The 72089-nt window shown below is 34.1% G+C and overlaps 4 protein-coding genes and 1 pseudogene across 5 annotated transcripts; 2 read left to right on the top strand and 3 right to left on the bottom strand.

Moving 5' to 3' along the window:
• The first annotated feature begins 2106 nt into the window (after positions 1-2106).
• Positions 2107-4227, top strand: LOC148587397 (protein FAR1-RELATED SEQUENCE 5 pseudogene; annotated as a pseudogene).
• Positions 4228-21999: 17772 nt separating this feature from the next.
• LOC132167568 (GDSL esterase/lipase At1g29670-like) lies at positions 22000-25763 on the top strand. Its single transcript, XM_059578579.2, has 5 exons — positions 22000-22299; positions 22476-22600; positions 24304-24552; positions 25084-25330; positions 25416-25763. The coding sequence occupies exons 1-5, from the start codon at positions 22044-22046 to the stop codon at positions 25628-25630; spliced, it is 1092 nt and encodes a 363-aa protein (XP_059434562.2). The 5' UTR covers positions 22000-22043; the 3' UTR covers positions 25631-25763.
• Positions 25764-28813: 3050 nt separating this feature from the next.
• LOC132167569 (organelle RRM domain-containing protein 1, chloroplastic) lies at positions 28814-35659 on the bottom strand. Of its 2 annotated transcripts, XM_088513322.1 has the most exons (9): positions 35292-35659; positions 35116-35213; positions 34691-34931; positions 34477-34574; positions 34227-34292; positions 30210-30299; positions 29793-29861; positions 29599-29705; positions 28814-29368 (listed from the first exon to the last, which is right to left on the bottom strand). In XM_088513322.1, the coding sequence occupies exons 1-9, from the start codon at positions 35636-35638 to the stop codon at positions 29291-29293; spliced, it is 1194 nt and encodes a 397-aa protein (XP_088369448.1). In that variant the 5' UTR covers positions 35639-35659; the 3' UTR covers positions 28814-29290. The 2 variants fall into 2 exon arrangements, with proteins under 2 accessions (XP_088369448.1, XP_088369447.1); XM_088513321.1 differs by having other exon boundaries at positions 35116-35659.
• A 3244-nt stretch (positions 35660-38903) lies between these two features.
• Positions 38904-49162, bottom strand: LOC132162937 (uncharacterized). The gene is made up of 14 exons (XM_059573147.2): positions 48954-49162; positions 46352-46463; positions 44881-44993; positions 44681-44803; positions 44409-44581; positions 44203-44278; positions 43316-43402; positions 42816-42896; positions 42707-42739; positions 41941-41994; positions 41789-41830; positions 40743-40821; positions 39223-39293; positions 38904-39138 (listed from the first exon to the last, which is right to left on the bottom strand). Exons 1-14 carry the CDS (start codon positions 49137-49139, stop codon positions 39037-39039), a joined length of 1332 nt encoding a protein of 443 aa, XP_059429130.2. The 5' UTR covers positions 49140-49162; the 3' UTR covers positions 38904-39036.
• An 8266-nt stretch (positions 49163-57428) lies between these two features.
• Positions 57429-64632, bottom strand: LOC132167312 (cellulose synthase-like protein G3). Its single transcript, XM_059578236.2, has 6 exons — positions 63902-64632; positions 60997-61143; positions 60732-60857; positions 60001-60444; positions 59575-59922; positions 57429-58172 (listed from the first exon to the last, which is right to left on the bottom strand). Exons 1-6 carry the CDS (start codon positions 64484-64486, stop codon positions 57615-57617), a joined length of 2208 nt encoding a protein of 735 aa, XP_059434219.1. The 5' UTR covers positions 64487-64632; the 3' UTR covers positions 57429-57614.
• Positions 64633-72089: the final 7457 nt, after the last annotated feature.

Raw genomic sequence — 72089 nt, forward strand, 5'->3', positions numbered from 1 at the left:
GATAGTACCATTATCAGTAGTTCGAAGAAAGAGAGCTGAATCATAAGAACTAGAAACAAAACCTTGTTGAGCAACCACATAACTGAACTTGGCAAACCAAGCATGAGGAGCCTGCTTGAGACCATAAAGTGCCCGATGGAGTCTGCAAACTTTGTATGGCGGATGGTGATAGCCAGGTGGAGGGTGCATATAGACTTCTTTTGTAAGATCACCACTGAGGAATGCATTTTTAACATCCATCTGAAATAACTGCCAATGACGAACAGCAGCAACTGCAAGGAAGGATCTCACAGAGGTCAATCTAGCACCAGGAGCGAAAATCTCCTCATAGTCAATACCATACTCCTGAGTAAAGCCTTTCGCAACAAGACGAGCCTTATAGCTTTCCAAAAATCTATCTACACGAGTTTTAATTTTATAAACCCACTTACATCCTACTGCAAACTTCTCAGGAGGAAAATCCACCAAGTCCCATATATGGGTTTTAGAGAGGGCATCTAGTTCATCAGACATAGCTTGCTGCCAAAAAGGGTTAGCACTACCCTCACGATAAGAGTGAGGTTCATGAAGAGTAGCAAGAATAGAAAAACAACGATAATCATGGAGATGGGCAGGTGGTGCTCTTACCCTATCAAAGTGACGAGGTTCATGAGAAGGCTCGAGAGTGTGTGATGCAGTAGGAGGATCCGTAGTCGAATCAGGCAAATTAAAAGCAGCAGTAGAAGGTTCATCCAATGAGCTTGAGTTATCTGCAGATGATCCAGGAAATAAGACAATAGAGGGGTCAGTGAAGACAAGAGAATATGCGGAGCAAGAACGCGAAAAATGCATTTGACTGGTGAACATTTTATGTTCCTAGAACTCCACATGACGAGAGATCCAAAGTCGTCAGGCAATGGGGTCATTATAGAGAATAAATTTGTATTTCTAATGTATATTCAATTGTACAATAGAATGACTTATTTATAATTGAATGAGGCCCTAAAAGAAAGGAAATACAATAATTACAAAATCATATAAAATCAGAATATTTACAATAATGAATACGGTATCAAATATTTTAGTAATATATTGAGAATATTACGGAAATATAATATTCTAACACTGACCTGGAATGCAAAAGAGACTGAATTTCATCAGGAAAAATTAGAATTCTTGAAGTCAGTTGTGTCTTCTGCACTAGAATTCTTGAAAAAAAAAAAAAAAAAAAAAAAAAAACCACCCAGTTCACAAAACAGTATTTACTGACTTGGGTATCTTAGAACCAACTCGAAAAGATTGAAAGGTATCTTAGAACCAACTAGAAAAGATTGAAAGTAAAATAAAACATCTGATCTAAGTTCTATTTCTTGAACTAGGCTTCTTCAAACTGATGGAAAATCCTCAGGAAAATTGGGTGTCATACCTAGCTATGGGTCTGACGTGACCCACGGCTGGGTTGGATCACGGCCAGACCCAGCGTTTGGGTTCCGAAGCCACAACTGGGTCTGGTGTGACCCATCTTGGGTCATGGCCGTCGTTTCTCTTTTCTTTCTCTCTATTGATTCCGAAATCTGTTGTATTTGGTCTATGATATTGTTGTGCAATTTTTTTGCTTTATTTGAGGTGCCAACATATTATTGGAGGTTGTAAAACCTATGTTTTACACCTCATCTGAATAGAAGTTTTTCCCATATTGAAATGTAAAAAAAATTAAAAAATAACCGAAATTAATGCCCTTCCAGAAGAGAAAACTATGAAAGTCAACAAAAGGAGAGAGAATGTTGTAGAGTTTTTCATATTGAGATTAAAAAAGTGCATGAAAATACTCACTTTAACTTCAAATGAAAGAAAAACACATATACACTTATCTCATATATATATATATATATATATATATATATATGAGATATGCTTTTTTTGATATGCTGGCCATTAAAATCCTAGGTGGCAAAGTGCCATTTGTCATCAATTTGGGTCATGTACTCTTTTACATCAACTTGGGCCATGTGCACTTTGCTATCTAGGATTTTGATGGGCAAAATGTGGGAGTTTTATTAGATTCTAGCATCTCTCTCTCTCTCTCTCTCTCTCTCTCTAGATATATATATATATATATATAATGGTCCTAAGGAACCATGTCTTAATATGGAATTTGATGAATTAGAAGATGCTCATGCATGTTATAATGCTTATGTAAGGCGGAATGGTTTTAGCATTCGAATAAGTCATTCTCGAGTAGCGAAGGATAAGTCAGTAATTGGGGTAGAATATGTTTGTTCAAGAGAAGGATTTCATCATAAAAGTTCTCAAGAGAAAACCTATAAAAACCTGAAGCCTGCAGAAACAAGGATAGGATGTAAAGCAATTATGGGTTTAAAGAAAGTGGGATTAAAATTGATTGTATGTAAATTCAAAACTGAACATAATCATGATCTCGTTAGTCCTAGAAGTACAAGTTTGCTTCGTGGACATAGAGTGGTAACAAGTGCGCAAAAAAGTCTTATAGATACACTCAATAAATTCGGTGTACTTCCAAGGAAGATAATGTCGGTGTTGAGTGAAGATCCTGGTAGTGACTATAATGTTGGTTGTAGCAATCGAAGAAGATTTCTTTTTGGAGAGGGAGATGTACAAAAAATGTACAATTATTTTCTCGAGAGACAAAGCAAAAATCCTGGTTTTGTTTACGCAATCCAAGTGGAATAAAATGGATGCATGGGCAATTGCTTTTGGGCAGATGTTAGATCTCAAGCTGCATACCAATATTTTGGAGATGTTGTTACTTTTGATGCTACCTATTTGACAAATTGTTATAAGATGCTTTTTGTTCCTTTTACTAGAGTTAACCATCATCACCAATCTGTGATGTTTGGATGTGCTTTGCTTGTAAATGAAACGGGTGAATCTTATATGTGGTCGTTGAAAACATGGCTTGAAGCAATGCTTGAACGTGCTCCTTCTACAATTATCACTGATGATGACAAGGCTATGAGCAAGGCAATTGTAGAGGTACTACCAAATACCACTCATAGATTGTGTTTATAGCATATTTTACAAAAGGTTCCAGAACATTTGGCTCATATATATAATAAATATCCATCATTTCAAATAGACTTTCGACATTGTATTCATAATACAATCACAATTGAAGAATTTGAGACGGAATGGAGTGAAATTGTAAGCAAGTATGAGTTGGGAGAGAAGGATTGGTTGAAAAAACTTTATATGCGGCGTGAAAAATTGATGCCGGCTTACTTGCGAACCACATTTTGCGCCGGCATGTCTACAACTCAATGGAGTGAGAGTATGAATAAGTTTTTTAAGGATTATGTTCGTTCGAGCATAATGGTGAGTGACTTTGTATATCAATATGAGAAAGCCTTGGATGCACGTTATTTTAAAGAGAAAGAAAGAGATGTCAAGACAAAAACTTCGAAACCGATTATAAAAACATGTTACAAGATGGAAGTAGAGGCGGCAAAGGTTTACACAAGAGAGTCTTTTTTGATGTTTCAAGAAGAGTTATTTAATAGTCAAAATTACTACTCATCCAAACATCGGGAAGAAGGAGGGGTGAAGATATATAGGGTGGCCCTTCATGGGAGAGAAAGTCCATTTTATGAAGTTGCATTTGAAGTCCTTGAGAAGAAAGCTACTTGTACATGTCACAAGTTCAAATTTGTTGGAATTCTATGTAGGCACATTCTTCAAATTTTTTTGAAGAAATCTTTGGTGGACACTATTCCCCAACATTATGTCTTAGAGAGATGGACGATCAATGCCAAGAGTCGCATTATACATGGCATTTCTAGTGATGATATACAAGTAGAGACACAAAATTCTTCCACCTTGATGAGAAATAGCTTAATGTTACAATTTTATGAAATTGTAGAAGTGGGTTGCCAATCAAAAAGAAAGTATGATCATTTTAGCATTAGTTTACAAAAGCTTCATCACGAGATTCTGACAATGGATGATGATTGTCATAAAGATATAAACGATGCTAATGTAGGAAGTGTCGAGGGTCCTGTGTTGAATAGCCAGGTACTATCAAACCTTGCATTCACTTTGCAAGATCCTCCACATGTTAGTTGTAGAGGAAAACCCAAATCTTTGAGACAAAAAAATTCAAAAGAAAATCAAGCAATCAAGAAAATGATATGTTCCATTTGCATGAAGACGGGGCATGTGAGAACCAATTGTCCTTCACATAAGCAAGCAAGGTACTCTTACAAATTTCTTTGATTTACAATAATTTACATAAAAATGCATTTTGATTTAATTAGCATTAAAATCTTTTTTTTTTTTTATACGGATATTTCGAATACAAATTTGAGGCCAACTAACTTGGGGTTGATAGATCAACAAAGTTTAATAAAGGTAAATCTTTTTTATAACATATCCTCCACCAAGATCATTATTTTCCATAATCTAATTTTATTTATTTATGAATTATTTACAATGGTCTTTGCCAACTATGGAGTATTCCTTTACTACTACATTTGACATGTCTCAAGATCCTGTATGTTGATCTCCTATAGTTGATATTGGTGCAGATAGCATCAATGCCTATGGAACTCATTGAAGTTACTGTGATTTGTGTGGTGTGGTCTTTTTTGTGAGGTTGTAATACACAAGATATGGTTGGTTGTTTTTTTTTTTAATTTTATTTTATTTATCAGAATATGGCTGAATGTGGCTATATGTGATTGGTTTTTTTGACATCAACGTTTTTGGTAATCTAATGATAATAGAGTTTGAATTCTCAATCTATATCTTATTTTAATTAAATATTTTATATGTTGTATCTCACTTATTAGGAGTAAGGAAGAACGTGAGGGAATGTGTTATATACCATATTGATTTAATAATTACATTTAATAATTTTATTTGATTGTCTTAACCTTTTGAAATTTTACACCTCTTAGTGTGCAATGAGTGCATTATGCTCGGGACAATATTGTAGAGGGACTGTAAGTACATTAGCCTATACATTTTTTGCTAAGTAAATTAAATCAGGAGAAGAGTGGATGACAGACAGCGTAGACTACACCTTTGGGAAAGGAATTACAACATATTAACAAGCTCGGAAAACAGGAATTTGACTAAAAGACCAATTTTGTTTTTTTTGTCAGATTTGGTTACTTTATAGTTGGCTAGCTTCTTGCACAAATTTGGCTCATTCTAAAAAGAAATGTTCTCCAATCAACAAGAAAACTCACTAAGCAGCTCAACTTTCCAAGCAAAGTATATCAGCCAGATCATGAACAATGTCCCACACAAACTGAACGTAAGGATCAATGCAGTTCTTTAGGAATTTAAGTGAAAAGTTCATGCAAAGACCCAAATCTGACAAAAAAACAAAATTGGTCTTGCAAAGCAGCTTGAGTAGACTTTCAACAACATCACCATCAAATATTACTCTTGGAATTTTTCACAAAAACAACCTTTAATTTAACAAAAACATCAACTTTAAGCTTTGATATTCATCAGTCTCATACAACATTCATCAGATTCATTCATCCCTAAATAGGGGTTGAAACTATCACAAAAGCAACCCAAAATTAAGATTCATTCATCTCTGCTTCAACAGTATCCAGACAGAAAAATCATTCACAATGGGCAATAAAAATACAAGAAGAAAATCATTGACAATTGTTCCAAGACATTTTTTTTTCATCTAGAAGATTAGAAAACTATACCATACTCACAACATTAGCTTTATGAACCACATAAACTCATAATCAAAGCAAACTGATCCCAATAGCAATTCACCTTCAGGCAACCAAAATACAAAAAGGCAAATACTAGTTGCCGAGTAAGATCCTATGTTAAATTGACAAAAAGATACTTCCTTTCTCTTAATCACAGCCGACCCAATACTACACCAACAAAAACATCATCATCCCCCTCAAAGAACTCCAACTCATCCCTCCCCCCATTATCTTCGTAGTGTTCCTCGCCACCGCCGGCCCGCCTTAGAAACCTTCTTGTGCTCCCTCTCTCTCTCACCGGTGTGTGAGAGCGAGGGAGCACAAGAGAAAAAATCTATGTTGCCGCCAGTGAGAGAGAGAGGCACCGGACGTTTTGATCTTTTATCATTTCTTTGTCAACATGCCCAGCTTCAATAAAATCATCACAACATGAACTTTTAGCAAGTTCTTCAACATTAATACTCATCTTAGAGATCTTGCAAGAAGATAGCAATATTCTTTAATCATAAATACTAAAATCTCTAAACGTAAATATAACCTTCTTCAACTAAAACTAGTGCCTTTACAATGTAAAACCCAAAAAAAAAAAAAAACCAAAAAATCCAAACCAAACCAACCGTACATTAGCCATGGATCCTACCCTACCAATACAACTCAAATATCAACCAGACTTTTATTTATTTGTCATTCAATGTTAATACCGAAGCAGCTGAAATTTCAAATGGCAATTTGGGTTTTATTCAATGGCAATCTAACTTTTATTCTTATTTAACAATGCAAGAGAAATACAGAGAAATTTCTAATTTGAGAAGGAGGGAGAGAGAGGGAGCACTAGCAGCTGAGAAATTTTTTCTCTGATGCTAGTGTGTATGAGAGAGAGAGGGAGAGGGAGAGGGAGCACGGCAGCAGAGAAATTTTTTCTCTGCTGGCAGTGTGTGTGTGAGAGAGAGGGAGATCAAGGAGAGGGAGCACCGGCAGCAGAGAAAAAAAAGTCTCTCTGTTGCCGTCGGTGAGATGATCATTACAAGAAAGAAATAGTTCTATTTTTTTTACACAGAGCTCAAAATATTCATAAAACAAAAGCAAAGATCATAGAAAATTTTGTTGCTGAAATACACTGGTTCATGAACTGAAATGTAGATTCTTGATGAAAAATTACATACAGTTTGCCACAGGGGGTTTGAGACAGAATTGCGAGGAGAACAATCTCTCCTCCCAGTTATTCACTTTTATAAAATCAAACTCCCAGACAACAATAATAGCTTATTCACTCTTATAAAATCAAACTTCTCTGTTGCCCCGCAGTAGAGAAAAAAAAATTCCTCTACTGTCGGGCAACAGAGAAAATATTTTTTCTATGCTGCCAGGCAGTAGAGAAAAAAAAATTTCTCTACTGCCGCTAGTGAGAGAGAGGGGCACCAGAGAGAGGGAGGAGGAGCATGGTTCTTACCCGGCATTTTCTGTAGAGGTCGTATCTGTCATCTCCAGCTTTCTCTGTACCGGCCGGCGTCGTCTCCAGCGGCAGGTTGGTGGCTGAGGTGGTTTTGGAGAAAAATATGAAAAAGTTATTCTAAAAGGTGTTTTGTTTTAGGTATTCTAGAAAAAAGATTAGATGGAACACCATATTTTTGTTATATTGTTCCACGTTGATATGTCGCCTTCTTATTGGATGGCACAAAAGGCTTAGTTTGTGCCAAGACTTTATAGAAGTTATTCTCTTTGACATTTAGTCTTTAGAAAATTGGCCACACTTTTTTGTGTAGGGTGGTACTAATTTGACCTTTATATTGTTTTCTTTTACTTGCATATATATATATATATATATATTTGTTACCATCACAACATGATTCCAAACTTTCATTAGTTGAGCCTATTAATTCTCTAAAGTACAAACATTCCGCTTAAATTTCAATATCTTTAAATTATATTGTGAGAATCTGTGTATTTACTTCAAGATATATTTCAACCTAGTACATACAAAGTGTTCTCTTTTTATTATTTGTATTATTTTATGTCGTACTTAAGTTTTAACATGTAATATTGTTACAACATAGGTGTGTTAGCACCATAATAAAACTATTATATTTGTCTTAATAACTTTGCTTTTTGTTGTTGCGAATAACAGGAATGGTATCAGGACAAGGTGGTAGTATTTGCTTTGAGCTTCGTGGCTGTGTTAGTCAGATTTGCATGTCCCACTGCAGCATGTTTAATGTTATTCCATATTGTTTGAATCCAAATAAATGTTGTTGCCAGCCTCGACCTCCAATTGTTTAGCTTGAGAATTTTATAGATTTCAAGGAGTTAAAAAAAATAAAAAAAGTAAATAAAGTGAAAAGGAAAAAGGAGGGCTAGAGAGTGTTGTACGAATAAATTGAAATGAATAAAATAATGCTTGGTTGTATCATCAGCTTCTTCCCCTCTCACTTTTTTTTTTTTCATTGTTGGCAAACAAATTCAAGAATTTTCTACAAATAAATATTCAGTCTTAAATTATTTGTAATAACTAATAATCCTCAAGAAGCATTTCTCCTACGGTATTAACTAACATTGATAATTTTGTTATCCTCTTATACTAGCACGCATAAAAACAAATCAAAATTAGCTAGTCCCTCTTGGCATGTAGTTTTGCTCATCAATATATATACGATTTGCTATTCTTCGAGCTCTTGTTCATCTCTTGTCCAACTCTTTTTTAAATCCACCATAAAATCTGTTACATTTGTATGACCCACATATGAGTTTTATAAATTCAATGATAGATTCGAAAAAATTATAGATGGAGTTGGATGGGAGTTGAATATGATAAGGAAAAATAGCATTTCTCTCAAAGTATATAGATATCAAACCCCTACCTCGATATCATTGTCTCCTAATTACAAGTTAATATGATCTTTGTTGGGAATAATCCCACCTTGCTGGCTCATCAAGAGAATTCAGGGCCTCCAGGTCATCGCTAATCCACCAAAGAGTGTGCCTTCCCGAGATGGGCTTGGCTTAAGAGATGCAAGCCCAATTAAAGATGTTGATAGCTACAATCTAGCCCCGGAACCTTAATGCACTCAACATATCGAGTCAGTATCTCGAGTATGAGTGCAACCTGGGATTTAGATTCGTGAGCCCTAGAAAGAGCAAGACCCGAGAATTCCAAATTAGGTCTCATTCCGTGAGATTCGGATTAAAGTCCTACTTCAAGGTGAATTGGCTATGGGTCACGGTCTGAGTCCAACTAGGACTTCAAGAAGTATCTGGTCAACAGTCTTATCCCTTGGAAGGGTAGGACTCCGGGTTCAAGCGGGATTCCCCGCTAACTCTCAAGGCTCTTCGCTTAACTTGGAGAGAAAACCCTAATACATGTTAGACTTGTCACATAAGCCTATAACTAGGTCCTTACACTAGGTATAAATGATATAGATTGGATTCTTGTGTTCTACTCATACCCTTCTTCAAAGACTAATCTAGGCATCGGAATGAGACCTCGCCAAACCCCGGAGAGTTCTCTTAATGTGTGTTGGTTTTGCAAGGATTGTGTGAGGTGGAAGGAACAAAGACGCGAGCGGAGGAATCTTGAAGAATGTGCAATTCACACCATGCCGAAAACTGTTCTAACAATCTTATTGCTAGTATTCTTAAGAATAAGTGAAAATACTAGATAAAGTATTAGATGCTGAGCCATATGGGAGCTTGAGTGCAAGTCAAGGCTGGATTGGTCTTTCTTCTTCTTCTCTTTTCTTTTTCTTTTTTCAAAATGGTAGGTTGAGGAGACTACCCACTGGGAGCACTATAGGAGGGGCCTAGACGGTGGGAACCGTAGGAGCTCCCTCAAGTCCAATTAAGCTATAGCCTAATTCAGCCCCACCAGGGCATCAATGAGAATCCAAGGCGACTAATACCAATTAGACATATGTGGGGATTCTCCATTGTGGAGATTCAAATCCACGTCATGGTATATGTGTTGACCACTTGAAAATTTCTTTGGAGCATTAAACCACCAGTACCCTTGATGGTTGCTGGATTGGTCTTGAAAGTGGAGAATATATTGTATCAAAAAGTGACTACATATATCTAAGATGTTGGATGGTTCAAATTCAAAGTTTCAATATACCTTTGCTTCTATAATTGGATCACAAGATGTAACATCAAAAAGCAGAAAGTCAATTCTAAAATCTGGATATAAGTGTTTCGATCAAGAAGCATGTGATTTCATCCTCGTCCTTATCAATTATTAAATTAATAAATTTATTTATTCCTATCAACTTTGGTGATTTAATATCAGTGAACTCGTGGTGGGCATGGTATGCAATGTCTGTTCATCTCCTTTCTAAATCCTTTTTTCGTACAATTTTATAATAAAATGAAATATATGAAAGGAAGTAGAGAGAGAGAAAGAAACACATAATTTTCTTTTGTTTTCTTTTTCATAGTAGTCAACCTAACACATCTCCTTTCAAAATGCATTTTTTCCTAATCCCATATATGATGTTGCAGGATGTAGTAGCCTGATCTTTCCAACATCCAAAGCTAGCCTCTTTTGAAGTCCCTTTTGATGATTAAAAACTTTAACAAATAAATCCTTTAGCAGCTTAAATCTCTCATAATATTGAATGTAAAACGGTTAGTCCCATCTCACTTGAAATGGAAAGGATTCCTTGTAAGTACACAAAACATGCCCATCTATTATCAAAATTCTCCATACAAGTACCCATTGAAACCAGGCTGCAATACTTGGCCCTTGCTTACTTTGTCCCCTTCACCCTTCTTGTAGACAAAGCGCAGAGTATTCCATACATAGACACACAAGCTAAAAGCACTCAGTCCTGCCCCTATACATGGTATTAGCGCCAAGTTTATATGGCTTTCAATAAAAGTCTTACGATGTTTTTATGGTGTTTTATGGCATTCTCTTTTGACGATCTCTCAATTTTGTTGTGATCCACAACTCTTTTCATTGGCGAACTTTGCTACAATGCGGTTTGGCCCTAGCACAATGTGATTTGGCCCTTTACAGGATTTAATAGCTAGTTTCCATTCTCCAACCATCATTGTCAGTTGAGGCTTGGCCATTAACCGGATTCTTTTAGCGGCTTATCTTCGTTCTTTGGTATTTCTCCAACCATCACTTTTAGCCTTTCTCGTCGACATTGCCTTGATCCAGCCATCAACTTTGGATGCCTTTAATTTTGTCTATTTTTCAAACTCAAGCTTACACCTTGAGTTTGAGGGGATGTTAGAATATCTTATTTATTTTGTTAGAATATTTTATTTTCTTCGTAAATTTTATTTCTTTTGTTATGTATTTTAGGGTTTCTTACTCACTACTTATTGCCTCTCTATAAATACAGATCTATGTAATAGTTTGAGACAATTCAACAAATATAAAATACAGTGAATATACAAGATGTAGACCCAAACGTTAACATCTCTCTCTGCTTCCACTCTCTCTTTTATTTCTCTTTCATATTTTAGTATTTTGTATATATTTCAACAAAAATAATATTCACATAAGACCAGCAGAACACCAGAGAACACCTAACATTTTCCGATATATATATTCTACTTGCTTAAAACATAGGCACCTACAAAATAAACGGAGATGCAATTACAAGAAGAACTTGAAGAGGCAAGGTTAGGGAGCTGAAGAAATTTAAAATGAAATAATAAATTGCGGAATAATAAAATAGGACACAAGATTTTTTCGGTCTATAACCTACATCCACAAATAAAGCCCTAAGGGCTACATTATGCTTTTATTCAATGAATGATTTTAAAATACAAATGATCCATATTTATAGGGATGTGGAGAGAATACAAAAAGATATGATTGATAAAATCAACTCAATATTGAATGTTTTTGATTTGATTTTATCAATTACAATCAATACAATTGTATTCTCATAATATGAAATCTCAATCAATATATTCTAACGTTCTCTCTCAAACTCAAGGTAGAATATGTTAAAACCTTGAATTTGATTTTCTTCAACTACATTGGCTGGAGGCGGTTGGCGATGGGGATATGAGACGTTCCTTCAATAAAATTAGCTCAACTAAGGGCCAAAATGAAAAACCAATTATGGGCTAAAATGGGCCTGGGTTTTTAAATAATACCATAGCTGAAGAGAAATTGGCCAACTATGGGCCAAAAATGAAAGCCAACTATGGGCTGAAATAGGCTTGAGTTTTAAACAATACCACAAAACCAAACAAAAGAAGAGCCAACTTTGGGTTGAATTGAGAGCCAACTATGGGCTGAAATGGCCTGGGTTTCAAACAATACCACAGAGCCGAGCAAAAATAGGTCAACTATGGGCCAATGGACAAGCAACTTGGCCTCTTTTGCTGGGCAACTTGGCCTCTTTTTATTTTGATTTTCATTTTTTTTCTCAAGAATATCTTGTTCCCAGATTACATAAACTGAGATAAGGATTGCCTTAATCCCATAACCAAACAGAACTCCTATGGCAACTAAATCATGATATAATATTCCTAAACTAGAATAGAAATATCTGTATACTCAAATAAGGGTAAATAAAACTCGTTACCAAACATACTTCTTCTTCTCCACAAAACAACCCCTGAAAATCTGGCATGAGATGAAGCCCGTAGCTCTAGCGACTTCGGTAGCGGTGTCGTGGTGGTGCGTGTTTCCGTTATTGTTGATAGTGGAATTGTTTGAGTGGACTACGGTCCCGTGGTTTTTCCTTCTCACAGCGGGAAGGCTTTCCACGTAAAAATCGTGTGTCTTGTGCTTGTTGTGTTTGGATACATATTTTCTGCATATATATTACTCTATTTTATAGTTTCCTACAAATTCACACAAAGAATGAGTTTGTGTATTGTTATTTCTCCCAACAAAGTGGTATCAGAGCGAGGTGCGATCAAGCGCCCTTAAGTGGCTATTATTTTGTTAAATATCTTGTGTTGAATTATGGAAGCTAATCTAAGTAGAATGGTGTCTTTGAATGGTTCAAATTATCATATATGGAAAGGTAAAATGGAAGGCCTACTTTATGTGAAACAATTCCATTTACCTGTGTTTGCTTCTGAGAAGCCAAAAAATAAATCTGATGAAGAATGGACTTTGTTGCATAGACAAGTCTGTGGATATCTTAGGCAGTGGGTAGATGATATTGTTTTGAATCATGTTGATGGTAAGACACATGTGCACACACTTTGGAAAAAACTTGAGGAGTTGTATGCGCATAAGACCAGAAATAATAAAATGTTTTTGATGAAGCAATTGATGTATTTGAGATATCAAGATGGACCTCCCTTAACAAATCACTTGAACACTTTCTAAGGAATTATTAATCAACTATCTGGATGGGTATCAAGTTTGATGATGAGGTTCAAGAGTTGTGTTTACTTGGTACATTGTCGAACTCTTGGGAGACATTTAGAATGTCATTATTTAACTCAGCTCCAAGTGGTGTAATCAATATGGATCTGGCTAAAAGTATTGTATTGAATGAAGAGATGAGAAGAAAATTACAGGGATCCTCTTCACAGTCAGAGGTTTTGGTTACGGAAAAAAGGGGGAGAAGTAAGAGTAAAGGTCTGAAGAATAGAGATACATACAAAAACAAGTCCAACCGGTTTGCTAATGTTGAGTGTCATCATTGTGGCATGAAAGGGCACAAAGAATGACGATGTCAAGAATGATGATCAAGTTGGCACCACTACTTCCGGAGACTTCTTCACTGTTTATAATGATGATGTCATTAATCTTGCATGCCATGAGACCAGCTGGGTGATTGATAGTGGCACCTCAACTCATGTTACATCTCGACAGGATTTCTTCACCTCCTATACGGCCGGTGACTCTGGGACAGTGAAGATGGGCAATGATGGCTTGGCCAAAATTGCTGGTATTGGAGATGTGTGCTTGGAGATGACTAATGGCATGAGGTTAGTTCTTAGAGATGTGAAGCATATTCCTGACATCCGTTTGAACTTGATTTATGTAGGTAAACTTGATGATAATGGGTATTGCAGCACCTTTCGTAATGGTTAGTGGAAGCTCACTAGAGGTGCTATGGTTGTTGCTCGAGCCCAGAAGTTTTCTACTATGTACATGCTGCAGGCAAAACTCTCCAAACGCATTATTAATGCAATAGATGATGAGTTTTCAGTAGAGTTATGGCATAAGAGACTAACCCACATGAGTGAGAAAGGTTTGACTATATTGGCCAAGAAGAATTTCCTATCTAGGATGAAGAGTGCACATTTGAAAAAGTACACACATTGTTCAGCAGGGAAGCAAAACAGGGTTTCCTTCAAGAGTTCTCCTTCCACAAGAAAGCTAGGTATACTTGATCTTGTGCATTCAAATGTCTATGGCCCTATGAATACTAGAACACTTGGTGGCTGCCTTTACTTTGTGACCTTCATAGATGATCATTCAAGGAAGTCGTAGGTATATACCTTGAAAAGAAAAGATCAGGTATTGGATGTGTTTAAGCAGTTTTAGGCCTTAGCTGAGAGACAAGCTAGGAAGAAGCTGAGGTGCATTAGAACAGATAATAGGGGAGAGTATTTGGGTTCGTTTGATGAATATTGCAAGCAACAGGGTATTTGGCATCAAAGGACACCTCCAAAGACTCCTCAATTGAATGGCTTAGCTGAAAGGATGAACAGAACACTGGTTGAGAGAGTAAGGTGCTTGTTGTCACAAGCACAGTTGCCAAACTCCTTTTGGGGGGAGGCTTTGAGTACATCAGTACATGTTCTTAATCTCACACCATGTGTTCCTCTTCAGTTTGATGTACCAAACAAAGTTTGGACTGGCAAAGATGTTTCTTATGATCATTTGCGCGTCTTTGGATGTAAAGCATTTGTGCATATTCCCAAATATGAGAGGTCTAAGCTGGATGTGAATAGCCGACAGTGTATCTTCCTAGGCTATGGCCTAGATGAGTTTGGCTATAGATTGTATGATCCAGTGGAGAAGAAACTAGTGAGAAGCCGAGATGTTGTGTTTATGGAAGATTAGAGCTTGCATGATATTGAGAAGACAGAAAAGGCAGTGCCTCAATACAATGATGGTTTGATTGACTTGGATCCGACTCCTTCAACAGATTTGCCAGCACAGGTTGAACATGATGTTCAAAATGACCAGCAGGGTCCTGGTGATATTAATGTTCCTTTACAAAATGAGAGTCATGATCAGTTGTCAGTACCAGAGATACCACCAGATGTTCCACTCAGGAGGTCTACCAAAGACCAACATCCTTCCACTCGGTATTCTATAGATGAGTTCGTGTTACTAACTAATAGGGGAGAGTCCGAGTGTTATACAAAAGCCATGGAAGATGAACGTAAGTCAAAGTGGGTTGATGCTATGCAGGATGAGATGAAGTCATTGCATGACAATCACACTTTTGAGTTGGTGAAGTTGCCTAAAGGCAAGAGAGCTTTGATGAACAAGTGGATTTACAGGGTGAAGCATGAAGAACACACTTTACAACCACGGTACAAAGCTAGACTAGTTGTCAAGGGATTCAGGCAAAGAAAAGGTATTGACTTTGATGAGATTCTCTCTCCTATTGTGAAGATGTCATCCATTCGCATTGTTCTTGATTTAGCAGCTAGCCTAGACTTAGAGATTGAACATATGGATGTGAAAACTGCCTTCCTTCATGGTGATTTGGTGGAGGAGATTTATATGGAGCAGCCAGAGCGTTTCATAGTGAAAGGAAAAGAGGACTATGTGTGTCGACTTAAGAAAAGCCTCTATGGTTTGGAGCAAGCACCCACGCAATGGTACAAGAAGTTTGAGTCTGTTATGGAGGAGCAAGGCTACAGGAAGACTACTTTTGACCATTATGTTTTTATGCAGAAATTCTCTAATGATGATTTTATTATCCTATTGCTTTATGTTGATGATATTTTGATTGTTGGCATGAATTCTTCCAGAATTGACAGGTTGAAGAAGCAGTTAAGTAAGTCCTTTGCAATGAAGGACTTGGGGCCAGCAAAGCAGATTCTTGGAGTTCACATTCATAGATACAAAAAAGATAAGAAGCTGTATATATCACAGGAGCAATACATTGAGAAAGTGCTTGGGAGGTTCAACATGAACAAGGCTAAAGTGGTTAGCTCTCCTCTTGCTACACACTTTAAGTTGAGCACAAAGCAAATTAAAGCCCTTCTACAGATGAAAAGAAGGAAGATATGGAAAGAATTCCATATGCCTTAGCAGTAGGAAGCTTGATGTATGCAATGGTTTGTACAAGGCCAGACATAGCCCATGCAGTTGGTATTGTTAGCCAGTTTCTTTCAGATCCGGGAAGAGAACATTGGAATGTGGTAAAGTGAATTATGAGATATCTGCGAGGCACTTCCAAGTTGAGTCTTAGCTTTGGGAGTGGCAAACCAATGTTGGTTGGCTATACAGATTCTGATATGGCAAGAGATGTGGATACCCGTAAGTCTACATCGGGTTATTTGATTACTTTCTCAGGAGTGGCTGTTTCTTGAAAGTCGAGGTTACAAAAATGTATTGCACTTTCTACAACTGAGGCAGAGTTGATTGCAGCAACAGAAGCTGTAAAGAGTTGTTGTGGATGAAAAAGTTTTTACGGGAGCTTGTTTTCAAGCAACAACAATATGTATTGTTTTGTGATAATCAGAGTACTATTCACCTTGCTAAGAACTCTTCATTTCATTCAAGATCGAAACACATCGATGTAAGGTACCATTGGATAAGAGATACTCTCAATGACAAGTTGCTAGCACTTAAGAAAATTCACACCGAGGATAATGGCTCTGATATGTTAACAAAGGCTCTAGCAAGGGAGAAGCTTGAGATTTGGCGCTCGATCGCCGGGATGGCAAATCCCTCCACCTAGTTGGGAAGGGGGAGATTTGTTGGGTTGGTTTCCCTCCTAAGTGGAGGATGGCCCAAACTTGCCCAAAACTAGCCCATGTGTGTTTTTATTTATAAACCCATATGGAGAGGTCCATTTGGGAGAGTGGGGTTAATAACCCTATCCTTTGCTGCTGCAAAGAGTAAGAGAAAAATCAGAAAGAGACAAATTAGAAAAACAAGAAGAAAAAGAAGAGAGAGAGAGAGAAAGAAAATAGAATTTTTGGAATTTTCTGTCCAGTCTTGATCAACTGCTCTGATCAATGAGCATTTGTGGTCCGATTGAGCTGAAATTTTGCAGGGATGTTCATGACACGTGACTCTTCATTGTAACGATGGAGATGGGATTCTGAACACTCTGTATCAGTTTTTAGCCTGTGAACAGTAACCTCTATTTTTGGTGAGATCTTTCTTTAATTCTTGTAGAAGTTGATTTGTGCCAAGGAATTGTATGTCTTGAAGATAGTTGCTGATTGTATGCCTCTAGTTGAGACTAGAGAAGACTCATGTATTCTCATTATTATTGATAGTGGAATTGTTTGAGTGGAATACGGTCCCGTGGTTTTTCCTTCTCACACCGGGAAGGTTTTCCACGTAAAAATCGTGTATTTTGTACTTGTCGTGTTTGGATATATATTTTCCGCATATATATTGTTCTATTTTATAGTTTCCTACAAATTCACACAAAGAAGGAATTTGTGAATTGTTGTTTCTCCCAACATCTTTTTGCAATTTTGTTCTTCTTTGGTTATATATATTGTGTGTAGGGTGGTACTCTTTTGACTTTTACATCGTTTTCTTTTACTTGCTCTTAAGATCTTTTATTACCATCGCAACATGATTCTAAACATTAATAAGTAGAGCTTTATGATGAGCCTATTAATTCTCTTAAAAGAGGCACGATAAATGAACAATTTTTTGACACAACTTTAACCCAATTTTCTCTTATTTTTTATTTTTTTTAAAACAAAATAAATAATAAAAAAAAAATTCCTGAAGCAATAACATCCTATGTGGACATTTTTTTTATTTAGTATTTTTATCTATAAAAAAAAATGGTATTTTTCTTCATAAAAATGGTCTTTTTTTTTTAAAAAAAAAAAAAAATGGTCATTATTATGAAGAAAAAGACCATTTTTAAAATATATATATATATATATATATATATCAAATAAAAAATGGACCAAATAGGATGTTATTATTGCTTAAGAATTTTTATTTATTTATTTATTTTTTTAAAAAAAATGACTATATAAGAGAAAAGTTGTGCCAAAAAGTTGTGCCTTTATCATTTTACTAAATACAAATATCATACTTAAGACAATATATTTTAAAACTATATTGTGAGAAAGCGTGTATTCAATTTAAGATATATTGCAACCTATTATATACAAAGTGCTCTCTTTTTTATTATTTTATTATTTTTTTTCATCTTTAAGGTGAAAGTCGTGGTCTATATATATAGATAGAAGATTTATTTTGGACTCTCGATCTATTGAATTTAAAATGGAAGGGTTAGGGCTAAAGAGTTCTGTAATTTTGATATATATTGTATGAAAATATAAATAATTGATTAATTTATTTTATGTTTTGGTTGTACGTACTTGTTTCCTTTAACATGAAATATTGTTACAATATAATATAAGTATGTTAGCACCATAATAAAACTATTATATTTGACTTAATAAACTTATTTTTTTCTATCCTAAATAATTGGAATGGTATCAGGACATGACGGTGCTAGAGGTGGTGATGTTTGCTATGATCTTCCTAGTTGTGTTGGGTAGCATTTGCAAGGCCAGGTGCAACATGTTTGGTGTTATTCCATATTGTCTGAATCCAAACACATGTTGTTGCTAGCTTCAACTTCCAGTTGTTTAGCTTGTGAATTTTATGAATTTCAAAAAGAACTTAAATAAAGTGAAAAGGAAAAGGAAGGGCTAAAGAGTGTTGTGGCGATTGAATAAATCGAAATGAATAAAATAATGCTTTGGTACTATCATCAACTTCTTTTTTAATCATTGATGGAAAAAATTGGCCAATTTTCTGAAGTCTGAATGTCAAAACAATATTCTAGAATGAATATTTAAATCCCAGTTGTTTGGTATTCAATTTAACGAGACAAATTTAGATTTAGTAATGAGACTTCTAGAAACCCATACTTATCTTAACATCTTACTATCGTTGGGATCCAAAGTCCAAACTATTATCTTCATCATTGCCTTACTCTAAAGAAACATTTTTTATTTTGAAATTCACATTTGTCCCAATACTATTACCATTTATGAACTTGCCCCAACTTTTCGATTTGATTTCACGTGATATAACCACTACTATAAAACTAATACATAATTTTAGACCATATGATTCTAGCATGTATATATATATTTAATAGGAATAACAAAGTAATGTCAATTTAATAGAATTCCTCCAATTTAATTTTGAATAAAGCTTTATCTTATAGCAGTAGCTATTGTCAGCCACAATCACAATACCCCTTCATCCATCTTGCTCAAAAAGGAACCTTTCTGTTCACCCTAATCTACTTGTAACTTAAGATCACTAGATGCTAAGGCTTCAATTTCGGTACCACACTCCATTGTGCATCTTACTCAAGCCCTTAACACAACACTAGATGCTGAGCTAGCTAGTAGTAAATAACCCTAGTCGATCAATGGATGCTAAGCTAGCAATTTCAAGTTGTTTGAAAAACTAATCAGTATTTGATAAAATAGTTGTTTGACTTTTAAAATTGGGCATTTTTAAAAACGCATGCCCTTATCTGCGGGTTGAAAACGTATATTATTTCATTTTTTAAAATCTCTATTTTGGTTAAATGTGTTAAAGTAATGATTAAGTAATTAAATTTATCTCTTCCTATAAGCTTAAGTTATAGAGATAAATGGTAATTTAACATAATATTAGAACCAAAGTTCCTAAGTTCGTACCTTGATTCCGTCAAATGACCCCCATTTAAACTAAATATCTCTCTTTTAGCTACACTGCTGGAGATGCTCTAAGGGGTAGCTCAATCGGCTATGATCATGTCTCATGAAGTTGAGGTTACTAGTTTGAATCCTCTCGCCTCCTCTTGTGCGGACATATAAAAAATAAATAAATAAAATAATAAAAAAAAATAAACTACCAAAGTGTACCAAAAAGGCAACTTTTTTGAGTGAATTCCTATAATACTCACATTCTCTTAAAAACTAAAATAAAAAATTAATAAAATAAAAAACTAAACTTAACTATTTAAAAAAAAAAAAAAAAAAAAAAAAAACCCAAGGGGTGGATAAAACAAAAAATTGGGATAGATAAAAAATTAGTCAATACTGTAGTTGGCCTAAATTAAAAGTTGCTTAATGTCGTATGAAAGTAAACACAAAGGTCCTTGGGATATGCCAAAAAAACAAATTAGCCTCTAAAGTCAATTTCCGTTAAAACATTTGACGAATTCTGTTATATTTCATGTCAACACCAATAAAATGGTTACACGTGTCACTCTTAATAAAAAAATATAAATGTTAAACTAAAAAAATTAATTATCTTTCTTTAAAAAATTAATTTTTTAGTTTTTTATTTTATTATTTTTTTTCAGTTTTTAAGAAAATAATTATATTATAAGAATATAATAAAATAAAATAAAATAAAAAGTGACTTTTGACACACTTCGGTAGTTTGATGTACCACCTTAGCATACTTTAAACTTTATGAGGCTATTTAAAAAATGGTTGTTAGTTCAAGAGGGCTTTTTCATATTTTTCCTTAATAAATGTTTCCTACCTTAATTTTCAAAGTCTATCTATTCTATCTTTCCTATCTTAATTTTCTAGCTTAGTGGGGGCCAATCTATCAAATTCTTTATATTCAAATTAAAGTTTAATTCCATTAATTAAATCATAACAATTTTTGTAAACCTATCATAGCTAAATCATCATCCAATCTAGTATTGAATGCTTACAATAGGACCGGGTAAAACCTTGAAATGGTTTGATTTTCCAAGTCAAAAACAGAAACGGGTCGATTTTTCCTCCTCGTATGGTAGATTGAATTTGGTTTAATCCCCAATTCTTTTGCCGAAGGAAAAGAAATGCCACGATTTTGAGATAGATAAATAGTTCCCTCCCCAATATTATTCAATTTCACCCACCTCCTTTCAAAAAAATCCATTTGGAAAACAATGAATTCATAGACCTTCTTATGAGCAATTCCAAAACACATCTTGTGAACCATAAAGACTTCACCACAACCATCAATAAGATACAACTGCTTGTTTGTGACTTTTGATGAAACTGAAGTTAGACTTATTTTAAGGTCCGTTTGGATTTACGATTTTAAAACGTGATTTTTAAAAATGCAATTAACCGTTTGGTAAAATGGCGGTTTGGCATTTAAAATCGCAATTTAGCCTTTAAAATTTTGAGTTTTCATAAAAGCATCTCACTACCTACGATTTGAAAAATGCAAGTTTTCTACATTTTCAAATCGCAACGTTTTAAAAATGCAATTCCAAACAATTCATTTTCTGTGATTTGGTTTAAAATTGAACCTTGTTTTTTCTATGAAATGGCAATGACAAACGTACCCGGCCATAGCATATCAACAAATATAAGAAAAGAATAAAAATTAAAAAGTAAAAAATTAAAAAAATAAAAAAATAAAAACCCAAATAATACACCGAACAAGATGAACAACCTTGGCTTGTATTATAGATTTTTTTTTTTTTTTTTTTTTTGATAAATATGACTTATAGATTTGAGTAATACTAGGGACCATCTTTTTATCCTTCTCAAGCTGATGTGGCTTTCAAAATCACTATTTGATCAAAATTCAAGTATGATTCATCTAAAATTTAATGGTAATTTTAAAAGTCACATCAACTTTAGCTAGGAGGATAAAAAGAGAATAAAATGATAATCCTTGGCATTACTCTATTGATTTACTCCCCCATTAAACCCACAAAGGAATGATCAATTAGCTTAGCTTAAGGCTAAGGTCACGAAGGCAATTAATATTTCCTTCCTAAATTATCAAATTCAATCTATTCTATTTTTCTTATCTTAATTTTTTTAGCTTAATGGGGCATGTTAGACTAAGCCGATTAAGGTATGCGGTGTGCAGTTTGGACTAAATTGTACTTATTTTGTTGAATCTGACACTCAATTTGTAATGTCCCTATGATATTAATCTACACACCAATTTACCATAGGGGTTGCGTATCAACCATTCCAATTTTGAATATTGTATTATTTGGTATTAACAACAAATTATAGCCACATAGGATAGGGGGAGGATGTGTAGACTTACTTTGGGTGAGGGCCAATCTATCAAATTCTTTATATTCAAAAATTTATTTTTATTTAGTAGCTCACTAGAAACTTTGGTGGAGGCTATAAATAGTTCTCTCATGTTCATGATCTTTGTACTACACCGGCCTTCAATCTATCAGATCCTTTAAGCTTTACTTGTTTTGGTTGTCAATGGCATCTCAACTCAAGTCATTGTTTTGGATGCTGCTTATTTTCTTGCTGCTATCAAACTTGCAACAACATTGTAATGCAGTTGGAGATCCACAAGTACCTTGTCTCTACGTGTTCGGGGAATCCTTGTCGGATGATGGGAACAACAACAATCGTTTGACATTGACAAAAGCCAATTATTTACCCTATGGGGTTGATTTCCCCAAGGGGCCTACGGGAAGGTTTTCCAACGGTCGGAACATGCTCGATGTCCTTGGTCTGCATTTTGCCCTTTCATATATAATTTTTTCCTCTTTAGATTTAAGTTTATTTTTGCATAAACTAAAAATTTAAACCACTTTTTCTGCCTTTATATATTCTAAATTAAGTTTGTGTTGAATCTTTCTTGTGATTTCCGAAAGTCTGATGCTTTTGAACACTCTCTCATCACAGCTCAAAATCTGGGATTCGATGAATACATCCCACCCTTTGCTACTGCTAGAGGCGAGGAAATACTGAGAGGTGTCAATTACGCATCTGGTTCAGCTGGAATTCGCCATGAAACTGGAAGAATCTACGTAATTATTGGAATTTACCGTCATCAAGCTAGCAATATATAGAGCATACACATTCAACTCGGCAAACATTTAGCGAAAAATTATTTTGTTTTCTATTTTAGTTAATTACTTTTTAAAAATATTTACATTAGACTCAACATTATAACTATTCACTTTCATTTTCTATTTAAAATATGATTGCTGACTTGTACTTTTCTTTCTAAAAATGATTACAAAAAGAATATTTTCTTAGCTTCTTTGCCTTCGGATTTGTGAAAATATTTTCCTCCCATTCTCCATGGAGGATTTCACATGCATGTTTATTTCACTGCATCTCTCTCACAAACAATGCCAAATCGTTATGTCTTTTGTGCAGATCAAAACTTATTTGACAAGAAATTTTACTACTTACCTTAAAGACCGTTATAATTATAGCTGCCATTTCCAATAGCATCAGCCATTTGTCCTACGTCCCTCCACATTTTATTAATGTTGGAGAAAAATATAAAAAAAAAAGCCCCTCAAATTATCGGCCGTTTGCAATATAGCCCTTCAATGTTTATAAGGTACTAAAGTAGCCTCCCAAACTACCAAAATGTATCAAAAATGCCACTTATTTTTTATATTCCTATAATACCCCTATTCTTTTAACAAATAAAATTTAAAATAATTGTAGAAAAAACCAAACAATTTAAAAAAAAAAAAAAAAAAAAAAAAAAAAAAAAAAACCAAACAATTTTTTAAAAATAAAAATAAAACCAATGGGCGAATAAATACAAAAAATAAAATAAAATAAAAATTTTTTTTTTAGAATAAATAAATAATTTGTCACTGGAGTTGGCCTAAATTACAAATTGCTTCATATCATATTAAAGTAAAATCAATTTGGCAGTTTGATGGGCTACTTTAGTACCCTTTTTTTTTGGAATATTTCAAGAACCGTACCTTTGATTTTACTTTAATATAACATGAAGCAATTTGTAATTTAAGCCAACTAAAGTGACTAATTATTTATTATTTATTCCAAAAAAAAATTGTTTTTGTTTGCCCATTGGTTTTTTTTTATTTTTAAAAATTGTTTGGTTTTCTTTACAATTATTTTATTATTTTATTTGTTAAAAAAATAGGAGTATTATAAGAATATAAAAAAATAAGTGGCATTTTTTATACATTTCGGTAGTTTGGAGGCTACTTTGATACCTTTTGAACATTGAGAGGTTATATTGCAAATGGCTGATAGTTTAGGAAGCTTTTTTATATTTTTCCCTTAATGTTGTCATTCTATAAACGTACAAACAATCATAAATAAAAACTTCAAAAGCTTGGTTTTGAATCTTTTAATTTTATACCTTCTGACCTTCTTCAGCTCTAACTTTCCTTGTCCATCCCTTTCGAGTGATTATGTGTTTCGATATTACCTTTTTGCTAAAAATGGAGCCTTCATATGGACCATGACATAACTTATTTCCTTGTTACTTAAAATGGAGAGGATTCTCCTCAGAAAATTGTGTACCAATTTTATGGAAATGAAAGTACCTAAAAATCATTACTGAAATGCTTCAATTTTTTTTTTTCAAATGTGTTGGTACCAAATTGAGAAATATGATTCTACTTTTTTCTATTCTTGGCAATAGCTTTTCCTTTTTCAAATGCTTCTCACATGCATGTGCAACGGTGTCATATCTTTGGGTAAAAAAACATAAAACATTGTCTTATGATTGCAGGGTGATATAATAAGCATGGATATGCAGTTGAAAAATTACCAAATTACGTTGTCGCAGATCAACAAGACGTTGGGAAATCGAAACATGTCAACCGCAGAGTACCTAAGCAAGTGCATATTCTCTGTTGCAATAGGTACTAACGACTACATTGACAACTACTTTTTTCCGCAGTACTACACTACTAGCCGCATATACACTCCACAACAATATGCTGTTGTTCTCAATCAACAATTATCTCAGCAGTTACAGGTAATTAGCACGCTTTCTTCATACTATTTTTTTTTTTATTTTTTTTTTTTATATATATCTCTAGCAAACTTCACTTACACCCTTGGAATATAATCTGTTTTGCAATTATGATCTTAAAGTTTAAAAATTTGCAATATCAGTATCTCATGTTTCGGCCCCTTTTAATTTACTAATTTTTTTTTGTTAAAATGCCTAGAATGCAGCACCCGTTTGTGAAAATTCAAAATACTGGTGATCCACGATTAGCTAGGGGATCACAGACCTATGGTGTGGGCATGGGTCACAAGAATTTTAATTTTAAATTTTCACTTTTTTTTTTATTAAAAAAAAAAAAAAAAAAAAAAAAAAAAAAAAAAGGACGTTTTGGGCATTTTAAGAAACAAATAGATGAAATTAAAAGATTCAAAACGTGAGATATTAACATTGAAAATTTGTAAATGTGGAAGTTAAGGATTGAAAAACCATTTATAGTTGAGAGTGTAATGAAAGGTTCTCATATTTTCTCCTAATTAATGGCTCTGTTGATGCTAGACTTTGTACAAGTCTGGGGCAAGGAAATTTGCCCTTTTTGGGCTGGCTGCGTTAGGTAATATTCCATTTGAACGGAGTTCATGTGGAAGTGGAAGCAATGGCTCTGCATGTGTGGACAACATCAACAATGCAACCCAACTTTTCAACGTTGGGCTTAAATCACTCGTGGCTCAACTCAATACCAATCTAACCAATGCTACTTTCATCTTCATAAATGTTTCTGGAATTGAGTCCAGCCCACCTATAGGTATTTATATTGCCTCTTCAAATCTCATAATATATATTCTTTATAGATTTAGTACTAATGAGATTGAGATGGAATTTTGTGTCAGCTTCCAAGGTTGCGAATGTTTCCTGCTGTGAAACATTGCTAAATTTAATATGCGTTCCATTTGGAAAGATATGCAGTAATCGGACCAACTATAAATATTGGGACGGAATCCATCCGACTGACGCCGTATATGCGGTGTATGGCGAAAGAGCATACAAAGCCCAGTCTCCAAGTGATGTTTATCCGTTTGACGTCAACCAACTCGCACAAGTGTAGGATATGGGAAGAGAGGATTTTTATGTCAAGTCTATAATATAATAATACATTGCTTGGATTTGTGTTCCAAGTGCCTCGAATCTATTACGTACTCTTAATAAAGCAATAAAGTTTACAGAAATTATCTTTTTTACATTTCTTGTGCATCTCCGTATATTTTTTTTTTCAAATCAACCATTAAATCTTGCACGTAAAATATATGCACAATGGAAAGAACGATCACAAGGTACTTTCACCTATTCTTGAGAAATTGATAATGGACAAAAATGTTCTTTCTTATTCTTGAGGAATTGACTCCCCCATTAGATTTTCTCTTTGATGATTGAATATGATTATGATCAGTGTAGTCTCACAATAACTATTTTCAAAACTAGAGAGTAGCTAGAAACAAAATTATTATGTGCCAAACCTTTATGTGGTATTTTTAGTTTTTCAACCATGGTACCACCCTTGTATGATTTTTCAATCATCACAATAACTCACAAGCAATCAAATGATTTAAACAGAATAAAAAATCATTTATTGCTAACCAAAGAATTCTTAAGAAAACTTTTCACAATTTCATACTCTTTAGGCATAAACTTGAAACTCAGTTTCAAGAATAGCTAAACTTTTATGAAATCAATCTTGTAAAAAAATTCTTGTGTTTCCAATACGTTGTATCAGGTATGCAACATATTCCATAATCAAAACTTGTTGTGTACGGAACTAAATTCAGAATCCTAAAGAAGCAGAAAATAACATAATAGACAAAAAATAAATCACACAAGACACCAAAATTTAAGTGGTTCTGCGTACGTAGCAAGCCTACATCCACTAACGAAGACGACCTGGACAAAATTTACTTACAAGAGATGGAGTATAAAAGATAGTAGGGAAAAAATTACTCAAAGCCCAAAACCCCAATACAACCAAATTCGCTCTCACAAAAAAGAGAAAAAATAATACAAGAAAAATTCTATTTTCTCTAAGTGTTGTAAGGTAGAAACACCGTGAGAATACGAAGTGAGGTCACACAAGCTCTCTTTCTATTTGGCTATGCTTATTTTCCGAAGGCTGAATTGTTGCTCCTTCTGTAAGCCCTGAAGTCGGTCAAATTAGCACTCCAAAATCAGCTTGTATAAAGAGTACTCATAGAAAACTAATAAGACAAAAACACCACAAAACCAATCTAAGGGGTAAAAGGACTATGTTGGGCCCGCACTACAAAAGTGATGACTTGAAAATTCAAGTCATATACAAAAGTGGTTCTTTTTCTCATTTTCTTCATTAATTACAAACTAAGTGTGTTTGGCCATGATTTCCAATGCCAATAATGCGTTTTTAAACAAAATTGCAAAACGTATTCCATTTAGAACTACATTTGACAAAAATAGGGTTTTAAAACATGAAATAATTTACGTTTTCAAACCCGCACATAAGAACATGCGTTTTTAAATGTTAATCAACTCTTTTTAAAAATCATGATTTTACTAAATACTTAACTGCACTTTTAAAAATCATGTTTTCATTAATTAATTGCATTTTGGAATTATTAAATAGCATGTTTTGAAATCGCTAGCTCGGCATCTAGTGACTAGCCTTAACTTACTACTAGCTTGGAATCTAGCGCTAGTAAGATGCACAATGGACTTTGGTGTACCAAAATTGAAGCCAAAGCTTAGCATCTAGTGATCTTAAGTTACAAGTTGATTAAGCTGACCAGAAAAGTTCCTTTTTGAGCTACCATGGTTTTGAGCAATTATGGATGATGGGGTTTTGTGATTGTTGCTGTCGGAGAGAAAATTTCCATAGCTACTGCTATAAGATAAAGTTTTATTCAAAATTTTATTGGAGGAATTCTATTAAATGACTGTCTTTAAAGTTTTTATTCTCATATATATTTTTAAAATATGTATTAATTTAATAGACTGAATTAAAAGAAATTTTCTTTAATCTAATTTAAAAGAAAACTTTACCATTTACTATAATCCATATAGTTGAAATTCGATGATCTACACTAATTATGAGAGTGATGTTGAAATAGCAATTGACGGTATATATATATATATATATATATATATATTATGTTTATGGCTTTCTTTTTGATAGAAATTATAAAACATTGATGGTAGTCAGTGGCGGATCTACTTGAGGACCTGAAGGGGTTGTTGCCCCTTCAAACATTGATAAAAAAAAACAAAAAAAACCTTACTCTGAGAGAACTCTTCAAAAGTGACAAAAAATATGTCACGTGTGGAGGGATGCGAACAAAGCGGCCATAGTTTAGCTAAGGCGGCAACGCGAGATGTCATAAATATGAATTGGGTAGATGATATTCCTTATTGTATTCGTGACATTGTTTTGATGGAGCTTTCTTCTCTTGATTGATTCATCAATGAGAATTTAGCATTATTATTCGAAGAAGGTAAAAAAAAAAAAGTGACAAAAAATCCAATAAAAGATGAGCAATTCCCAAATCAAGGTCTTTACTACTTCAGCCCATAAAATAAAGATTGATGCAACTCAAGAATCCATTACATTTTTTTTGCGCATCAACCAACCACTTAGATCTATAAACACCACCTCACACAACGAACGAAAACCCACAAACCCAATTCAGATTCAATTGAAAACTTGCAAATTCTGGTTGAGAGAGACCATATGATTGAGAGAAAGTAGGAACAAATCTAAATTACATCCAATAATAACAATCTCCCCCTCATGTCATCAACAAAAATATATAAATATAACAAATCCAAAAACACCAAAGAGAAAACTTTTGAGGAATGTGAGCTTATTAGAATCGTGGGCAGCAACTGTTTGAGGGGTACTGATTGTAGGTGTCAAGCTGCAGCCTTCCCGGTGGTGGTGGAGCTGATGGACGGTTGTGGTAAAACTGACGATGAGGGAACATTTTGGGAGAGCTGAGTCATGATGATTGACGCTAGCATCAGCAGAGGTCGCTTGACGAGCATCAGCATTCCATTAAGGTGTTAGAGGTGATCAGCGGCGGTGGTGAAGACGAACGCACGGTGGGGGAGAAAGTGGGTTTAGAAAAAAATTTGGGAAAAAATGAGTTATATTACCGGGGGGAGGGATTAAAGGTTTTTCATTTTTTATTTTTTTTTTAATCAGATGTGGCATGTTCCACGTCACTTGGTGGCCTAAAACTTGTATCACAACATACAAATAAAAACCATTAAAAAAAAAAGTATCACTATGTAACAGTGATGTCATTTCCATTCAAATTCTCTCATAATGGCAATATACATATCTTTCTTTCCAGCAAGGATCAAATGATCAGAAATGAACCGCTAGAAAAGTTACACATGAAACAAACCTAGAAAGAGTAAGGCAATTCAAATGTCTCAAACCTAGGTTTTTCTCCTCGATGCGCTTTACATGATAATCGTTTTTGTTTTCATAAACTGTCTGAGCCTGCTTGAATTTACAATTAAAAAAAAAAAACACATTATTAATTGATGCAGACTACATTTTTATCTCACAATGTTGATGCAACTACTGTTTGGCAAACAAGATCTCTTACAGGTACTCAATGTACAAAATTGAAGTGCCTGGTTTGCAGAATAGCCCAACACCTTGAGCGCAATAGCATGAAATTCTTGCCTGACTTTGATGGCAGTGGCTACATATTCTCTCTCTCTCTCACAAGAATTCCTATGTGGGACAGCCTCTGCTGTATCTTGGTGGGTTACTTTTGGCAACATCAACCACTATCATCCACCCATTAATGATCTGCAAGCACCAGTAAGAAAGAGTAGGGCTCAGCCTTCAGAGAAAGGAGGATTGGGGGTGATGAGAAGGGAACAAGATCCTCTCTAGTTCATTTGAACTGGATAATATCTAGTTAGTTATATTTGAGAGGTATTTTTGTCTTTTTAGTTTTTGAGGGGACAAAAATACTCTTCCAATATAACTAATTGAAGAGAATCCTAATTCGATGGGAAGGGTGCAGACTGACTGACCTTGCCATTCATCTCTTTGAGCGCTGCACTAGCAGCCTCCTCTGTAGTGTACTCTATAAACGCATAGCCTTTGGATCTTTTAGAAATTTTGTCCATTATAATTTTAACTGTTAAGAAAGCAGTCCATCGGTGTGAGCATACCTTGCTAAGGAACTGAAACATCTCTTTTTATGATCATGGAAATGCAAAAATACCTTCAACAAGCTCACCAAAGCCCTCAAATGCTGCTCGTAAAGTCTTCTCCGACGTATAAAACGACAAGCCTGTTTATAGGTAGAGTGTCATTAGCGAATAAGAAAAGAGGGAGACCTGGAGTTTCGGGCACACAAGAAAAGCTGCTGAATAGAAATTATGATGAAAGAAAATTATATGCTCCCATAAAGGGGAGAAACCATAGTGTGCTTGATGGTATTTTGGGAGACAAGATAAAAACATATTTTAATTAGATAAAATTCAGAAAAGCAAAATTTTACAAAGAATTATTTGAGAAGAAGTATGTCCATAAATTACCAAAAGATTGTTTGTCTTGAATAATTCCCATAAAGTGGACTGCTAAAATATCACATTTACAAGCAAGGAATCTACATGTCAATGTCCAAGTTGCAACATACCAGTAATAAACAGTTTCTTTGTTTTTATAGGGATGGTTTGAGTTGCTTCTGAAGAGTCTGGCAGATCTGTAGACTTCTGTAGATTATTACCTGGAAAATACACCTTGTTTACTCTACAAAGGAAAATATTGTTGCAGTGGTAAACTTTAGATAAAATCTGAATGCCATGGAAAACATTGGAAATGGTTCACCGAGAATTGGATTCTTATAAAGAAAACCAAGAATTATAGTTAGAATAGTTTATAATTTAAGCACAATGATAGTTATATCAATTCTACTTATTCAATCACCACTTCCAAATTTTCTACTGGGAAAACATTAAGAAACATTATAAAGAACCACGATAGAAACATTAAACAATGAGACTCCAGCACCTGGTAAACATTGCATCAATTAAGTCTCTTTTGTGGAAGAATTCAGAATCTAATCTAACAGTTAAGAGGTAATGGTTGTTCAGCAAGCATTCATGATCTGTCAAAATCCTAAACTGCAAAATTGAATAAATTGTTGTAAGATTATGAGAATAGGATATGGTGGGATTAACCTATAGACAGGGATAGTAACTTATTGAATGGCATCCAACAACCCACAAGCGTTCAGTGCAAGCACTCATTGTGTACTTCATGACTACACAGTGAGGATAAGTCAGCTTGATTATGGGCTGTAAGTGTTGATTTGACAGTGATCCCAAACATTTACTCTATCCTTAGCCTCCTTATGAAAGAACTGAAATTTTAGAATTTAAGCACGGAAGAAATTTGGAGAATAGGGAAGAATGACAAGATATTTCTAATACTGACATCAATTGAAGTGTGTTTGGCTTTTTGATGTTTGGAAGAATTAGACAAGTGGATTATGGAATCACTTATCCCCATATTGTTGCAGGGATACATGATGTGTTCTGAATCTCACTGTTAAGGTACATCCCCAACCCCCGAACATAACATAAGAAATAGGCCTCGCGGTTACAAGAGAAGTTAAACACTTTAGAACTCAATAAAACACAACAAATCAATCTCGGATGCCAGAGTTATACACTAAGAAAATCCACTGATAAAGGTCGTGTGATAGAACCACAAAGGCGCTATGGAAACTAATGTGCTAATTCTCTTCAGGTACTTGGTAACAGAAATCACAGCTGATCAAGAAACTGTATGATTTATTTTGAATTTACAGCCAGAAATTTAAAAAACTTTTGGAGACAAAAAATTGATCCTTGACAAATTATGCTACAAAATTTCTTCATCATGTTATGGATAAGGATATCAACTTGGGCTGTTTAGAGCCTCATGTCGTAATATCATTTAAACGACCACCATCACTTATTCTCCACCCATAAAGATCAGTATCATATAACAAGCCACTAACAATTCTTCTACTTCGATTGCAATTACATCTGACTTTTATTTTAGATATCATTGAATACTCTACCCTGTTATGCATATCTTATCTACAACCATCCCTAAATTACTATTGGTATTATGTTAACGTACATTAATAGAGTGACATTAATATAATCCAAGTTTCATATCATTGCAAGTACATAAAGCAGGCTCTCCATTGCCTATGGAATATGGGGTGTTGTTTTCCTTTCTTTTTTTTTTTCTTTTTTTTTTTTGGAGGGGGGAGTGGGTGTCATTCACTCCCTCTCCCTGAATATATTGACCTTCAACTAGCAGTAAAATATGCTTTGCATTTAACCATTGAAGGTTTCTGTTCTGCCCAACAGAATCACCTTGACAGTATCACATGCATCATCATTGACTAAGTTGGACTAACCACTCCTGGCCCCAGCATGTTTCAGAGCAATTGAGTTAGGAATTAAAACAATTTTTTTGTTAATTATTATGGTATTGTAACATGCTCACTAATTCTCGTATTGCATCATTTCCTTTCCACTCATTCGCATAACTAACCAACACCAAAGTATCCCCATAAATGTTGTAGCATATACACTCAAATCTCCTTTTTTTATATGGCCTGCTATTTAAGTCATTAAAAAGGATATATGACATGCTATTTAGAGTTGAGACTTAATTTTTTTTTTTTTTTTTTTTTGTGACGAATAACAAAAATTTTATAGAAAAAGGGGACAAAGCCCTCATACATGAAAAGTATACAAGAGAACCAGGACCCTAGAGGCTAGTACAATCTAAAAAGCATATCAAATCTACCAAATTTCCTGAGACAAAAGAAGGAACATATATAAAAACCCAAGCCCAAAGAGACCTCAAAAACAAGGATTTTTTTAAAAGTACATTGGACTCACTATCCTCAAAGAGACGCCGATTGCTCCCTCCAAATGCTCCACATTAAGAAAGTAAGAATAACTTTCCAGATAGCCTCTTTAAGGTGACCCCGCCCTCGAAATTTTCAGCAATGGAGCAACCGTGGGATGTTACTAGGCATGACCCAAGAGACCCCAAAAATGTTAAGAACTAAGTAACAGAGGATAGCAGAGTACTCGCAATGGATGAAAGGATGATTAATAGTTTCCTCATTCTTTTTGCAAAGGCAACACCAGTTAACTAGATGAAACCCCCACCTTCTAAGATTATCCAAAGTGAGTATTTGACCCATTGTTGTTGTCCATAAGAAGAAAAGGAGAAAGCACTTAGACTTAATTAATACAAAAAGAAATAAGCCTGAGGCCATTTTCCTATATAAACCAGTTGCTACAGAAGTTCAAGTCTTCCTCGACACAGAATAGTGAAATGTTTCACCATACATGGCATTACAATGTTAAACATCCACTATGAGATCACTTTTCAAGGATTATGGATTATAATCTCTTTCCCCTTAACTTTCACTACTAAAACTCGAAGATCATAGACTAAGCAATTTACTTTCCCCCTCATTTACCATGGTATTTGAATCTTCTATCCACTCATAGTTATCACCCACAGCTAAAGTCCACCTAGCTGCAAGATTTCCATTTAAAAATATAACAAATTGGACCCCTGCCTTTTAAGTCACACCTTCCCTTGCAAAGATATTAGGCATCTCTCTTCCTCAATCATCTAAATTCTTTTTTTCTTGTTCAAGACTTCTAGCAACTGTGCAAGACATTTTCTACTACGAGATTGGCTACACTCACCTCTTTCTTACCCCAGCATCACATACCTTCCAAATCTGCTTATATTGGTAAATCTTCTGCAAGCCATATGTTATTAAGTGTCTTAGTTTTAATTATCATGGCTATAGTTCATACTTCATATTTTGTGTAATTTTAGAAACTAAATCATCTCCCAAGTGCTTAAAGTTTACCTAAAATTGAAAGTTTAATTGCCTGCTACTCTAGCTGTTCACCTCATACCTGACAAGATACTGCCCGTCAGGTAAACAAATCTTTTCTGTCTATAGTCAAGTTCTGCCAGAGGACAGCACCATTCTCTTCATCTTCTTGTCGTTTCCTTGCGGTAAAGCTCATTTTACAACCTTCACCGTCTGTATCAAATTTCAGTCCACTTTTATAAAGTCATTAATTGAGATTGATTGCATTCCATTGCAAGGTCATGCTCTACCACAAACTCAAGAATATGTTCTGCTACGTAATTTTCATTTGCTATACATTACTAAGTCTTCTCAAGTACGAAGCACGAGTTGAACCAGGGAAAAGACTCATCTCTGCTACAAAGAAGTTCATCCGCTATACAATTTCATTGCACAAACAATTTAGCTAATTAAGGATTATCATCTCGAAAACACATATTTGTTGCGACACTGGCACAAATAATGCTTAATAGTGCTACTGTTATTTACTTTCATTGACACACAGGCCTATCAAGCAGCAATGATCAGAAGACCCAAAAAGGAAAAAGAGTGCTCGAAATTAATTAGTTCATATATTTAATATACGTCTGAGGTCAAGATTTCAATATATACAATCATGCTCAAAGAGAGAAGTAAAATTCTAAGCAGGCGAAAGCATGGATGATATTATATCTTCTCTAAGGTTAGAATTGCAAATAATATTACATGAAAAAGGTTGTATTTAAATAAAACAAAGGGAAAAACCTCCATAATCCTTATTCTTTGACTCAAAATTCTTGTCTGGCTGAACAGATAAAACACCAGGTACACCTGCACCATATGGAAGCATTAAATACATCAATATCACAAACATAGGAGGATAAATTACTATTGAATTTTGATCCAATAGTAATTTTAAAAGTCACATCAGTTTTGGGATGACAGAAGAAAAACATGAGGGTGACATTTAGAATTACTCATGTAGCAAATAAAGAGAGTAAACACAAATACTAACCAGCTAGTTCCTGTGCACATTCGTCGTCAAGTTCACAACAGAATCCAAAGTTTGACTGCCAAGAAACATGATATATACACATTTGTGCATCCTTCTCACTAAAAAAATTATTACTCCAATTTCAGGGTGAAGAGAACAAAATGATGCTCTGATGGAAATGGCACAATCAAATAGAACAGGGGAAAAACAAGAAGCTCAAACGTTGTTTACTTACTTCCCCAAAACCTTGGTCAGTGTTTGACCATAATAATCGACCATTTGAGCCTTTGTAACAACTCCAACGCCCGGCATGGCCATTCGGACAAGCCAGTGTTTGGTATTCCCCAAAGGAAACAACACAATACTTCCAATTTGTGAGCTTGATAGAATACTTGATTGAATGATTGAAGAACCAAATGTATTTTTAACAGAACTATAATCTGGGTCAGGCCTAACCGATAAAACCCCCGGTAAGCCTACAAGACACTCACTGAACATTAATGGTAATAATAAATTAACAACACTTCTCACAATTTCAATTTCTCACCAAACACAAAATCTAAAGCATCAATAAGATACAGAATTGAAGCACAGTCAGATGATTCGGTCTACTGCAAACTAGAATCGAATCAAAGAAAGTGAAAAAGACTAGAAACTTACCGGCGAGCTCGCGGGAAGTTTCTTCATCAATGTCACAGCAAAAGCCGAACTGGGTATCCCAAGAAGCATCATATATACACATCTGAGCATCCTTCTCACTGTTCAAAACCACAACCAAAGCAGAACTCAGACCAAAACCAAACACTGTAATGTGACAAGAAATGAAACATACCCACCTGCCCAAAACTCTTTTTAAGGTCTTAACGTAGTAGTCAATAACTTCTGGCTTGGAATTGACGCCTTGTGGAGGAGCCTCCATGAGCACCAGCCAATGGTGGTTGTCACATGGAGTGGAAGACAAAGAAAGGGAACTGGAAGTTAATGTATTTGTTGTTGATGTGGTAGAGAGACATACAAAAGAAATGAAAGAAGAATTAGAAAAAGAGAGATAAAGGTGGTTCCTTTTGTTTGGCGGATTGGAGAATTTGATGTTTATAGTGGGATTTTGGGGTTGGGTTTTGTAAGCTTTGCTTGGAAATATATGGGGTTTTGTGATTATGGCTGAGGGAGAGAAAATTTCCATAGCTGCTTCAACTTCTTATGCTTTCATGGCAAACTAAGCTCTCTGCTCTTTAGCCTTTTATCTCTTTACTTCTTGTCTCTGATATTTTTGGCGGGTCGGATCAATTCGGGTAGATTGGTTCATCGATTTCGGATTCAATTAGTTATGTACAACCTCCTTTATATATATATATATATATATATATATATATATATATATAAGCTTTTTGTACTATTTTGAAAAATAATAAGCATGGAAAAGAATTAAAACTGTTATCTTAATTTAATTCAACCGCACTAAGCATAAATTTATTTGTGACAAATTTGAAAACCATGAAAATTTAATACACGCTTCTTTAATTTTTTATCTTCTTCTATTTTATCTTTTTCTTTTTCGTGGATCAAGTGTAAGTCCGAGTTACCTTTTAAATAATTTTTTGCACATTAAAAATATGTAAATTAAGACTCAGGTTTTGAATTTTTTGAGTTGGTTTGTTCAGTGAAGGAAAACCTGTTTGTATTAAAAATTAATTAATTAATTAATTAAAAAAATTAAACATGTCTGCATAAGAGGGGAGGGAGATTCAAATTAGTAACATCTACTTCATGAGGTGTAATCTTCAACCGATTGAGTTATCTCTTAGGAACAAAAATTAATGAGGAAACTTCACTTATCCCCTATACTTTTGTGCTTTTTGCACACCTCCCTATCGTTCAAAAACTCTCACTTTGATATATCCAACTTTTGTTTCCTTTCACTTTGCCCCTTTCGTTAGGATTTTACGAAAAATCCTAACGGGTGTAAAATTCCAATTTTGCCCTTATTTTTTATTTTATATATATATATATATATATATATATATATTAAATCCTGACCCGTGGGTTTACCGGTGGATCTAACCGACCCGTATTGTGACCCACGGGTCATATTATTATTATTATATATTAATAAAAATTAAAATTTAAAAAAAAAAAGTTGATTGTGTTTGACCCACCGGGGGTAACTTTTTTTTATTATTTTTTTTAATATAATAATTATAATAATTATTATTTATTTATAAATAAGGGTAAATTTGAAATTTTTAAAAAAATGGGGGTATAAAGGTCTTTTACTAAATCTACAGTTTGATTTAACTGCAAAAGCTAACGATAGGAGGTATTTGGAATGAAACGAAAGTTTGATACATCAAAGTGAGAGCTTTTGAACAATGGGGGGTGTCTACAAAAAGCGTAAAAGTATAGGAGGTGTAAGTGAAGTTTCCCCAAAATTAATTATGTTAGAACTATTTGGAAGTCGGGAAAGTGATTTTTGCATCCTAATTGCATTTGCACATGGCACATTATCTTAAATACAATAAGCAAAGAAAAGTAGGCCCCAGAAGATTTTGGGAGAAACTTTATTTTACCCGCCCAAAGTATCAAAGGTTTTGTAATTATAACTTTAAAGTTTTAATTTTTGTAATGTTAGTATCTCATATTTCAACCCCTTTTAATTTCACTCATACCATTTATGGTTTACCGCTTGGTTGTGGGTCTGGTACCCTAGGTTCAGTTCACCAAGCCCACGACTAGTCTAAACCTACGGCTGACCCACGAGCCAAGGGAAATTTTATTTTTATTTTTATTTTTTTCGTAAAAGAAATTAAAAATAGATATTTTGAGCATTTTGGCGTCATCCATTAAGATTTAATAAAAAATATTAATGGATAACATTAACATAACTTATCGGAATAAACGATTCTAGAAAGTGAGGCTTTGTCTTCTCTCTAGAATTAATCTCTCTCTCCCTCTCCTTGTTTTTCTTTTAGACAATACCAAGAAGAACTTTAAGAGGAGGGAAGATCTAGATCTTCCCTCTTCTCCTTTCATGGTAGCAGTGTTCGGTGTATTCTCTATAGGCTCCTTCGGTCTCCATTTCTGACGGGTTGTTTTAGATCTAGTTTGTAGATCTAGATCCAAATCCAGTCTCTTCAACCTTAATCTAATCGTCTTTTTCGGTCAAGGCGTGTCTTCCGAAGGTATGTCTACGATGTCGTGCTCCTCCGCTACTGCTTGTGGGGTTTTTGTTTTTTATTTTGTTTGTCGGGTGAAGGATGGAGTAGATCGATATGGGGGCTTAACTCTCATGGCCAGATTTTTAGTTTCTAGTTATTTTTTATTTTTGTTTTTGTATTTGGGCGATCCATGTCCTAAATCTAGTCTGCACGAAGCAGATCTGTTCCTAAATGTAATTGTACATGGATTAGAGGAAGCTTGAAGTCATTTCTATGACTTTATAACCTTCATAGCTTTTGGCTATGATTTTTCGAAACTATATGCTTTGTGTTATAAGAGTTTTATGCTCATGAAATTTTATCAATGGAAGTTCCATATTTAGAAAAAATAAAAAATAAAATATTAATGGACTGGTGGAATTAAAAGGTGCTGAAATATAGGATACCGACATTACAAAAAGTTAAATTTTGACGTTATGATTGTAAAACCGCTGATACTTGGGGGTAAGTGGGTAAGTAATGTTTCAACTAGATTTCGACTATCAAAATCATATGTTACTTTCTTGTCTTGAATTATATTTAAAAATAAAAAAAATAAAAAACTTTTAAGCAGATAAAAATTATCTAAAATCACCTAAGATGAAAACTATATGCGCTTGAAGATAAAATTAGAACCTCAGACCAAGAGATGGAAGAGTTACATAATCTTACCAAAAAGTATTTAAAACAAAAAAAAAAAGGACATAAATATGTGGTGATCACAAAATTAAGAAGTTCAACCTACATAAGTATCAAAAGTGAAAAGAAAAGGAGAGAAAAAAACAAATATATATATATATATATATATATATATATAGGAGAAGATTCAATGCAAAGTAAATGTAAAATGCAGATTTACTCTTTATAATTTTTGCTCCCAGAAAATAGCTTGAACATTCAATTTATCAAAATCTTCCAAATTTTGTAATTGCCTACTTAATTAACCAATATCAATAAATATGGCTGAGTTAGTCAATCTTGACGTCTACTTCGTCTCTCTCTCTCTCTCTCTTTTTGTCAATAAATATATATATATGTTACTCATATGCCTCTCTCTCTCTCTCTCTCTCTCTCTTTTTTGTCAATATATATATATATATATATATATATATATATATGTTACTCATATGCCTCGAGAGAGTGCAAGGGCATGTGAACCCTTATTCATCATTCACATTATTATTATTATTATTATTATTCCTAAAGGAAGGCAAATTATGCAAATGTGAAAAGGAACATGTAGGGAAGAGAACAGATTTGTAAAGGAAAAATGAATACTCAAATTTTATTTGCACTAACATTTTTACAAGATTACTCAAGGCACCCCACATATTTACATCATCCACCAAGAAGAAATTTTACATGGGACTTACAATCAAGTGATTAGCTATCCATCACCTAGAAGTGGTGCTTCAGCATCATCATCCTCAGAGTCATGACTTGAGGGTGTATCAAGTTTAAGGAAGCAAGCATAACATAATGCAATAACCTGAGGAAATGAAAATGTAGAGTTAATTGAGAGAGAGAGAGATAGTTTAGAGAGAGAGAGAGGGAGAGAGAGAGAAATGCTCACCATACATATGGATGCACAGATTATGCTGAAACCTTTGCAGTTGAATGGAGCACTAGTAGATAGGAACCATGCTGAGATAAAATTTTAAGTGGTTAGAAATAAAGATGAAACAATTGCAACATTCACTTAACAAAGATGACTTGGAGAGGGTTGTTTCAAACTGAGAAATCGTTTGGGACTTTGCACTATCTTGTTGGTCAGTTCCTTGATAAACCTTTACCTTACTTCTTAGTTAAGAAGACAGTAGATTCTGTTGGAAATAATTCCACTCTATTAGCCCACATGATAACATCATGAGCCTTAAGAGTTAAGACCAATATCAGCCCATCAGAAGAATAATGGGCAACAACTCTCAACACTTCTAGGGCAAGTCGAAGTCTCAGGACCTAATCCTAGCCTATAAATAGGCCCTTATACCATGTATAAACCTTAGACTCAATTATTGGATATTGGGCAGACTTTTCTCAAATGAACTAACTTAAGCATCATAGTGAGACTCGTTGGCACCCCACCAGCGAGTTCTCCTAATGAATTATTGTCTTGAAGGAGCGTAAAGATTAAAGATCAAGAACGCCTAGAAGAAGGCGAAGAACATGCAGATCTCACCAATCGGAGACTATTAGACCAAAAAATGTCCTCGCATATTCCATTTGGAAGCAATTTGGTAAGGTAGATGTGTATTTGCAAGAGAATGGAATGTATATTTTCTGGTTTGTGGATGAATGTTAAAAGGGAAAGTTCAGGAGGAGGAAGGGGCACATAAGGGTAGGGAATTTTCACCTACTGTAGGAAGATAGTCACATGGAACATTAGAGTCTCAATGACCTCTCCAAACAGAGGGAGATTAGAAGTATGGTTACTAGTACAAAAATCCAACCGAAACATGCTTTCATCTTTTGGTTAGCCATAAAAAAATGCATTCTCGATAGGAAAATTGCTGTAATGGGGTTTCAAAGGTGATGTCCAACGTAATTTCTGCAGAAATGGAATAGAAAATAGAGAGAATTTGTTCTTTTTTTGTGTGGCTTCAGCAGGCATGTATGGTGCCAAGTCATGGTGAAGTGTAATGTTGCTGCTCCCCCAACTAGTTGGGCTGATGTGATCTCTATGGTTATTCAACATTGGCAGAAGAAGAAGACTATGTTGGCTTAGTGTTTGGAGCTACCATCTATAACTTGTGGAGGAATCATAGTGAAATCAGATATGGAGGGTCTTTCTCTTACTGAGGAGAAACTTGTGCAGAAAATTCATTGGGAGGTGAGAACTCAGGTTGCAGGGAAAGGAAAGTTTCATAGTACAGTTGGTAATGTGGATTTATGCTGTCTTTGGGGCTGTTTTGCTGTAATTTGTAGTTGGTTGAGTTTGTCACTACAGCTGCTTTTTGCAGATTTTTTGTTTTGGTCTTGTGTTACTTTAGCTAATTGCTAAAGTGAGGTTGTATTTGCTCGTTTGTTGGTATAAATTTACTCATTCATCCCAACAAAAAAAAAAAAAAAAAAGAGATGACTTGGTTCACTCACAAGTCAATGGACTCATTGCAAGTGGTGATAAAAAACTTGCTATTGCTTCCACACCAGCGATAAATCCCTGTGATTTTCCCTGTAAAAAAAGAAATAGAGGATAAGTAATTACTTACATAATAAGTGAAGTAGATTTTTAAAAATGGAACTTCACAAGACTCCTTGAACTTTCACACGTTTTGAGAAGATTTTCTAAAGTTTAAAAGTTCTCAATTTCACCCCTTAAACTTTTAATTTGATGCAATCTACCGCCATCCATTAAGATTTGGCGTTAAACATACATTAAAATGGATGAAATTACTTTTATACCCTCGAAACTTTTATAAGATTTCAAATTTACCCTTAATTTCACACTAAAAATGAAAAATAAAAAAAGGGAAAAAGTTGAGGGTATTTTGGAATTTTTCATAGGTTCCGTTAGGATTTAACAACAAATCCTAATGGAGGTGGGTAAATTGCATCAAATTAGAAGTTTGAGGGGTGAAATTGAGAGTTTTTGAACTTTGGCAGGTCTTCTCAAAAGCATGTAAGTTTAGGAAGCCTTTTGTGAAGTTAACCCCTTTTAAAATGTTTTGTTGACTTTATTTTAACTTTATTTCTACTTTTGTTTTACATGACCTTCCCCTGAAGTTTTCTCATCCAATTCTCAAGTGAATGCAGTAGAAAAATTGGTCTGAACTCACCAATATGCCTAAAGCCCACACATTAGACTCAAAAACTTATCCAGAGCTCAAGCTTAAACAGATTTGCACTAATTACAAAGTGCATTGGCTCAATTGTTTTCCAGTCCAGTTTAATATAATAATTTGAAGAAGTTTAAAACTCAAGTTCTAGAACAATTGTGTCACTTATGGGACAATAACATTATCGTTTCTCATAAAACAACACAATCAAATTTAGCAGGCTATCTCAATTTTTATGAAATCACATAAACCAAAATTCTCTCTTTCAACAGTAAGCATAAGAGAGGCTTTATGGTGGAAATCCTAATTAATGAGGAAAAAAATATGGAGTGCAAGATAATGGATCAAAGGTATTTTTCAAACCTGATTGTTTGAGCTTGATGCTTTTGAAATGATAGCATATGTCTGCATATCAAGAATTTGAGAGCAAAATGGAATGACCATTAGAATTGAATTGTGAAGTGAAGAATCCCATTCAATTAATAAATAAAAATACTGAGACTTCCAATACTTACAGAAGGTTTTACAAGAACAACAACAATTTTAAATGAGGAACCCAGGAATGGTACCTGCAGTGTTGCAATGTCACATCATTATGAACACGACTGATTCTAAAAATCCAAAAGGGAAATGGATTCTTAAAAATAAAACCAAAAAAAAAATAGACGATCAATATCAATAACGCTTTCTCTGACCCTTAGATCTTTCTTAAAAAAAATCAATTTCGCTATATGCAAATGAAATACTTATGGGAAACTTCAAAAAACCCCATTGAACTTCCACACATTTCGAAATTGCCCCCTCAAATTTCAAAAACTCTCAATTTAAGATATTGAACGTTCAATTTTTTTCATTAAATCTTTTCAAAATTTTCAAAATACCCTTTTTTTTTAATTATAAAAAATTGTAAAGATTCAGACATTTATTTTTTTATTAAAAAAAAAAAAAAAAAAAAAAAGGTATTTTGGGAATTTTAACAAAATATTATGGAAAATCCTAATGGAATAGAGTAATTGAAAGAAACTGAAAGTTCGATATTCTTAATTGAAATGGTAGTATCAAAACGAGTGGAAGTTGAAGGAGGTTTTGTGAAGGTTTCCCCAAACACTTACTACAGCATAGAAGGTATACTAAATATTTATCTTGTACCAAGTTGTTTCCAAAATTTAATACATTCAAAGCTACCCAACTATGTATGTATTAATAAGCCATATATCATTCAAGAACATAGAAATTCTGCCTTCAGGAAACAACCATAACATTCATCAAGTATGTACATACCCATGCAGCCCAAGCAAGGCCATTGAATAATGCCTGCAAAGCAAAAATCAGTATTAGTGTTTTTTTTTTTACTTTCTTTGGTGAGGATGAAAAAATTAAGGTGACTTACATAAGCTATGGATGCAAGTAAAGCTGTGCACAATATCACTTTCTCTCCAACCAATGGGTTGAATAGTGGAAGCACCAACATCTGGAAGAGAACCACAAAACCAAATATATTATGGGATGAGAAATTCCCAAAGGATTGTAAAAAAATTCCTATAGGAAAGCACCATGCTCAATATGAAGGTATATGATATAGTTATGAAGGACACAAACTTTTTTTTTTTTGATAACGAGGAATCAAGGCAGGGCCACTTCGTGTACTCACCCCTGTTAGCTAAACCTCAAACCCGTGTAAATAGTCCCCTACACAGGGATCAAGTAATATTCTAGCTTCGCTCATAGGCTGACCCCAAGGAATTGTTTAAAATCTTAAAGAACACATATTTTGACATAGGGATAAGTCACAATCTCCAGTTTTTAGTAAAATCACAATCTTCACTATCAAGGTATATCAAACTACTTAAGTAAACAAATGGAAAACATAAGCTCAATAATAGACTTTACCTGAGAAAAAATTGAACCTGCTTCAACCATCAACAAAATTTCTGCAAATTGATTTTTGTTAAAACCAAAAACAGCCTTCAGATAGTACTGCACAGAGAGTTGCATTAACATTAAGTCATTGAATTAAAAGAAGAAACAGTAATAATATTGTTTCACAAATTATCATGATTCAATTAAATGGATTGGTTGCCACTGTTATCTTATGAGCAGATAAGTTGATTAAGCATTGTCTTGTGCTATACTAAAGATTGAGGAAAGCCTTTGGCTTGATATTCGGATTCCCTCAAAAGTCTTCAGCTGTCACAGCTGTCACACCCTTCCATCTTCTCTATGGTCTAGGCCTAGGGCTTCTTCATCTCTAAGTTTCTCCTCATTTCTCCTTCTATTCCTTCCCCGCTTCCATATTCTTCAACTCTGAACATCTTTGTCTGTATATTTTAAGCATTAGGATTACTATCAATCATCGGAGTAACCACCTTAAACAAATCCTACTCCAACAAGGTACGCTAAATTGTTTCATGGACATATTTGTCTCCCTTTTTGCCAGTCAGATTTTGGCCAATTATAGAGTAGTAGCAACAAAAATAACTTTACCAATAACCCTTCTGTTGCATACTTGTCTGTTTTCAGATTATTTGTCTTAAAGGTTCTGACTGAAATGACTTTGAAAACTAAGAAATAATACTTTTGTTCCTAAAAAAAACAGAGGATGTGTTTTGCATAAATTAAAATGCTGTAAATTTCTTACTGTGAAAAGAATAAATCCCCTATTCCATGCAAAGGGAGCATATCTGAGTTTTACTTGACTTCTACTCAGGAAGGTTTATTAATAATAATTCAAATGATAAGGTTATTCAGATTAAATCATAAATTAATAGGGCACATACCATTAAGACACCTGTAATGCCAGACATTCCCAACTCATAGAAGAAGGAAACAAGAGAAATGCCCCTTAGTGTCGGACTGTAAAAGAAAAAAGAAGCTCTTAAAGCCAAAGAGAATGTCCCAATATAATGTTTTGCATTTAACATAGATTGCCACAAAAAGACAGGATGAGAACATTTTAAGCTGTCTCATTTGCAGAAAGAACTACCTGCTAATAACAATTGTTACAGCATCTTTCATTGATTTGTATCGGTTATGGAGAACCTTAATTATCTTAGACAAGCAAGCTGAGTCTTGGTCCCTCTGGGGAGCCAATGTAACTGTCTCAACCAAAAAGAATTGCATGTAAATTGGACAAAAAATCAAGAGCGCGATTGAAACCTGAAACAAAAAGATTTGATTGGTAAAATGATCAACAAGAGAAAAAAGATGGCAGAATTAAGATGTTATGGATAATGCTGAAGTTACACCACTGCATACCGGAAAAATGTACTTTTCGGGAAGAAAAAGCGCGAGTAGATTTCCCAAGACGTGCGAAGCAGAAGAAATACCTGTAATCCAACTAAAAGCTGCAGCCCTCTTACTGATATCAACAACATCTGCCTGCCAGAGGAAGGGAAAATGTGACCCCAAATATTCACTCTTGCTGAGTTTTTCAATCACTAAGGAAATACTCTTACCGCATAAGCAACAGCAATGCAGAAAATACTCCCTTGACTTAAAATGTATGATATTGTACGAAGAACATAGTAAGCATATACGAATCCCTTAGACTGATTCCAGACAAGTATAGCTGAAACAAGAAACACAGCTAACCAATATCATTAGCATGAAGCAAAGGCATGCTTTAAATAAATCATTTATGCCTCTTGATGCACATGGTTCATAAAAAGAGGGACATCCTGTGTCTGCAAAAGACACTTTTGATAACTAAAATTGCCAAAGGTTGAATTTCTTCCATGAATTTTAAGCAAATTCAAATTTATCCCTAAACAATTTTCATTTTTTATGACAGGGAACCACCTAAGGGAGGGCCCTTCGTATACCCGTCCCTGAAGGATAAATTCCGGACTCGTGTGATACACCCCCACCACAAGGATCGATTAAATCTAGCTTCCACTAGAGGTGTGGCCCCAAAAAGTTATTTACACCCAAGAGAATTCGAACTTTAGACAATTCTAAAGCCTTCACCACCAACCCCTTAGGGTCCGTTTGAAATTGCGATTTTAATATGTGTGATTTTAAAATTTGCGTTTTTAAAAATTATATTTTTAAAATCGCTATTTTTTAAAATCATAAAGCTGTTTGGTAAAATATGTTAAAAAATATTTTTTTTATCAAATATTTATTATTCGAAATCATGATTTTGGTTTAAATTCACGCTTTTTCAAATGCGCACCACATAACCTGCATATAGAAATCGCAAATTTCTTTATCCAATTTTAGATTAAGTGTTTTTTAAATCGCAATGTCAAACACCTTACGTTTTGCGATATCTTTTAAAAACGCAAATTATTCTTGCGAAATCGCAATCTCAAACGCACCTTTAGCATTCTTTATCCCTAAACAATTTAGGTTACAAAAATCTAATCCATTAGCATTATAATGTCATTCTTTTTACTAACATGACATGAGAAAGGACATGCGACATACCATGTCAAAAGTTTCCCACGCCATAATTGTTTTTATTACACACGCACACACCCAAAAAAAAAAAAAAAAAAAAAAAAAAACTCACTCTAAAGAGAAAAGAAAATGTTGCTCTCTTCTCCCCCCCAAACCCCACCCTCTCCTCCAACCAATTTGGCAAAAATGTGTCCCTCAAATCATACAACTACATATATTTTTTTTTTGATATGTCCACACAAGAGAGGGAGGGAGATTCGAACTAGTGACCTCCGCTTCATAAGTCGTGATCCCCAACTAATTGAGCTACCTCTTGGGGACAACTCAACCAAATTTTGAAAACAAATAAATGTATTTCAACAAAAAGAACACTTAGATAAGGACATGGTTGTCACACAAGATATAGATAGACATATATTTGGGATTTCTTTTCAATAATTCTCAAATTTAGACAATTTTTTATTCTTTTTTTTATTTTTAATATTTAACTTGCAATATAATGAAAAATGTGGAAAGAAAACATACCAAAAGGGAATATGGAAGTAGATATAGTGAGAAGGAGCATTGGCTTACGCCCATACTCATCTGCAAGCTGACCTAAAAGTGGAAGTACCACCATCTTGAAAACTCCAACAATCTGCAAATAAAAATGTTTACTTAATCTCAATTTATAAACAAATTTCAATCAGAAAATTCTTCTTATTTTCCCAATCTTCACAATTTCTTCACAAGAAATAGTGCTTTACGGATAGGACTAAATTACACATGGTGTATAACACTTTTTGTTACTACCCGTTTGGATTTGCGATTTTAAAAAGTGTAATTTTAAAATAACGATTTTAAAATGTGCGAATTGGAAATGTAATTTTTAAAAACAAAGTTGAGCGGTTGATTTAAAATCACATTTTTTGTCTATAAAATTGTAATACCAAACGCCCTAAGTAAAATTTTGTTTTAAAATTAAAAAAAAAAAAAAAAAGAAAAAAAAAAAAAAAAGAGAAAATCAATCAAATTTAATATAACATAATCCCAAACCCGCCTTAAAAGGAATACCCATGTTTGGTATGCAGAATAGCCTCCTAGAATAAAATGGATATTCCATAGTCCATTGTTTGGTTGCACACTAGGCTTTGGAATAGCCATTCCTCATTGCTCTAAAAAATGAGAGGAATAAAACAAGTTTTCCAAAAAAAATTCATGATTTTTTTTTTCTTCTATAAACCTAAAATTAATTTTTTTTTTTTTAAAAAAAAAAACTTCAAAAATACTTTATAGGTGGCCGGCACCCATTATATTCTAAATCCATTTATTCCTAGCTGTAACTACTCTTATGCCTAAAGGAATGGCGATTATGTGTAACCAACGTGACCTAAATTACATGCCAATAAGCTAAGCAAATCATAACAAGAAGAGGCAAATTGAATTTAGCATAAAGAGAGGAGAAAGTGGAAAGGTCGAGGTGGGGAACCCTAGCCACTTTTTAGTGTACCCAATTACTTTCTGCCTCATATTTCATAACTTTACCAAGTGACCCAATTTAAAGATCAAAGTAACAATAATTAGGACCAACGCCCAATTATACAAGATTTGAACAATGTCACTTCCAAGGAACAATTAGCTACTCCTGAAATCCAATCAATCATCATCAGAATATTCAGGATTTTTGATTATTGTACTCAAAATTGACTGTTGGCCAAACCCAATATTATCAAGTAACATCTTTCTTTCCTAAATCATAATTACCGATTACCTTAAACCATAAGACATTTAGGTAACCTATCTCAATTGTGTAGCCTATAATCCCACTTACCCTTTTTTTTAAAAAAAAAATAAATAAATAATAATAATAATAATAATAATACATATATATAAAAAATAGGTTACATAATTTTATATTAATTTCTTTAAGAGACGTCTATAAGAGGGGAGAAGGGCTGATTTATTTACTTGGAAATGGACAAATTAATAATTTGTACCAGCCAAACCGGTTTATAGAATGGATAATAAATTTATTTATGTAGAAAAACCCAGGTGAAATCATTTTGCACACTTCCTGCTTCTCATAAAATATTATTCAATCCCAATAATAATAATAATAATAATAATAATAATTATCCAAAGGAAAAGTAGAAGAAGTATATATTTAACTTTATGGCCCATTTACATCATATTGCATTATCCGAGGCACTAACTCGCATGTTGAATTTGGGATTACGTCGAAATGTGGATATAAAACAATATAAAAATATGCTAATCCAAGACACTAATTAGTATTTTAAATTTGAGTCGTATCTATACGTGAGTATAAAACTATATAAAAATTTTATGAGCCATTTTCATTTAATCCCTCCTTTCTCGCATTGAATTAAAAAAATAAAAAATAAATAAAAATTCTCTCTAACCATTTAACCTCTTAAAGTAAAAGTAAAAGCTGATCTTGACAGTTTTTGGGAAGAAATTAACATCACATCCCATCTCAAATTGCTTAAAATAACAGAGAAATCCAAATGCAGCAATCATGATGACTTCCCGGAAAATGATTGTAAAACATGCGGGACCTTTTTTTTCTTTTTAGGCCATATAGTTTGCTGGGAGCGTTTGGTCTCTAAGAAAACGCTTGCAAATTGCAGAGAAAAGTTCAGAAATCTTTCATTCTATGAGCATAAAACGAAAAATGACAAAAAAAAAATTACAAACTGCCAATGTGGAAAAGAGAAAAGACAGACACTACTCCTATGATCATCTCCAGAGCCATGTCAACCAAATCAAACCCAGAATTCTAAGACCAGAACATGTTTGATTCCCGAGAAAACGAAGAAAAGAAAACAAAGGAAAATCGAAGATCTTTAATCGAATGAGGGTGTGTGCGAATTGAACTTTTCTTTGTAAAAACAAAACTCTGTTTCTTTGCATATAAACCTCTGGAAGAACTAAACGACATTTTCAAACCCCTTTTACAGCTCAGCTTCTTGGTTTATCTAAAACGACACCAACAAGATAACGGCAAATTCAACAACCTCGTAAGGGGCTTTTTCCAACAGAGCTGAGTCATTTTCTTGGTCAAATTTCTCGAAAACCAAACAAAAAACACGAAAACAGAGAAAAGAAAAAATCAAGAACGTGTTACCGTTTGTTGAAGACCGCTAATATAAATAGCTTCGGTGCAGGTTGACTCTTGGGGACAGAGGGCGGCGGTAATGACGTCAACAAGAACGGAAACCGTCATTTCCTCGGCGATCCAATGGACGCAGAGTGCAAGTAGCAAGTGAAGCATAGGCTTCAGCTCGCCGACTCCGGAACTCTTCCGCGCCATGTCACTAAAACGACCTTGTCGTTTTGCAAATAACTTGTGGAACATCCTAAATAATTATAGTCGAATGTTTATATATATTTCACAAAAGAGTGGAATTGGGAAATCTGGTTGGAAGGAGGAGAACTGGTAGGTGAAGAGTTGGAATGGTAATTTGAAATTGACCGGTCGTTGGCTGCAACTCCATCTGTAGTTGGAAAAAGGTGAAGAGGCTGTGGCGGCGTGGGAGTGCACGTGTTGGTGTGTGCTGGGCGTGTGGCATTGCCTTGTTTGCTTGTGGATGTTTGAATTGTGCTGGTGTTATCCTACTCTTTTTAGCTTTACATCGTGGAATTTTTTTTTTTTTTTTTTTTTTAATGGAGGGCTATTGTTGTGACTTTTTGTTATAAATTTCTTTACAAATTCAGATGATGGTCCATATTTGTTGAAATAATTAAAAAATTCTAGTTTGCCAAGTCGTGAATTCAACACGAATATGACACGTAATTTTAGGGTTAGAGTTTAAGTTAAATGAGTTCGGGTCATCGGGCCGTGTCAACCTGCTGGTTCAAGGTTGACACGTTTGACCAGTATATATATATATATATATATATATATATATATATATATATATATGTGTGTGTGTGTGTTTATTTTTATCTCAGATTTGTTCTAAGAAATGAATGGGTTTTCTTTAAACGTGTTCACGTGTCGGATTGGAACTTATTAATATCTAAATTAAACGTGTTTACGGGTCGTGTCGCGTCAACCCGACATGACACGTTTATTTAAACGGGCTACATATGTCGTGTCGCGTTATTTGTTAAGAAAACGTGTTGTGTTTGGGTTAGCATAAACGGGTTGACACGAACCTGACACGCCAACCCATTTTGAGAGCCCTATCTTTTAGCTTACACCGTAGAGTTTTACTTTCTTTTTTTTTTAAAAAAAAATTAATGGAGGGCTATTGTTGTGACTTTTTGTTATAAGTTTGTTTACAAATTGAGATGATGGTCCATATTTGTTGAAATAATTAAAAAAATTATAGTTTGCCAAGTAAGTTTATAAATGGAGAAATGATATTTAGTAAATTCTCGTATTAATGCTGATGTGGCAATAAAAATCAGTCATTAATTTTTGTTTGTTTGTTGTAAGCTCTCATTGATTCAATGGTTGATTTTTATTGTCACATCACCATAGTTGTATAGCAGTAATATAGAGTAATTATAAAAGTCATTCTTATGTTCCTCTCGTCTCACTCTAAGAATGAGGTGGCTTTTAAAATCAGCATTTAATCAAAATTTAATAATGATCAATCATAAGGCCAATTGTAATTTTAAAAGCCACATCATTCTTGGAGTGACACAAGAAGGACACAAGGTAGAGTAACTTCTAGCATTACTAGAGTCTACCACAAGTGACATTAGGTACCATCTTTTTATTTTCCTAAAATCTTCTTAAAGTTTATGTGACTTTCAAAATTACCATTAAATCAAAATTCAAGTATGATTCATCTAAACTTTAATGATGATTTTAGAAGGCACATCAACTTTAAGAGGATTTTATGAGGATAAAAAGATGGTACCTAACATTACTCGTTTACTAAATAGCACTTCTCTTGTAAATAACTTTATAATAACTAGAAATGATTGGTGTCAATATTTTTCTCATCTCATATTACAAAATCAACTTTTGGCAAACGAAAATCTTACAAATCAATTATTAGATTTGAGGACTTATGTGAACCCTACATAAGTCAATGGTGGACCCTACAAATCTAATGTTTGATCTAATTTGTAATCAAATATATAAAAAATATGAACACATTATTGACACAAATTATTTCTCTATAATAAAAGATGTAGTATACTAGTATTTGTCTTTGCCATCATTTAGTTGATTTTTTTTTTTTTTTTTTTTTTTTTTTTTTTTGAGTTTTAAAAAGTGATTGAAAACTCTATAAGGTAAGCAACAACAGTAATTCTAGCTACTATATTTAATCATATAATTGTCTGACACTACAATTTACAAATTGAATTATTGGATTTTTTTATTATTATTTAACAATGATTAATTTAATAGTTGGATGGAAATGTGATATCAGCCTTGTTAAAATGAATATTAAATAAATTTATAATTTCTAGCATTTTTCAAGAAAAAAACATTAGCAGGTCCATTGATGTGTTTTCAGATCGAACAAAATATATTGTTATGTTATGTCAGCATCAATAATATTGTAACACGTACCCTGTAATATAAAAAGTATAATATATAAAATGCAAATATAGAAAATTGTCAGAAAATAACATTTATCTTACAATTATTACACTTTTTAAAAAAAAAACCAATAACAAATTTAAAAATTGAATTAAACTGTCATATTAATATTGTAAAATAAATATAAAAAATATATATATAATTTCTAACCTTACGCGTAAAATATAAAACACATGATTTTTCGTACGTATCTCCACGCATTGAGAACATCCTCGCCTCTGAGCTCTCTACAGACTCTACCAACCAAGACACCATGTCTGTGTGAGAGAGAGAGAGAAAGAGGGATTTTTTTTTTTTTTTTTTTTCCTTTTCTTTACGTGTCCACACAAGAGATTAAAAGGAGTGAGGATTCGAATTAATAACTTCTATTTTATAAGCTGTGAGATCTAGCCAATTGAATTACTCTTGAGGACTTTAAAAGAAAAGTTAAGGTATTTTTCTTTTAAAATTTATTCATTTTTCAACCATCTTATAGCCATCTCTATAGTAAATAAATAAATCAAACAATGAATTTGTTTGGAGTCATAAAGGTATAAACTTAGTAGTTGATCTATTAAATTTGTAGGATGAGGAAAGAAAAATATTGACCTGAATCATTTCTCTGAATTTTACTAAAAAGGGGAAAATTTACTTTACCACCGCAAAATTTGAGATATTTTTCAATTTGAACCCAAATGTTTAAAAATTTGTAATGTACTCCCTTAATGTTTCAAAAATTTGCAATTAACACTCTCCATTACTAATTGCCATCTAAGTAGACGAAAATGACATCACGTGTGTCTCATGTGGGATTTTTATGCTGCATCTTCCAATTTTGCATCCAATTTAGTTAGTGAAATGACGTAATTGCCCCTCATTAAAACTCAACGCCTGTTTTGATTTTTTTCTCGTCAATCCCTTATGAACCCCTTTTGGGTGTCATGTGGGTGTTGGAGCGAAAAAGAAAAGGAGCAGATGCGAGACATCTGCTCTTATGCCGGCAATTTTCGTGTACTTGGACTGTAATTAGTAACGTATGGTGTTAATTGAAATTTTTTGAAACATTAGGATGGTACATTGCAAATTTTTAAACATTAATGTTCAAATTGAAAAAATACCTCAAATTTCAGGTGTGTAAAGTGAATTTTCCCCCTAAAAAAAAAAAGTGATTGAGGTAAAAAAAACACTACCTTAATTTGAAGAAAACTGTCTTTTTATTTTTTATTTTTTCCGCCCCCTTCAAGTAGGTTGAAATAGTCGATTTAAGTTTTTTTTTTTTTTTTTTTTTTTTTTTTTTTTGGACTATTGCAAAGCGTAGGGACATGGTTAAGAGGGGTCAAACGTTCTAATTTATAATCTATAATTTATAATTTATGAGTAAAGGTTTTTGTGCTTTGAATAATTAAATCTTTTGGCACGTATGAATAAATTACTACATTGCCTGTTTGTCACCTTCTTCTTTATATTACCATCATTTTTTATTTTTTATTTTTGGCATTTTAACTATTGGACTAGGGTAGGGTGTTTTTCAAATGAATCTAAAAGTTAATAAAGAATTTAAGATTAAGCATGCCAGATAAACTCAACTCAAGTTCAATTTATTTATTAAATGAATGAAGAACAAAACTTGGTTTATTGGATGAGCTAGCTAGCTCAACTTTTATAAGCTCAAATTTGCTCAAAGAAATTCGTATAACTTTATTATTTGGAGAAACTTCACTTTGGCCCCAGGAACTTTCACTCGATTTTATAACCCCCCGAACTTCCAAATCTCTCATTTTGGATCCCTAAACTTTTAATTATTGTCAATGTGAACCCTTCGTCAGATTTTAAACATTACATAACGTTTATACCCCTGACTTTTGTATAAAATTCTAACTTTCAAAACGTTTTTTTTTATTTTTTATTTTAAAAAAATGAAAATCAAGGACATTTTGGTCTTTTTTTTTTTATATTTTTAACGGCTAAAATTAACGAAGGGTTCTAATTGAAAGTAATTGAAAATTCAGGAGTTCAAAATGAGAGATTTGAAAGTTCAGGAGAATTTGTAAAATCGAGTGGAAGTTCAGGGGGTCAAAGTGAAGTTTTCCCTTATTATTTTGAGGAAATTTCATTTACCCCTTCAATATATTACATGTTTCTTAATGTCATTGTCAAATTACCAAAAGTTGTAATGTGAATATTCAATTTTTCAACTTGAAATAGCTGCATAAATTAACATTAGGAGTGACAAAATAAATTATATAGAAAACTTTACTTAAGGTCCCTGAACTATCACATGTTTTAAGAAGACCTTTCCAAATTTCAAAAACTCTCAATTTTACCAATGAACTTTCAATTTGATACAATGTACCCCCTTTGACAATTTTCAAGTTTAAACGGACGTTAAACATGATTAAATGACTTTTATACCCCCTCAATTTTATATAAAATTCCAAATTTACCCATGTGATGCAATTGTTTGTTTCTAAAAACAAAAATCAAGGGTATTTTGGTATTTTTGTCAGTTTTCGTTAAAGTTACACTAAAAATTGATGGATGAGGTACATTGCATCAAATGATCAAAATGAAAATTTAGGAGGTGAAATTAAGAGTTTTTGAAATTTTGAGGATCTTCTCAAAACATATAATAGTTAAAGGGTCCCAAGTAAAGTTTTCTCTAAATTATAAATTACTGTATTTTTCATTCCAACTCAAAACAATAAAACAAAAGCTTTTGTTGGGAATAATCCCATCTTACTGGCCCGTCAAGAAAATTCATGGTCTCCAAGATGGGTACGGCTCAGAAGATGGAAGCCCAATTGAAGATGTTGACAAAGACAGGCCCGGGTATAAGAACACACCCGGGCCTCGAGTTCATCAACCCCGGGAAGAGTAGAACCCGAGGATCCCAAATTAGGTCTCACTATGTGAAATTAGAACCCCGATGCCAAAGACCCTGGGATCAACATATCCAGGAAATACTAAGAAGAGTCAATGGATGCCTTCCGAGAATAGAATCAACTCGAGAGAACATGACAAGTGACAGTTAAAGCAGACAGGGTCGGCTCAACATATTTTGGGGCCTTAGGCGAAACTTTGAAATTGGGCCTAAATTTTTTTTTTTTTTAAAGTAACACACACACACACACACATATATATATATTTAAAAATTCTTCTACTCGCTTTTTGAGATGCAAAATTTCTGATTAAGTTTTTATCTTCAAGATTTTCTAATATCTTTTTTTTCAATTGATAATATGGCTAATCCATTTAATCTCTATTGTAACATTGTTGATCTTAGGTAGGATTTTATTAATTTTAATTTTGAAAAACTTCTTTCTGCAGAAACAACTGTAACAGGTATTGTTAATAAAATTCTATAAGCGATATATGCATTTGGAAAAAAATCATGTCTTTTTATATAATTTAATATGTCAATTGGAGCACTTTCTTTTAGTTTCTTATAAGCGAAATAAAACTTTAAAATATTACACTTTCTTCTTATTCTTTTTGATGAGTTTCTTGTTCATTTATGAGTTTTTCACCTAAATTATCCTCAATATTTTGTTTATTGCTAATAACAAATTTATTTAGAGCTCCTCTTTGAGATTCAATCAATTTGTCTACTTTTATTTCTTGTTTTGAAGTTTTTTATCTCCAGATGCATATTTTCTAGTAGACATGTTTAATTAAAAATACTAACAAATTAAACAAACATGATTTATCAAAAAAAAATTATGACTATAATAAAATAAATGACAAAAATAGAACAATAAAACCTGATTTGGCAAAGAAATTATGAAGCAGTTCTTGGAGATAGGACAAGAGATTCAGTCACTCGGAGTCGGAGAGGAAGAGAAAATGATGAGATAGGCAAAGAAGAAAAACTCAAAAAAGAGCAAGTAAAGAGAAGAAGTAAAGTGGCAAATATAGAGACTGATATTTAAAATGCCCATGATTGACAGCAGTTTATATTTTTGGCTCTTGGCTTTCCCTAGATGGCTAAATAATAAATAGAAAATAAATGGTAATATTTTATTTCTAACGTTTATATTTTCTCATCAAAAATAAAAAATTTCTAGAAAGAGGCCAAGATGATGAGTGAATGATGTAGGCGTGTACTGTAGCATCAGCCGTCAGGCGTGTACTGTAGCATCAGTAGCTCTAGGGAATTGGCGTAATGATGTATAAGGCTTTAATGCTTTGTACTTTTTTAATTTATTTTTTGAATTATTTTTAAAGTTTATAGTGGGCTTATTAATTGGGGTCTTATTAAATTGAGGCCTTAAATTTTGATAAAAAAAATTTTTAGGTCCTATTAAAAAAAATTTGGGCCTTCAATTTTTTTTTTGGTCCAAAATAATTTTTTTTTTTTTTTTTTTTTTAAAAAAAAATTTAACTCAAAAATATTTTTTTTGGGCCTTATTAAATTGGGGGCCCTAGGCGAGGGCCTAACTTGCCTAGGGCCTGAGCCGGCCCTGAAAGCAGACATCGAAGTTTCTTCAGTATAGGTATCGGTGGAATTCTTGACCGCGTGAAAAAGATAAATGGAATTGTATGATTAGAGGGACACGTTTGAATTCTTGGAGCCATAAGTCATTTTTGGGCAGATTGGTCGGAGACTCGGAGGAGAGGGTGGGGAGGGAGTTGGAGTGGCGGGGTTTGGGGTGGAGAAGAAAAAAAAGAGAATTTTATTCATCTTTCAATAAAAAAGAAAAAATAAATGCTAATTAATGTTGTCTTTTAGAAAGAAAAAAAAAAAATGTAAAAAATCTGACATCCTAACATTTTGGCATGGTATGTCACGTGTCCTTTATCATGTCATGTTAATCACATTTTTTTCATTTTATTTTAATGCTTTTTTTTTTCTTATTTTTATAAGGATATTTTAACGTTTTTTATTTTAGGGTAAATTTCACTTAACCCCCTCAAACTACTACTTTAATGATAATCTACCATTCAAACTATTAATTACAACAATTTACCTCCTAAACTACCAAAACAATGAAAATGTACCACCCAATGTTAGCAAAATGACAAAATTACCCTTACAAAATTTTCAATAAGATAAAAATACCCTTAAATTTTTTTTTTTTAAAAAATTAAAATTTAGTACTTTTATTTTTATTTTAGTAAGGGTAATTTCGTCATTTTTAAAAAAATTTGGGGCACATTGTCATTGTTTTGATAGTTTGTGGGGTAAATTGTCATAACTGATAGTTTGGAGGGTAGATTGTCATTAGGGTAGTAGTTTGAGGGGGTTAAATTGACTTTACCCTTTATTTTATTTGTTTTAACTTTTTTTTTTTTTTTTTTTTTTAAATTTATAAGGATTTTTTTTTTTTAATTGAAATTTTTATGGTCATTTTAGTCTTTTTGTTGGCTTTAGGAAAGACATTAACATTTGTAATTTGTTAGTAGTTTAGGGGGGGCATTGACAATAGGGTGGTAATTTGATGGGTATGTGTAAAATACATTGAGAAATTACAGTTTACTCCCTCAAAGTTGACAGTGTTTTTCAATTTGAACATCAAAGTTTCAATTTTTGCAATCCACCCCCACAAAGTTCCAATTTTTTTCAATTCGATCAATATCATCCCAAAATTCCCATATTGCCCCTAATTTTTATTTTTATTTTTTTTTAATTTTTTATGAAATGAAAAACAAATTTGGGCGTGCAAAAATGACTGTAGCCACCCCAAAATTTTTTTAATTTTTTTTATAAAAAATAAAAAAATAAAAATTAGGGGCAATATAGAAAGTTTTGGATAAAATTAGTCAAATTGCAAAAAATTGAAACTTTGGGGGGGGGGGTGAATTGCAAAAATTGAAACTTTGATATTCAAATTGAAAAACGCTGTCAACTTTGAGGGGGTAAACTGTAATTTTTCGAAATACATTTTAGCCCTCAATGTTTTACCTCTTTTTTAATCTTGCCTCAAATGTTTAAAAATTGCCAATATAACCTAAATCAAATTTCTAAAATTTTTAATATAGCTTGCAACATCCCGCCCTAAATTACATGGGCAAAAAGAAAATGTATTAAAATTTTCACATGACTGCTAATACCTCAAATAACGCAGCGGAATAAATATTATATTCTCCTCCTCCTCCCTCCACCTTTTTTTTTTAAATAACATTTTTCTTCACATATCATAGTTCAATCTTGGTTAGACAATTTTTATTTTCCGCTACGGAATCATGTTGTTGTTGCACTAAATCTAATATTTCCAACATAGCATTACTCAAGAGAAGATAATTTCAAACCCTAAGAGTAAGAGAAGCTGCAACAACAAGACCACATGCCAGAATTGTTGAGATTATGGTAACCCTAACCGGCATCCTTCCTTCATCACTTCTCAACACCATGGCTGCATAAATTGGCCTGGAGTTCACCACCACAAAACCAGCTATAAACATCTGCAGAAACAGTCCCTCCAATTTGCTGCCTCTGAAAACCAGCATGAGCCCCCACACAAACGACACCAAGTTGATGATTGCTGCAGTTGTCAGCGGCACAAACATGGGTGATGGAACTCCAAACTCAAACACCCCTTCCTCGTACCTTTTGTTTTGATCATCATCATCGTCAACCACTTTGCTTGTCAGATTGAAACCATGTGTTGAAAAAATGCCTATCGAATTGAGCAAGAAGTCGGTGAATCCAAAGAGGTGACATGTGAGTCCTTTTATCATCCATATTCTCTGATCATTCCACCATCTTTGGACGGTTCCATTGTATAACATGAAGTCGAGGAAATCTTGTCCGTACGCGCCTAAGAAGAGAAACACGTACAATACAAACCATGGCTCTGATACCTGCATGCAACATTCACATTAATTAGTTTTCCACTTTGAATTAACTTGAATAAATTTTATAATTAAACAAGAGTCAACTATATATATGATAACTGTTTGAATATTAATTAATTAAATGACTGGTGAAACTTTATTTAGAGCCTTTGAATTACAACCCGTTTTGAAAAGATCATCTCAAATTACAAAAACTCTCAATTTCAACCCTGAACTTTTTATTTGATGCAATATACCCCCTCTTTCATCAATTTACAACGTTAACTTTAACGAAAACTGACAAAAATACCAAAACACCCTTGATTTTTTTTTTTTTTTTTTTTTTTTTAAAGAAAAACAATTGGTTCACTAGGGCAAATTTGGAATTTTATAAAAAATTCAGGGGTGTAAAGGTCATTTAATCATGTTTAACATTCGCTTAACGTTGAAAATTGACCGATGGGGGGTATATTGCATCAAATTGAAAGTTTAATGAGTGAAATTGAGAGTTTTTAAAATTTGGGAGGTCGTCTCAAAACACCTGGTAGTTCAAGGGTTCTAAGTGAAGTTTCTCCTAAATGATTAAATTCATCATTTCTTATTAATGTTTTGGGGAAACTTCGCTTAACCCTCCTAATTAATTGTCACAACTTTTGCAATATCCCCCTAAAGTTCAATTTCTCTCGATTTAGTGTATTGAACTTTGAATATTTTTCAAGGACAAGTGTCATTCAACATCTTTGAGTTTTTCTCCAACATATTTCAATAAGTGACAAGTGTCATTCAACATCTTTGAGTTTTTCCAAAATTAATGTTTAAGTTCCTAAATTAGTAGAATGTCAATAAACGAGTCTTAAAAATATTTTTTTAAAAAAAATGTTAGAGAGATGACACTTGTCACCTATTGAAGTAGGTTGAAGGAAATTTCCTTCAAACTGGTTTGGAGGAAATTTCTTTTCATTTTTCAATGTCACCCTCAATCCGTTAGACTTTTCCATTAAATCCTGGCAAAATTCCCAAAATACCCTCATTTGTTTTAAGAAAAAATGAAAGAAAATAATTGCAAAGATCAAGGTGTTGGCCCGAATTTAACGATTTTCGCAAAAATACCCATGCCTCAATCTTTGCGAAAAAAATTTCATATGTATATATTTTAAAAACGGGGTATTTTGAGAATTTTTTTGGGATTTAACGGCAAATTCTAATCGAGGGGGGACATTGAAAAAATTTAGAAGTTCGATACAGTAAATTGAGAGGTTTTAAACTTTAGTAGAGACATAGCAAAATGAGTGACAATTTAGGGGGATAAAAGAAGTTTTCTCTAATTTGTTTTTATTTAATATGATATTGAAGTAGAATTCTTGAGTTTAAACCCTAAAATTCATAGGAAAAGACGAGATTTATAATAAGTGCAGTGAAATATATGTACCGTTGGGAATACGTTAATTCCATTGAGCAGAGCAAGCTGAGGAAGGAAGGCGTATATGGTGGTTGGGATCGACCAAATGGCCCACAGCCCATTCTGGGCATAAGCAAGGCCCATGAGAAGGCCCATGTGCTTGATGCCGAAGGTTAGTGGGCTGAACTTAGAGAAAACCACCTGAAGTAGGCCCACGGCCCATCGCTTTTGCTGATTTAGCACATCAACAAGGGTAATGGGTGCATCACCCAAAAATGCTGCCCTCTCAGGGTTGCAGAATATCGACTTCCATCCCTCACATTGCAGCCGATAACCTGTGAAGTAGTCCTCAACTAATGATCCATATCTGAAACCCATCTGTGCATTTTATAAAAAATAAAATAATAATAATAATAATAGTAAAAAAAAACAAAGATAACTAGCAAATAAGCTCACCTCAGAACCCCATTTGGTCTGGTTCTCATAATTGCAAGCAGCCACCTTTTGTGACAATTCCATAATTGGTTGGGACTGGATGGGTTTGTTTACAATATGGTTCGGTCCCAATTCGGGGATTTCTGGTAACAACAATGTTAAGGGACATCCAAAAAACACTCGTCGGTTAAAAAAGCACCCAGTTCCGACATAGTTAGCCCCTCCTAGTCCATCAAAGCCCACCGAATAGATTTGATATAGACGTTTAAACTCACAAGCATAGGTGTCAGTCTTGTTAATTCCCTTAAAGCATTGAGGAAATTGAATATATCCTAATTTGGACCGAGCTTGAGGGTCGAGTAGGTAACATAGCACACGGAGAGGCGTATATGGATCATTGGAGTACATGTCACAATCTAGAGTGAGGATAATTGGAGCATTGGTCATGACAGCTGAGACTCGGAGCTTCATAGTCACAAAATAAACACCTATGAGATCTCTTATAATTAGCATTCTGAATTGCTAATGGAATATATATAACATGCATGGATGATGTTCCCATACAATTGACTGCTTAATTTGCATGCAATTCGAGCAGTCCCATAGAGAGTGGTGTTGCACTTGGTAGGTGGGTTTCACAGTTCGCTTCTCTTTAGGATTGCCCAAATTGTGTTAATTCAAACATCTCAATTGTAAGGAATCAGAATCTCGATCCATTGTTGCATGACTAGCTTATATGTAGGGATGCTTACCAGAACATTAAGTGCACCGGCTTTAAAATGGTGGGGTGAAGTCTTGCTTTTCTCTCTTGAGACATAGATGAGGTTCGGCATCAAAAGGCCAGTGATATCTTTGTCTTTGCTATTCTCTAACAAAACCTGCTTATAATTTGTTAGAATAATAATTAAATTGTTAAATTTATTATTTTCTATCCATTTAACTTTTCAAAATAAATAGCGATTTAACACAGTATCAGAGTAAAAGTCTTGAGTTAAAACGTTGTGTTCATATTGAAACCTGAATAATAGTGGGATGACTTTGGCGTGTGGATCCATGAGTCCATTTGAGAAAGGCTTTGCTCTCTTCTCTGGTGAGGTACTCATCCCCAACTTTCCCTCTTTCCACAACATTTTCTACCCTGATTTTCATGCTGTCATACATTGTCTATATATATATATATATGATTCAAAGGGACTTAATTAGTATGATATATTATGATTATACAAAAGCATGTTAAATTACATACAAAATTTATTTGAATTTATAGATAGCATAATACAAGTTTTGATGCAATCAAATCAAACTTGCATGTATGTATTAAAAGGTTCTAAAAATTGGAATGTCAATGCATTGAAAAGTAGTAATTAATGTTGTGTAAACTAGTGATAGTTTTTTTTTTTTGACATGCATGTCCGCACAAAAGGGAAATGGAGATTTGAACTAGTGACCTCCACTGCTAACAGCATAAAAAAAAAATAGGGTTATTGACTTTAACCCCCCTCTCAACTCACATTCATTTACACTTTTAACTATTTTTTGGGAAAAAAAAAAAAATCATCAGGCCAATCCTTTAAATTAGACGGAATCTTGATCACATGCATAATACATACGTTTTTTTAGACATAAAAAGACAAAAATACTTTCGAGTAAAAAAAATTAAAAATTAAAAATTAAAAAAAATGATGGTCATTGAACAACTCCTAATAATGACCATTGGGGGTAGATTGGCCACCCTAAATCACTTGGAATTGGCCTTTTTTAAAAAACATTTAATCTAATATTTTAATAAAATTAACTTCAGCGGTATTTAAGTAAATTAAATTTCTAAACTCAAGGTATTTTCGTTATTTCAACACTAAAAAATGCAAGCATGTGGCAAGTGATCAATATTCTTTCCCTTTTAAAGATTTTGAGTTAAATGATTTTTTTTTTTCAGCAATTGATAGTAAAAGGCGGTTGGTTGTGACAGGTAAAAAACAAAAGGGAGAGGACTATCAACATCTAACTTATAGGGCCGGGTCAATTTTTTTGACCCATTTCCTTTTGTTACCTTGCTTGGTTTTCAATTCTCTTGTTTCTACTTTGCTATTAGGTTTGATTTGGGCTGTTGTTTGGGTTGGCCACCCTCCTTGTAATTCCCCGTTCCCTTTTCCCTTCTTTGCTTTAAAAAAAAAAAAAAAAAAAAAACTTATTATCTGAATAAGAAAGGATTCTAAAATTTCAATAATAACATGTTGTGACATAATTGGCCACTACTGTTTCTTTCTCTCTTTTTTAACTTTTATGGTCCACTGAAAAATGGAAGATGATCATTAGAACATACTGTTTTTTGGTGGGATCAATTCATATAACTACGTACATTGCTTAGAGAAGTCTTATCATATGGTTTTTATTTTTTTGTTTGATTTCATGAAAATATATAGTTTTTTTGGAAAATTTCAGAAAATCCTCTCGAACTTTTATGAGTTTTAAAATTACCTTCTTGAAGTAAAAAACTCTCGGTTAAGGCTCTCAAACTTTCAATTTCTTTCAATTACTTATGTTCGTTACAATTTTTCGTTAAATATTGTCAAATTTTTTAAAATGTTCATATTTTTTTAATAAAAAAATATTACAAATATGTTTTTGTTTATAAAAAAATAAACGCCTAACTCTTTACAGGAATTTTGAGAATTTTGACAAGATTTAACGGAAAATCTTAACGAAATAAGCTAATTGAAAAAATTAAAAGTTCGATACCCTTAATTGAGAGCTTTTAGACTTTGGAGAGTAATGTAAGTGGAAGTTTATGAGGGTTTTTATGAAGTAGTTTGGGACATAAATTAGCTATAAACTGTTTGTTGCTAATTCATACAAACCAATTTAATAGAGTGATATGTGTCACATACTAACTAAAAAAAAACATGCGCTTCTCACATGCCAAGCGATACATATCACACTATTAGATTAGTTTGTATATATATTTGTTGCTCATTTTCATCCAGTGAGGACAACATCAACATGTAAAAGGAGAATAACCCAACAAAAATTAAAACTTATATATATTTTTCTCACTGGAAAATTTTTTTAAAAAAAATCCTACAAAATAGCCCAAGTTTTCTTGTTGTAGGTTTCAATTTGTCTAGTTGCACTCCCTTGCAGATTGGTTCTTTGCTCTTTTTTTTTTTTTGAAAAATTTATTTTGTACCCCTAAACTACTACCTCTTTTGACATGCTCCCCAAACTTCAAACCCTCTCACTGTGGATCCCTCCGTCAAATTTACTCGTTAACTTCTAATGGCAAGCCCTAAAAAGACTAAAATGTCCCTGATTTTATTTATTTATTTATTTTTTATAAAAAAAGTAAAACACCCGTGGGTCAGGCTAAACCCACGCGAGTAAAGCCAGACCCACCGTGGGTCTGGCCTGATCCACAGGCCTCCCGAACCTCTTTTCTTTTTATTTTATTTTTATTTTTTAATTTGAAATTAAGGGTAAATATGAAATTTTATAAAAAAGTTAGAGGTATAAACGTCATTGTTTCCATTTTAAGGGTCCAAAGTGATAACAATTAAAAATTCAAGAGTCCAAAGTGAGAGATTTTGAAGTTTTAAGGGCATGTCAAAATTAGGAGTGGTAGTTCAGGGTCCAAAGTAAGGGTTTTAGGGTCCAAAGTAAGGGTTTTCTTTTTTTCTTTTTTGGTCTCTCTTTTTGACAGAAAAGTTAGATGGATGGAATCTTGAACGACATTTCAACCGGATAAAGGAATATCAGCTACCAACTGGTCAATAAATGCAGGAATCATTTTTCGATATACTACTTTAGCCAGTAATTTGAAGAAGAAGAAGAAGGTTTAAAAAGAAGTAATAATTGTGTAATCGTGAATAGTTTCATGCATATATATATATATATATATCAAGAAGCTTAATTTAGTGTGTTTTACCTTAATCTTCTCAGCCTCCATCTCAGCGCTCCAAGAATTACTCGAAGCAAAATACGCTTCTGGGCTCCGCTCTACCACGTTGTTCTTTCTACAAAATGGCAACCAGTGGGTTGCGAACTTAGCAGCCTCCATGAAAGCAAAGAGAGTAAGCTGCGAGCCCCCATCGTCTGACACGTAGATGGAGATCTTCACCGCCGGATAATCATACGCCATCACCGACAAGGCCGTGTTTGCCACGCTCATGGGCGGCTCCTTGTGGGGGTCGGTGGTGCATATGAAGACGTCAAGTGCAGGGAAATCCGACTCTTTCACCGTCTTTATGAGGTTGTCGGGGAACTCCTTACGATGGATAGGGCGCATGCGAAAAGCCTGTGTGGCAGCCCACATGAAAGCGAGAAGAAGATCGGAGATTAGCATGGAGAGGGAGATGGAGATGGAGGGTAAGGTGGCGGCGGTGGAGTGGATGAGTTTGGATGCTCGGTGACAGAGCAAGGCGACGACGGCGCATGTGTAAACGGCGGCGAACACACGGTTGAAGACCGTTAGGCGCGAAGGCTCGAGGGTGTGAAGAAGGGGACCCTCCATTTTGAGAACTCTTGGTGCTGCTCACTGTTCTACGATAATTGTGGATGATATTGGGTGCAATGGGGGGTCTTGATTTAGGGCCCTCTTGAGCGGGATCTATCAATGACACGTGGAGGAACTAAGGACGGGTAATGCTTGTTACAGAATATGTGGGCTTGTCCCTATGGAGAGACTTGATCATTAGCTTATATAAATATACCTCTTATGTTTGTCCAACATTGCTAAGGGATAAAACTCATTCCTCATATTCTCTCTATAAATATAAAGAGTCCATCTTATGTATTCTAAAACTCAATAATTTGAAAAATATAGCCTATAAGAATTTGATGTGTGGATGTAGGTTGTATGCCGATGTCAAAATTGATGCGAGTCTTAAAATAAATTATAAGAGAAATTTCACTTAGAACCACTGAACTATCACCAATTTTGAAAAGACCCTCCAAATTTTAAAAACTTTTAATTTTACCCATGAACTTTCAATTTGATGCAATGTACCCCTCCATCAATTTTCAGCGTTAAACATGATTAAATGACCTATATACCCCCTTTTTTTTATATAAAATTTCAAATTTACCCTTGTGGCCCAATTGTTTTTTCTTTTTTTTAAAAAAAAAAAAACAAAAAAACAAAAAAACAAAAATCAAGGGTATTTTAGTATTTGACAATTTTCGTTTAAGTTAACCTGAAAATTGACAAAGGGGGTATATTTTATTTTCTTACAAAAATAAAATAAGGGTAAAGTCCATTTACCCATCTCAAACTACCATTATATTGACAATGGCCCCCAAACTCTCAATTGCAACAATGTCCCTTCAAATTACCACTAGAATGATGATGTCCCCCTTCATTAAATAAAACCGTTAATACTGGTCTTTTTCATTGGAATCTAAATGTCTAAAATAACCTTAACAATTACTTTAAACCTTTAAACACTTAAAACGACGTCATAACCATTGGCCAATGAAACCCAAAACACTCGGTCTTCTTCCCTAAGATTCTCTTCTAGTCTTCTTCTTCCCTCACTCTTCTCAGAGCCAAAACCTGACACAATGAAAATCTCCCACTTTTTGTCATTCTAGAGGTAGTTTGGGGTGGACACTGTCGCAAATGAAAGTTTGGGAGGAACATTGTCAATGTAATGGTAGTTTGGGGGGGATAAGTGGACTTTACCCATAAAATAAATAGAAGATCCATGTCTCGCTTTTGTCATCCAAAAATTGATGTATCTTTTAAAATTACTATTGGATTTGCGATAGTCTATTAAACTTTGATTGAATAATAATTTTAAGAGAAGACAAGCTTTTAGCGTTACTCACAGAGAATTTCTAAGCTACAGTACTCATTGCCCATATCTCATTACAAGTAAATGGACAAGATTTCCTACTATTGAAATCCCTTCTCTTACTCATGTCTTTTTCTTTGAATAGAGAGGTATACGGACAAGGCTCTTCTGTTAAGGAGCCTCTCTTTGGAAAACTTGTCCAAGACCACTTCAAAGAACCTTGGATAATTGATCAACTTTCAAATTGAGCTTAATCGAACGGACTTATTTTTTTACGACCCTAATTATTCTTTATATGGTTGTCTCTTTTGGTGATTTTCTATAATGTTTGTTTCTTTTCTAAACAAACTCGTTGTTCTCGTTCTACAATAAATGTTTTATTGGTGTTTTACGTTGTTATGATATTTATGATGCAATGAAAAAATACATCAAACTACCAGCCGTTTTCGATTTAGTCCACTAATGTTTCAAAAGTGATAAAGTAGCCCCCCAAACTACCAAACTATTGCATTTTGGCCACTCCGTTAGTTAAAACCGTCAGTTTGGACGGAAACTGAAAAACGACATCGTTTTGTTGGGGGGCTACTTTATCACTTTCTGAACATTAGGGGGCTAAAATGAAAACGGTTGGTAGTTTGGGGGCTTTTTTATATTTTTCCCAATTTTTTTTTTTTTTCATAAAAGGGCATTGTAGTAACTTACCCATAACAAAACGACATCGTTTTGCAGTTTCCGTCCAAACTGAGGGTTTTGACTAACGGAATGGCCAAAATGCAATAGTTTGGTAGTTTTGGGAGCTACTTTATCACTTTTGGAACATTAGGGGGCTAAATCGAAAACGGCTGGTAATTTGGGGGGCTTTTTTATATTTTTCCCTATATATATATAATGGGGAAACTTTACTTACTCCCTAAACTTTCGCGCTTTTTGCAGACACCCTTCATTATTCAAAAGCCTCCCCCCCCCCCCCCCCCCAAATTATTCAAAAGCTCTCACTTTCATGTATCAAATTTTTAGTTTCATTCACTTTGCCCCTTTCGTTAGGATTTTCTATGAAATCCTAATGGAAGAGGTCGCACGTACCGCGTATGTGGGGAAAACTTATTGAAAGCCATGTTTTACCCCTGAAAGCACCATGTGCACAAACACCCTTAGGGTTTATTTCTCAAAATCACTAAAACCAAAAGTGAGTTTGAGAGCCGTCTTCGTGAAGAACCGTAACATTGTGGGCCGACGACCACTGAAATCCTCAATCCACCCAGTGACTCTAAATCGCGATTCAACCCAGGTTTAAATCGCGTTTCCACCCAGGTTTCAATCCACCTAGTGTCCTTTATTTCTCAAAATCGTATACGAGAAAGTCATTTCAAGACCCAATTGAAGTCTCGTGTAGTTGCGTTGGAAGCTTCGTCCGTGATCCGTCTTCTTCGTCACTGCCATCTTTTCCAGGTATAGTCCCTTTTGTCAAATGAAGTTGGTTGTTTTATTTATAGGTATGCCGAGTTTACCATTGTGGTCCCCTTTATTCTTTTATTGTTCTCTATTTGTGGGTCATGTGCTTTTATTGTCGAAAGTTTGTAAAAAAAAAAAAAAAAAAACGATTTGTGGGTCATATGCTGTTGGTGGGTTGAATAAAAAAGTGTCCACTTTTGTTGGTCGAATTGATGCTAGCAAAAGGTTGGAGCTTTTTGCATTTTTTAATTGGCTACTGTCGGTTAAATATAGTTGACTGTCTGTTAGGGTTTGTTTAATGTTTTTTGAAATATTCTGGATGGTTTAGCAAAAAGTCATTGCATACTTAGGATTTAGCAATAATTCACCGCATACTCAGGCTTTATTTGTCACTGTTTTTGGCATGTTGTGGGTGATGGTAAATGCTTTTGGAATGTTCTGGATTGTTTAGAAATAGGTCACTGCATCCTTTTGGGTTTAGCAAAAATTTACTGCATACTTTTGGGTTTACCAAAAATTCACTACATACTTAGGGTTTAGCCAAAACTCACTGCATATTTAGGGTTTATTTGTCACTGTTGTTGGCATGTTGTGGGTTTGTTTAATGAATGCTTTTTGGTATGTTTTGGATGGTTTAGAAATAGGTCACTGCATTATTTCAGGGTTAGCAGAAAGTTAGAGCTTTTCGGCGATTTGTGGATGACAAGTTAACTGTTTGTTGATGTTAGGATTTGTTTGATTGCTGTTGTTTATTTGTCACTGTTTTTGGTATGTTGTGGAGTGGGGTTTACCATTGTGGTCCCCTAGGTGGTTGTGGATGACACGTGCTTGAAAAATGTCAGGGTTTAGGGTTTAATATAGTATAGTATATTAATTATATCAATCAACTCAATTGTCATATAATATTTGCACAATTGTTAGATCCCACACACCCCATAGTGCTCGTATTAATTAACTATGTTACCATCTTTTTGCATCCTTTTTTTTGTTATCCTTCTTATGAAGTTGCTATGTATTCACTATTCTCAGTGCTCTTCCTTTTCTATCTTTTCCCTATATATTGTTTATATATATATATATATATATATAGGAAATCTATGAAGCTCACCCATAATAACATTAGGGTTTGTCATCTTTAAAAGCATGCATTGTTTTCATAAGGTTTTTGCATATTGTTGTTTTGTGTTAAGGGTTTAGGGAAGCTTCTATTGGCAAATGTGGTCCCCTTTATAGCTATAATTGTTTATTGTATATATGCGGTCCCCTATGTTGTCTAAGTGGCTGTTGCTGTTGTTGTGGTTTGGCATGTCCACCCAACTAAAAAAGCTACTGCATGTTGCATTTAGTAAATACTCATTGGTGTTCTCAATGTGGCAGGACACATAATGGCTAGTGACATATTGTTGTTTGAGGTGCATTACAATGGTTCTTTCAATAGGAAAAATAGGTATACGTATGTGGGTGAGTTTGTGCATAATCATTCGATTCATGATGTATATAAGATGTCTTTCTTGAATATCGAAGAAATATGTAAGGATTATGGGTATAAGTTTGGTGACCTCATTCACTACAAGATACCTGATAAGTCTTTAGATGAAGGATTAAGGCTTATATCATCTGACCATGATGTAAATGAAATGGTTTCACACCATGTAGGGCATGGGCTAACTGAGTTGTATTTGATTTCGTATGATGCGATTGATGTAGATGCGGCAGATGACAATGCAAAAGAGATGAAAAATATGAGAGGGCTGTAGTATATAGGAAGGATGCTTTCTGGGATGAGGTTCTTAGCGTAGATACTAATGCTAATGACTCAGATGGGGAGGAGCATGTAGAGTCTGAAAGGGTGGGGGGTTTGGGTGTTGTTGAGGATGAAGCAGGGTTTAGGAATGAGGAAGATAGGGATTAGGAAGATAAGGATCAGGAAGATAGGGTAGAGGTATATGATGATGGACATGTGAAAGAAATAAGGAGGGAAGATGATGAAGATGAGGTCAATAGTGAAGATCTTTGTCCAAGTGATATACTTAGGTCGCCTATTCCCAGTGATAGTGACAATGAAGAAATATCAAGTTGTCATGATGTCACCAAAAGAATACAATTTACCAAAGAAGAGATGCAAAATCCAGTGTTGCAGTTAGGTCATACATTTGGTGATACAGCGGAGTTTAGAAAAACGGTGAAGCAAGCAAATATTAGGAAGGGGAAGGATTGAGGGTTCCCAAGAAATGAAACAAAAAAAGTTATAGCTCATTGCAAAGATAAGAAGTGTAAATATATGGTTTATGAGAAGAAGTTAAAGGATGAGTCCACATTTCTCTTAGTGTCAGTGTATCCAAGACACTCATGCACTAGAAGGTAAAATAATCACATGATTAATTTAGCTTGAATAGCTGAATTCAGCTTGGATAGCTGAATGGTGCATGGACTCATTTAAAAACCAGTGTGGGCACTATAAGAAATGGGGTCACAACAAGAGGACATGCACTGCAAGGCCGAGACAGAATGACAGAAGATAACAAGTACGAGGGTACTACAGATCCACTGCAGGAATTGATTGGAATCTTGATATGGTAATTTTGAACTGCATACTCTCATGTTATGGTTTTTGTGAAATTGGGTTACTTTTGCAGTTTGTTAACTTTAGTCATTCATTGGTAATCATTTATTATGTTATTTTGTAGTTGGATAACTCATCCAATGCCGCATCAGCCAGTGGAATAAAAAGACAAAGGAGAGGTAAATCAATCAGTACTGGAACAAAAAGGCAAAGAGGAGGTCAAGCAACCAATGTTGATACTGGACATGATACAACCGAATCAGGCAGTGTGAGCCAGATTGCACAACCTTCTGCTCCCCAACCAAGTGCACAACTAACTGCCCCAACTGAAATTCATACTTGTCAATTCGATGTAAGTTTTGTTTGTTTATTATAGGTACTACTTTTGAATTGATAAGAATAACAAAATGTGTCATGATTTTTTCAAAAATTTGTGGGTTGTTCCTACTATTCCCCAACCAAGTGCACAACCAACTGCCCCAATTGAACTTCCCACATCCTAACGACGTGCCATAACTAAACTTCGTAATAGCCAATCCAGTATAAGGCCTTGTTATTTATTGTATGTGCTGATTTTGAACTGATTTAAGGCCTTGTTATTTATTGTATGTGCTGATTTTGAATTGATTATTTGATATAGGGAAATTATATATAAACTCCTTAGATCATTAAAAACTCTTTATGTTTTTTTTTTTTTCTTTTCTCGGAAATTGACTTCCTAGGTCAATCGAAACTACAATAAACTCCCTACCGTCAAAAAATTTTAACGGCCGTTAGGGCCACTCAAAACTCCACGTTTTACTTAATTAAAATATTAATTTTTTATTAATTTAATTTAAAAAATTAAATCTTAAAAAAAAAAATTGAAGGTTGGCTAGGGGTGGCCTGGGGTGGCTCGCAGCCACCCCATTGGGGGTTTAGGGTGGCCCACAGGCCACCCCTCCACCCATAGGGTGGCTGCGAGCCACCCCAAACCACCCAAGGGGTGGCTCGAGCCACCCTAGGGGTGGTTTGCCCACCCCTAGGGTGGCCCGCAGGCCACCCCTCCACCCATGGGGTGGCTCGCGGCCACCCCCTTGGGGGTTTGGGGTGGCCCATAGGTGGGCAAACCACCCCTAGGGTGGCTTACGGCCACCCCATAGGAGTTGGGGGAGGGGGGGGGGGGGGGGTGGCCACCCTTCATTTTTTTTTTTTTAAAGATTTAATTTTTTTTTATTTAAATTAATAAAAAATTAATATTTTAATCAGGTAAAACTGGGAGTTTTAAGTGGCCCTAACGGCTGTTAAAAATTTTTGACGGTAGGGAGTTTATTGTAGTTTCAATTTACCACGGGAGTCAATTTCCGAAAAAAAACACCTACGGAGTTTTTAATGAAAGCGCGTTTACCTAAGGAGTTTATATATAATTTTCCTTTGATATATGATTTTATCTAAAATCTGCAGGTAGGTCTTGCAGTTAGAACCAGGAAGAAATTGTTGGGGTTAGCCACAAGAGCAAGAGCTGGTGGTGGTTTGAGGGTAGATGCTGCCAATGTTAGGGACCCTAACTGCAAGTGCAAGCTAGTAATCGATATCACAGGTGAGCCTGCTGGACCACCAAAAATTTCAGGAGGTGGACCACTATGTGCTTGGGGACTTCCACAGGCATATGGTTTTACCTTTAGGGTTGCCCCCCCTAATTTTGACATACCAAAATCCTAAGTGGCAGCAAGTGACACAATTCCACTTGGAAGTAATCAAAATGCAAACACGGACAAGGGGAAAAGGAAAGGGAAGCAGAAAATATAGCAACCATGAATGTTTGTGAGTTGGTGTGCTTTGTGAGTTAATGAATGTTATATAATTATTTTGTGACATGAAGACAGACCCATGTTTTGTAATTATTTTGTGACACAATGACAGGCCCATGTATGTGCTGTTATTATTTTATGACATGAAGACATGCATATGTAATTCTAACATTTTGTGCTCACCATATTAGCTAATGTGGTGACTTTTTTAATGGTAGTTGTGGATGATAGTAAATGTCAATGGTAATGTTTTTGAATGTTTGTGAGTTGAAGTGTTTTGTGAGATAATGAATGTTATGTAATTCTTTTGTGACATGAAGTCAGGCCGATGTTTTGTAATTATTTTGTGACACGAAGACATGCCTATGTAATTGTAATATTTTGTGTTCAAGGTGTTTGCCAATGTGGTGGCTTTTTGGTTGGTAATTGTGGATAATGGTAAATGTCAATGGTAATGTTTTTGTTCACCACAATATAGTAGGTAAATTACTATAAAGTGTGCCATGGTAATTGCTC

The sequence above is a fragment of the Corylus avellana genome, chromosome 2 (assembly GCF_965113065.1).
Source record: "Corylus avellana chromosome 2, dhCorAvel1.hap1.2, whole genome shotgun sequence".
NCBI lineage: Eukaryota > Viridiplantae > Streptophyta > Magnoliopsida > Fagales > Betulaceae > Corylus > Corylus avellana.

Bases quoted from the DNA above. Each gene is read 5' to 3' on its own strand.
- LOC132167569 (XM_088513321.1), bottom strand. From the start codon at position 35,638: ATGGAAATTTTCTCTCCCTCAGCCATAATCACAAAACCCCATATATTT. The intron at 34,575-34,690 runs GTAAGTAAACAA...TAATTTTTTTAG, and splicing joins CTGACCAAGGTTTTGGGGAA to TGAGAAGGATGCACAAATGT. The intron at 29,369-29,598 runs GTCAGTCAGTCT...TGGTGCTTGCAG, and splicing joins TCAAAGAGATGAATGGCAAG to ATCATTAATGGGTGGATGAT.
- LOC132162937 (XM_059573147.2), bottom strand. From the start codon at position 49,139: ATGGCGCGGAAGAGTTCCGGAGTCGGCGAGCTGAAGCCTATGCTTCAC. The intron at 43,403-44,202 runs GTATGTGCCCTA...CTCTCTGTGCAG, and splicing joins GCATTACAGGTGTCTTAATG to TACTATCTGAAGGCTGTTTT. The intron at 42,740-42,815 runs GTAAGTCACCTT...TTTGCTTTGCAG, and splicing joins TACTTGCATCCATAGCTTAT to GCATTATTCAATGGCCTTGC.
- LOC132167312 (XM_059578236.2), bottom strand. From the start codon at position 64,486: ATGGAGGGTCCCCTTCTTCACACCCTCGAGCCTTCGCGCCTAACGGTC. The intron at 60,858-60,996 runs GTTTCAATATGA...AATTATAAGCAG, and splicing joins GTCATCCCACTATTATTCAG to GTTTTGTTAGAGAATAGCAA. The intron at 60,445-60,731 runs GTAAGCATCCCT...GTGACTATGAAG, and splicing joins CCGGTGCACTTAATGTTCTG to CTCCGAGTCTCAGCTGTCAT.
- LOC132167568 (XM_059578579.2), top strand. From the start codon at position 22,044: ATGGCATCTCAACTCAAGTCATTGTTTTGGATGCTGCTTATTTTCTTG. The intron at 22,601-24,303 runs GTAATTATTGGA...TTATGATTGCAG, and splicing joins ATGAAACTGGAAGAATCTAC to GGTGATATAATAAGCATGGA. The intron at 25,331-25,415 runs GTATTTATATTG...ATTTTGTGTCAG, and splicing joins TGAGTCCAGCCCACCTATAG to CTTCCAAGGTTGCGAATGTT.